General features: G+C 46.3%; 1 protein-coding gene across 1 annotated transcript; it reads left to right on the top strand.

Moving 5' to 3' along the window:
* The first annotated feature begins 8,928 nt into the window (after positions 1 to 8,928).
* PFKFB3 (6-phosphofructo-2-kinase/fructose-2,6-biphosphatase 3) lies at positions 8,929 to 45,880 on the top strand. Its single transcript, XM_063134110.1, has 16 exons — positions 8,929 to 9,085; positions 19,308 to 19,433; positions 21,099 to 21,195; positions 21,387 to 21,453; positions 22,877 to 22,951; positions 23,462 to 23,518; positions 25,312 to 25,436; positions 27,641 to 27,848; positions 28,952 to 29,098; positions 30,210 to 30,314; positions 32,836 to 32,965; positions 34,489 to 34,551; positions 35,934 to 36,115; positions 37,834 to 38,010; positions 41,805 to 41,827; positions 45,826 to 45,880. The coding sequence occupies exons 1-16, from the start codon at positions 9,007 to 9,009 to the stop codon at positions 45,878 to 45,880; spliced, it is 1,716 nt and encodes a 571-aa protein (XP_062990180.1). The 5' UTR covers positions 8,929 to 9,006.
* Positions 45,881 to 71,580: the final 25,700 nt, after the last annotated feature.

The raw sequence follows: 71,580 nt of genomic DNA on the forward strand, positions 1-71,580 counted from the left end.
ACCAAGAATATGGGTGTGACCTGCTTTGATCATCCATTACTTAGCATTACTTCTTAGCGGTTCAACAGCAGGGTCAATTGTGGACCAAATGGCAGCCCAGGCAAGGAATGTCACCACCCCCTCTCCATTTCCCCAACTTTTAAAACCCATTTTACCATTTTGATGCACCGTTTTCACATGTTACTTTCCCCCTGTGCCGTATAAGATGACAAATTTGCACACTAAGGCTTGTACATATTTGAGTCATGACAAATTTGCACACTAAGGCTTGTACATATTTGAGTCATGCCCTGTGAACTGTGTGTGTGTGTATCTCTGTCTGTGTGCATGCGTATACTATTTGTTCCATCTTTTTAATGGCATTTCGAATAGAGATAGTCTGTGATGGATGCACCCCAAATCTGGCATCCCAGGGGATCACCGGGTTGGCTTCCCTTAAATCCAGCCCTGTTAAGATGTGCCCAAACTAATGAAGGGCCCTGAATAACCAGAAAACAGGGCATCTATACTATAATTTATTTTATTCTGTCTGCGAAGTACCTGGTGCAGAAACAACAGCCTCAGGTCTTCAAATACTTAAAAGGTTGTCACACAAAGGAGGGCCAGGATCTCTTCTCAATCATCCCAGAGTGCAAGACACGGAATAACAGGCTCAAGTTACAGGAAGCCAGATTCCGGCTGGACATCAGGAAAATTTTCCTGACTGTTAGAGCAGTACGACAATGGAATCACTTACCTAGGGAGGTTGTGGGCTCTCCCACACTAGAGGCCTTCAAGAGGCAGCTGGACAGCCATCTGTCAGGGATGCTTTAAGCTGGATTCCTGCATTGAACAAGGGGTTGGACTCGATGGCCTTCCAACTCTACTATTCTATGATTCTATGGTCTCTGCCCCAAGGGCTTTACAGTCTAAATTTCTTCAACAGGAGGAAGGGGGGAAACATAACAAGGAATGTTAGTTCCAAAGGGGAGATACATTTTAAAGAGGGATTTGCTGGTAACAGCGTTTAGGATTGAATGTTGTTGCACCTTCTGCCGCCCCATCTCCCCTCGTTGTGTACTACTGACTTTGTTTAATTTGTGAACTTTTGCTCTGGCAAATGCCCAGTTTTGCTTAAGTGTCAGGAAGTAAAGCAAACCATGCTGCAGCTTGTTCCGAGCAATATAGTGGGCAATCGCTAGATCGCTGGACATGTTTCCCAGGTACGTCTGCCGCTCCTGACCTCCACTAAATCCCCTGCTGAAGAACTAGAGAAGAGCAACTTGGTGCATGAGACGGACGCATGCCTGATTGGTGGACAGACCAAGAAGGGAGTGAGCGAAAGGGATCCCTCCATGCTGCTCCCGGATTTGCAGCAACTGCATCCAGCTTTGAGTGGCAGGGAGGGCTGGTCCTTCCCTATTGAAACTTGTGGGACGTGAGAGACGTGCCAGAGCCAACAGAGTGAGTCAGCTGAGCCCTTTTGCTTTCTCTTCGTCTGGTCTCTTCCTTCCTAAAGGAGGAGGGCTTTATCTCTAGGCAAAGCTCTTTTGAGTTATTTCAGCTGGCATATAGGGACTGGGGAAGGGTCTAGCAGATGGAGATGAATGCAGTTCAGGAGGCTAGAAAGAGGGAGAATTAAAAGGCAAAGGATAGGAATTTAGCCAACATTTTAATTATCTAGATTCCGCCCCCCCACAACACACATTTTTTGTGGGGGGGGGGGAGTTCTTTATGCATGTTTAGACAGAAAGAAGTCCTACAACTCCCAATATTCCAAAGCAAAATTGACCGACTGGGGAATGCAGAGAGTTGCAGGACTTTTTTTTTTAAAAAAAATCTGTTTAAGCATGCACAAGATTGCGTCTTTAGCTATTAATTATTTTGGTACTAGATTTGATTGTTTTTTGCCATTTTATCGCAGCCCTCTTTGGATATCTTGTATGGAAAATGTGGTGTTTATGCGTTTAAAAAGCAAATGTTCAAGAAAGAAACGGGCATTTGGGGGGAAATGTAAAAATGCTCACAGGAGTTACCTGCTTTCAAAACAATTTTACTTACTTATTGTTTATACGGCACCATCAAGACATCTGGCACTTTATAACAAAATTACTATGAAAAATACTATTATTTAGCACACGTACGCTAATGAAGAATGTATATTTGTCAGTGAAGGCTGGTGCCTCCAATGTCATAGAATCATAGAATAGTGGAGTTGGAAGGGGCCTACAAGGCCATCAAGTCCAACCCCCTGCTCAATGCAGGAATCCACCTCAAAGTATCTCTGATAGATGGTTGTCCAATTGCCTCTTGAAGGCCTCTAGTGTGGGAGAGCCCACGACCTCTCTAGGTAACTGGTTCCATTGTCGTACTGCTCTAACAGTCAGGAAGTTTTTCCTGATGTCCATTCGGAATCTGGCTTCCTGTAACTTGAGCCCATTATTCCGTGTCCTGCACTCTGGGAGGATCGAGAAGAGATCCTGGCCCTCCTCTGTGTGACAGCCTTTCAAGTATTTGAAGAGTGCTATCATGTCTCCCCTCAATCTTCTCTTCTCCAGGCTAAAAATGCCAAGTTCTTTCAGTCTCTCCTCATAGGGCAATTAATTTATTCTTGTTTTTGATCTGTTGGCCATTTATGTGGTTGTATTTATTGTTTTAGTGCTTGGAGATCTCTTGTGGGCCACTTGGACTTCCAGTGTCATAGAATCATAGAATCGTGGAGTTGGAAGGGGCCTATAAGGCCATCGAGTCCAACCCCCTGCTCAATGCAGGAATCCACCCTAAAGCCTACCTGACAGATGCCTCTTGAATGCCTCTGGTGTGGGAGAGCTCACAACCTCTCTAGGTAACTGGTTCCATTGTCGTACTGCTCTAACAGTCAGGAAGTGGGGCGATAAATCTGCTCCAGATTCAGTTCAGGTAGTTTGAGTGACAGAAGGACCTAACATTGAGTTGATGTCAGTCAACCAAGTGGAGACAAAATGGTAGGTGGGTTGTCTGACCAGGGATGTGACGTTCAACCCAGTGGAGGCTGGTGGCTCCGATGTCAGTGGGGGCAGTGAATCCACTCCAGGTTTCAGTGAGAACCAGTCAGAATTCTTAAAGGAATTTCACACCTTTAGAGTTCTGACTGAAACCCGGAGCGGATTCACTGCGCCACTGACATCGGAGCCACCAGGCCCCACTGTTATTCATGCTTAATTCTTGTTTTCATTAAATCAACGATACCGGCAAACCCATATGGTTATATAGGATGTTGCTGTCTGTCAGGGCCCCATGAAAATGACCAGCCTTTCACAACCTGGTTTGGACTACCACTCCCAGCATTCCTGATCATTGGCCTTTCTGGCTGGGGTTGATAGGAGTTGAAGTCCCAAAAAAATCTGGCAGGCCCTTGGAGGGTTGGGAAAGGCTGAAGTAGAATGTGATCCAATATTTCCATGGTGACTCTTCCTCCAACCCCCAGTTTCTCTGAACCCTCTGCCCATCATTTGAGGGAGGTGCCTGTGGCTCAATGGGAGAGCCCCTACTTTGCATGCAGAACGTCCCAGGTTCGATTCCCGGCAGCATCTCCACGTAGGGCTGGAAAAACTCCTGCCTGAAAACCTTGGCGAGCCACTGCTGGTCAGTTGAGTCCAAACTTCCCCCCAAAAAACTCCCCCCTCCCAGATATTTTACACTTCAGCACCCATTGGCCCGAGACAGAAATGTGCAAATATTGGTAAGTTCTCATCATGTTCTCATGAGCCTCGTGTGGCGCAGAGGGGTAAAGCAGCAGTTTCTGCAGCCGAAACTCTCCCCACGGCCTGAGTTCGATCCCAGTGGAAGCTGGTTTCAGGTAGCCGGCTCAGGTCGACTCAGCCTTCCATCCTCCCGAGGTCGGTAAAATGAGTACCCAGTTAGTTGGGGGAAAGGTCATCACGGCCGGGGAAGGCAATGGCAAACCACCCCACTATAAGGCCTGCCAAGAAAATGTCAGCGAAAGCTGGCGTCCCTCGAGGAGTCAGTAATGACTCAGTGCTTGCATGAGAGGTTCCTTTCCTTCCTTCATCATGTTCTCACCAGGAAAGTCTGTAGTTGTTTAGATGTAAAAGATCGAAGGTTCAATCCCTGGCATTCCCAGGTAGCGCTGGGGGGAAAAACTGCCTGAAACCCTGGAGAGCCATTGCTGCCAGTCAGTGTGAACAATACTGGCCTAGATAGACCAAGGGTCTGATTCCTTATAATGCAGCTTCCTATATTCCTATCATTCTTTAGTTTCCATCCCCCACTGGAAACTGAAAGAAGCACATTCTTTCCATCTCTACCAGGGCTCCAGATTTGAAGGGGCTCAGGACAAGGTGCCTGGGCCCCCTCCTCTGCTGCCCCTTACGCCTGGAATGCTCTTCCAGAACACTTGAGAACTACAAACTCAATCACAGCTTTTAAAACTCAGCTAAAAACTTTTCTTTTCCCTATCGCTTTTAAGTGTTGAGTTTGTTCTGACTCTATACTGTTAGCTTCACCCTACCCGGTGCCTGTTTACACTTCCCTGTGCCTGTTTGCATTCTCTTTCCCTCCTTATTGTTTACTACAACTTTATTAGATTGTAAGCCTATGCGGCAGGGTCTTGCTATTTACTGTGTAATCTGTACAGCACCATGTACATTGATGGTGCTATATAAATAATAATAATAATAATAATAATAATAATAATAATAATAATAATAATGGTGGGATCACCTGGTAGCACTGGCCAGCAGCAGCAGCAACACCCTGAGCAGCTCTGGGGCGTTGTTGACTGCCATTTTAATTCCCCCCAGTGCCCCAGAGTGATGCTGTTAGGTGCATGATGGGAAATATAAAAAGGCAGTGAGGGCAGGTGCTGGAGAGAAAAATATGTAAAGGCTGCCTAAGGCAAAGGTCAGCAGAGGGCCCTGGCATGGTGCTGGGATCCATGGCAGCAACTCAAGGATGCCCGGTGGCAGGGATAGAGAGCATGCCAGATCTTGGAATTGTTGTAGATCGCAAGCTGAATATGAGCCAACAGTGCGATATGGCTGCAAGAAAGGCAAATGCTATTTTGGGCTGTGTTAATAGAAGTATAGCTTCCAAATCACGTGAGGTACTGGTTCCTCTCTATTCGGTCCTGGTTAGGCCTCATCTAGAGTATTGCGTCCAGTTCTGGGCTCCACAATTCAAGAAGGACGCAGACAAGCTGGAGCGTGTTCAGAGGAGGACAACCAGGGTGATCAGGGATCTGGAAACAAAGCCCTATGAAGAGAGACTGAAAGAACCGGGCATGTTTAGCCTGGAGAAGAGAAGATGGAGGGGAGACATGATAGCACTCTGCAAATACTTAAAAGGTTGTCACACAGAGGAGGGCCAGAATCTCTTCTCGATCCTCCCAGAGTGCAGGACACGGAATAACAGGCTCAAGTTAAAGGAAGCCAGATTCCAGCTGGACATCAGGAAAAACTTGATGCTGTGCAGACTTCTACTGTTACTTTCTACTGTTAGTTTTTCCCTACCCTGTGCCTGCTTACCCTACCCTGTACCTGTTTGCATTCTCTTCCCCTCCTTATTGTTTTACTATGATTTTATTAGATTGTAAGCCTATGCGGCAGGGTCTTGCTATTTACTGTTTTACTCTGTACAGCACCATGTACATTGATGGTGCTATATAAATAAATAAATAATAATAATAATAATAATAATAATAACAACAACTTCCTGACTGTTAGAGCAGTACGACAATGGAATCAGTTACCTAGGGAGGTTGTGGGCTCCCCCACACTAGAGGCCTTCAAGAGGCAGCTGGACAACCATCTGTCAGGGATGCTTTAGGGTGGATTCCTGCATTGAGCAGGGGGTTGGACTCGATGGCCTTGTAGGCCCCTTCCAGCTCTGCTATTCTATGATTCTATCCCTGCCTCCATTTCCCTTTCCTTCTTCTGTTGTCTCTCCTGTAGCAGTGTTTAGATTGTAAGCGTCTTGGGGGCAGAGACTCATCCTCTTGTATTTTCTAAAGCACCGTGCACACTGATGGCGCTATAATATCTAGATCAGCCTTCCCCAACCCGGTACCTTCCATATGCAACTCCTATCATCCCCAGCAAGCTATAAAGAAATAATATAGATCAGGTGGGAAGCAAAGAGCTACTTTAGACATGCCCAGTGGAGTTCCTTACTTCCCCTCCCTCACCTTTTCTTACCTGCAGTCTTCCATACCACGTCACAAACTACTCTGGACACTTGCTCAGTTTAGAGTCCCTGACATCGAAGGTGGCTGTTTTGTGAGAAATGCAGACTCTACACCCACATCTTGTGCGTGTGGAACTGGTTTCTGGCTATCCCAAAATAACATAATTCGGTATGCCCTGGGGATGTAGCTGCACCCTAAACGCTCATCAGCCTCACTGGTCGGAATGACATCAGTTCTGCATTCCTGGAAATGCCTGCCTTGGGTTTCTCCATTTTAAACATCGCATTATCGTAGGGTCTGAAGGGTTTCAAATATCGGTTTTGGCCACTATCCAAAGGCACTAATCATGTGCAAACCAGGGATTTTTCCTCCCTTCTTTCTATGCAAATAATATCTCTAAGGGAGCAATCCGATGCATGATTGCATCGTTAATCCAGCACCTGGTTTTCCTGCGAAAGATCCTCAGTTCCTTGGCATTTCCAGTTAAAAGGTTCAGGAAGCTGGTGATGGAAAAGAAACCCCTGTTTAAGGCCTTGGAGAGCTGCTTTCCTTCAGAGTGAACAGTATCGAGCTAGATGGATAAATAGTCTGACCTGGCATAAGGCATCTTTCTAGATTGCTAGAATCAGAGTTGGAAGGGTCCTATAAAGGCCATCGAGTCCAAACCCCTGCTCAATGCAGGAATCCACCTTAAAGGAATCCTAATGGTCGCTTTGGGCTGCAATCCTAAGCATATTAACCTGGAAACCAGTCCCACCAAAATCAGCAGGGAGAAGGCACTGGGCTTTACTGTTAAGTAAACAAGGGTAGGTTAGGCTTGCATAGCTGGGCATCTGTTTGTTCATGCCATGAATGTTAAAGCGTTTTTAAATTAGAGTAAAAGGTGTATCTAATTTTCCATTTCAAAAACGCAATAGCTGTGAACCACCCTGAGAGCTTCGGCTATTGGGCAGTATAAAAATGCAATCAATCAATCAAATAAATAGTTGGAGTATATGTACAGCTCTGTGTAATAAATATGCATCCAATGATGTGAACTCTAGTCCATGAAAATGCATGCCACAATGCCCGGGTTCGTCTTTGAGATGCCACGAGAATCTTTGTTGGTTATGTTGCAACAGAGTTAGCTACCCATCTGGAATCTGTACACTTGAAATCTGTATTAGCATAGATTATACAGTATTGTGTCTATATATTTCAACTATATATTTTAAATTTCTAGTTCCTTGATGAATTCTTAAGCCGTAGAACTTTTCATAAGCACCGCCACCCACCGGGGAATGTAAGAAATGTATAGTCAGTGCAATCCTATGCATATTTACTCAGAAGTAAATCCTGTCAGTTCTCCAAGGGAAACCTTTTAAGGTTGCAACCACAGTAGAGGACCTGCTTCTTAGGCTGAGGATATATGAAAAGTCTTACCATCTTTCATGCAAACTAGAAAAACAAAGGGCCTGTTCAGAAGACACCTTAAACCATGGCTTTAACCACAGTAAATAAGGCTTTTTGCTTTATTCACTATGGTTAAAGCCATGGTTTAAGGTGTCTTCTGAACACAGCCCTGGCTTTCCGGCTTAACCACCATGGTTAAAGCCATGGTTTAAGGTGTCTTCTGAACGGGGCAAAACTTAATACATTTATGGTTCGGCTAAAGATATTAACTGGAAACATTTGAGCCTCCGTCTCTGTATTTCAGAAGAATGTTTTCACTTTTAAGTTTTGCAAAGTTTTCAGTTCTCCAAAAACTGGCATTTTACCTTCCAAAAAATTCAGAAAAAAAGATTACTGGTATTCATCATGGCACATGAAAATGTACGCTGAAGATCCAGTCGAAGTTAAGCACTTGTGCGCATTTACTTAAGAGTAACTCCGTTGGACTCTTTGGAATTTACTCCTAAGTAAACATGTATGCAATGTCACTAACTGCACTGGGAGAATGAAGTTTGTACTTAAGTCTAATCTTATGCAGATTTACTTGAGATCAGGCGGGAAGTGTTTCCAAATGAATTCAGCAGGACTGAAAGGGCTTTAATGACTTCCACATAACGTGAAAAATCCCATCACTTTGATGAGCTTGACCACGAATAGTTTAAAAGCGTCCTTTTCTCTTTCCCACCGGGAAAGGTTTATTATTCCTTTGTCTTGTGGGGGGGAAAAGAGGCGTCCCTTGATTGAATTATTGACCCGGCTCCAGTTCAGCCAGGCGACTGATGGGGGCAGCAGTGGGATACTTTGAGACGGCTCTGCGCTGCTTTTCTCCTTCAGGACGTGAAAGCGAAAGAATTTCCCCCCGCCCCCTTGGCCTGGTAGAGGAGGCGGGCCGTGACGCAAGCCCTCTTTTTCTCCCTTCTTTTTTTTTTTTTGCCGGCCGGTCTATAGAAATAGCCGCGCCGGGCAGCCGGCATTCATTCCCAGCGCCTGAATTCACCCGGACCGAGGCTCTTTTAATCTGATCGCAGACAAGGGCACCTGGGCTTGGTCCAGCGCTCCCTTCCTCCGGTTTGCAAGGAATTTCTTCCCATCTTTCCCTGGGCGTGAAGTGGATTTATCCGCCCCCCCTCCCCTGGAAAACCTTTGAAAAGCTGCTTGATTATTTGTGTGTGCACAGCTTAGATCCTAGAGGCCTTAAGAGATTATAAAAGTTCCCAGATTTTTGTAAAGGAAAACAGCCAGAAAAAGGAAGGAAGGGGAGGTAAAGCCGCCACACACACCCCTTTATCTCTGTCTTCGTCTCCATCTCCCCCCACCCCGCACACACACCGGTCACGCCTCTCCTCCTCTTCCTCCCGCGGCATCTGCAACCCAAGGTGGAGCCGGAGCGCGCCAAGACCTTTGCTTTAAAGATGCCCATGGAGCTAACGCAAAGCCGGATCCAGAAAATTTGGCTGCCACCGGATAATCACCCGGCGCTGCCCCATAGATGTGAGTATAGGGCACGCGTGGGGGGAGGGGTGGTGGCGGCGGTCGCGCGCTTCTTCCGCGGATGCGGAACCCGCCGACCTTTATCCCAGCACGGCGGCGATTTGCATGGATGCGTAAAGCTCGGCGTGGGTGGGTACCCGGGCGTAGATTTTGGGGGTTTGGGAGGGGGCGTAATGGAGAATGGATGCGATTGGTGTGCTTGTAGCCTAGGGATGCAGAAGAAAACCGTACCTTGGGAGGGAAGAGGCGAGGGGCTGGAAAATGACATCAGATAAGGACGGTTGGGGTTTTCTTTCGGGTGTGTGTGTGTGTGTAGGGGGTTGTTTTAGGAATAGAAATCTGGAGGTGCACGCCTTGGCCTGATCCAGCGTGGCTCTTCTTAGGTTGGGGTGTGTGAATGCAGATTTCTTGGCTGGGGGAGGAGGGAGTCCCGTGCGTCGTGCGCAGATTTTTGTTCTTTTTTTGCCTACGTGGGCGCGGAGGCTTCGCGGAGCATCGCTGCCGGCGAACGATTCCCTTGCTTGTCGCCGCCGCCATCGTGCGCACAAGCCCCCGCCTCCCCACCCTGGGTGGTATCCCATGTTACCCCTCCTCCGAGTAGACCCATTGAAATGAACGGGACTTCAGTGAGTCGTGCCAAAGTGGAGTCCTATTCATCTCCTCTGTGCGTGTGTCTACTCGGAAGTAGGACCCACGGTGGATCCTACCCCTGCCCTCCCCCACTCCCCGCGGTGCCCGATTGCAAACGGCGCCCTGTCTTCGCCCCGCGCGGGTTTTCGGCGTTCTGCCTGCCCCGGGGTGGCCGGAAAGGAGTGTTCGCGGGGAGCCGGCGGCGTGCGCTCCCGGGCGGCTCCGGACTTTCCTTCTCTTCTCCTGGGCGGGACTACGGGCTGCGCAGCGCTGCAGCGAATGGTGCCGGCAGGAACAGCCGCCGCCGCCGCGCTACGAAGCTCGGCTCGGAGCTCCCTTGCGCGGCGGCGGCGGCCCGGGCCATGTGGCTGACCTGAAATGCTCCCATCCCGGCGCCACGCCTCCTCTTCCCCCCGGCCTCCCTCCCGTCTGGGGCTGCTCGCGATGCGTCTGTGAGCCGAGGCACGCTTGCCATGGCGGAGGGGGGCGGAGAAGGCGAGCGGAGAGGGGGCGGGTGCTGCTGCCACTCTGCTCACTCCTCTGCCTTCTCCCAACGGGGGCGCCCTCCAGAGGCGTCGGACTACAACACCCAGCATCCTCTGGAGGGCGCCCCCGTTCGGGGAGAGCTGCGGCCGACTCGTATCTCTGGAAGGGCTGCGCGGCCCCTCTCCCATCCCATCACCTGGGATTTGAAATACCTGCAGGTGCTCGGCTTTGGACCGGAGCTACCGCTGCTTGGCCAGGGCTGGGAGAAGCGGGCCCCAGCCTCCTCTGCGGATGGCCAGTGGGCCCGTTTGGGGCTGTGCCGTTGTAATTTTGTCCCCCCACACAAAAAAAATATAGAGAGTGCTGTTCCAGGCAACTGGGTTCCTTGGTCCCATGGGACTCCACTTAGGTAGGGTGGGAGAAGAGATGGGGCCGCCGGGGTTGGGGGAGGCGTGGATGCCCTGCCGCATTGCCCCTCCCAGACTCGCTCCCTCCCCAGTTGATGATCTCCCACCCTCTTCCGGGCCCTCAATTAGCCAGAGCTTAAATGGGCAGGATTTATGCTTTGCTTGGTGGAGGTCCGAGAGCTGGTCAGCATCCCTAAGTGGGAGGGATCCTGGGTACCTTGGATGGAAGGGGGGAGGGAGGGGCCTTTGACGGGGAGACCTGAGGGGGTTGCACTGCTAGGCAGGACTGAGCCGGTGTCAGACGTGCTGAGCGGCATTTTTTAGAAGAGCCGGTCCAGTAAGGTTTGCTCCCTTTTGCCTGGACCAGTCCCTCCCTGTGGCTTTAAGGGCAGCCTGACCCAAAGGCAACGGGCTAGGTGGAGCTCTCTCCTGCTCAAGTGATAGAGAGAAGGAAAATGGCATCATTTCTTTGTGTCTGGCTGGTTTCGAAAGCGCAGAAGCTGCGTTGGAGGAACCGCGGCTGCTCAGCTCAGCAGCAGCAACTGGGTGTGGTAGGAAAGAAACGGGCATTAAGAGGTGAAGCTGAAATGCCTGGAGTGGGTGGAGGCTGTTAGGCTGCTTTGCCCCAGTCCCCCCCGTCCCCCCCCCCCCGGTCTTCTTGTCCCTACTCCAGAACCTCTTTTTACAAAGCCGGGCGCTGAAACGTTTCATGTAAAAATGACAAGAGTCCCCTTGAGCATGTGTGGAGAGTCAACTTTGCCCTGAAAACAGCTGGGTGCAAGGGGAGTTCCAGGTCAAAGGATGCAGCTCCTGGATGCCTTGACATCTCTCATTTTGGGACTTAACTGCTGCCTAAGCCTCCTTGCAGGGTGTCATGAGAATAAATGAGAGAATTCTGCAATACTTCATACTCTGAGAAATTATGTGTGTGTGTGTGTGTGTGTATAGTAGGGAACTGATGTATTTTTAAACAGTATTGTTCTTGTGTTCTCACCACTGTCCCATACATTGTTGATCGGCCCACTCTGTAATACCCTATTTGGGTGTACCAAGAGGTCATCTAATCTGACCCTCCCCATCCAAAAAGCTGAACTTGCACACCACATACATACACCAACACACAGTCTGTGACCCAGTTCTGCACGCCAGGCCATGTAGCTTGCCACAATCAGAGCATGGATGCTTTGCAGAAAGCTGCCTGCCAGGTGACTCAAACAAGTGAGTCCAGCCACTTGGGAAGGTGACCCCTTCCTCAACAGACAAGAATTCCAAAGCCACCTTGAGGGTCACTCACTTCTTTGACAACGTTCAACTCCATTCCCTCTAACTTTTTTCCCCTGATTCTGACACCGCAGATAATATTTTGGTTCCCTCCTAATTCCATAAAGCAACCCACTCTCTCTCTCTGTGTGTGTGTGTGTGTGTGTGTGTTCCTTTTGGAATCTTGACCCAGTGACTTTTCCTGACAGTGATGACTGAACGATGTACTTAGTGCTGAGTTAATCCAGGGGTGTCCTCCCAAGCTTTATTGTCTTTAAAAGCCATCAAGGGACCACGGATGTCCTAAAAATGGTTATCCTAGAAGTAATTTGGAAAAGCCACTCTGAGTTGTGGGTGGAAGTGAAAAAATAACCCCTGCTTCGTTCATTTAACAATTTGCCTCTCCTGCCCTTATTGCATGACCAGCTTTTTAGAGTTGCCGGCACAATGTAAGCCCTTGGCCGAGGCTGGCTGGATCGGTGCCTGTTTTGGGTAGGGAGAAAGACACTCTGCAGAGAGAGGGAGATAACAGGTGGCACTCCCTTGTCCAATCTGGCACACTTCAGCTGTGTTGGACTACAACTCCCATGATCTGCAGCTATCTGGGGATCATGGGGATTGTAATCCAGCACATCTGGAGGGTGCTGCATTGGGCAAGGCTGCTGTTACTCACAATCCTTGGGCCCCTTGTAAACAAGCCCTGTGTCTTTAAACGTGTATCCGATTAAAGAGGAAAGATAAACAGGGATTCCCTTCTTTACTTGTCTCTTCCTTTATTCTTTGGATGGGATTTTTTTGCAAAAAAATTGTTTAGCTAAATAAATGCTGCCAGGTGAATCCCACTGGGTTTCCCCCCACTGTGGTCAAAAGAAGCCGAGATGGATGTAAAGGTGGAAGATGGGATTGTACAATTACTGTTAATGATGATGTCTGATCTGTTTGATAACAGTAAATGATGATTGAGGGTTGGGGAAGGAAGCCAAGCTGAGAAGCTAGCTGCCTGTTCGCCTCGAAGGAACCCATAAATTCCTGCAGTCTCCTAGCAGTCTTGGGGTGGGTCTCCTCGGACTGCCACTTTGCAGCCTGGCGTCCCAGTATCAGTTCTGCAGCTCTGGCTTTTCGAAACTCCTTGGCCTATTGCCTACGCAACGCTATGCAACTCCAGCTTGCTTCATGGGAGTTGGGTGGGTGAAGCGCTCAGGGAGGCAGCTTATGCAACACCCATATTTTGCAGCCCCAGTGCTGTTAAAGGGATGCTCTCTGGGTTGTGACCCAGCAAACCCAAAGGCTCTTGTGAATGCTTTGTTCACAGTTCAGGGCACTGTGGTTGTCTTCAAAAGGTTGCGTAGTCTCTCAGCTGTGCTGAACGTGAGTTTGTGGTTCAAAGTCTTCCTTTCCAAGGTGCTTGCTGATCTAACCCAGCCTTCCAGAAGTTTTGACCTACAACTCCCATCACCTTTGGCCATGTTGGCTGGGGCTTATGGACACTGTAGGCCAAAACACAAGTTGTTCACCCCTGTTTAAGTGGCGAAGTTTAAGCACTGGATTGATCCTACCTTCCGGCTGAGAGTATATCCTATAGAACTCTAGGTAGTGCAAGGCGTCTGAGTTAATATGTGCTCACCCAATGAAGTCTGGCATTTAAAAGTGCTCAGCTTTGACTGGTTCATGGGTGTTTTCTTTAAAATTGAACCTCTCAGCAGGAACACTACAACCCAGTCAATCTTGCACACTACAAATTATGCCCCATTCATTTCATTGGGACTGTTTTCCTTGTAATCCGTTTACTATTGAGTTGCACAGCTGCTAGGCTGTTTACTCAGAAGTAAGTCCTGCTGTGTTCAATGGCTATTGCTGTCTAGTAAGTGTATTTAGGATTGCAGCCTTAATTGAGTGGTTCAGTTGTGGCCTTTCAGGACCATTACAAATAATTCATTGTTTTTTTAAACTGAAACTGGATAATATTTTTGCTTTGCTGCATGAGGGTAGTTTGTGTATGAGAAAGAAGAAGAAAAAACATAGAACAACTACAGATGATAGATATCCTTGTCTGGATCACTTAAAAAACACCCCAGCAAACTTTCAAATCAAATAATTCTTCATCAAATTTAAAAGTGTTCAGAGCAAAGATAAATTATTTTTTTTAAAAAAAAAAGTTCTGATGTTCTGCTTATTCCTTGAGAACCCCAACGTATTCACTTGGCAGTGTGCATGGGGTACATTTTTCCAGAGATTTCCATCAGTCTCTACTCAGAGTCCTTGCGTCTAAAGTTGGAAATATGTCCGATTTTGACATCTTTGTAGATGTAGCGTCATTTTGGGTTTTACCAAGCCCTCATTTGCTGTTACATCGTTGCAGGAGGAGAGCTTTCCTTTGTACTTGGCCGAGAGGGTCTTGTGCACCTAGATTTTTCTTGCGTAACAATTTCCAGAGTGGTAGTAGCTGTGTTAGTCCGTGGCAGCAACAATGAACAAGAGTCTTGTGGCACCCGAAAGACTTCAACCTATGGCATAAATTCATAAATTCCTTAGTCTTCAAGGATGCCGCAAGACTGTGGGATTTTCCAAATTCCCCCCCCTCTCTCTGTGTGCGCCCTTGATTATTCACTCTGTTAGCAAACTGTTAATTTTACTCAACTGGGTACCAGTTGGCAAGAATTACTTCCCATTCTCTCCCCCAAAAAGTTAAGGAAGGAAGGCTTGAAATAAAGGAGAGCAAGATCTGTTCAGGCACACGCTGGGGGTTCTTATCTGATGCAAATAGGATGAAATCCCACAGGGATGAGCGAAGAGAGAATTACTTCCCCTTTAAAAGAGTCATGGAGTTTATTGGCCTTGGATGCCTTCTGGGTTGGTTTGTGTGTGCGGTGCGTGAAATACCTTAATTCCTTGACTCCTCCTCCTAGCATCTGAGAGGCTGGCTGTGAAATGATGCCTTAGTCAGGATTCCTAGCGGCAATCCATTCATTTTCTGTCAAGTTGCACGTCTGCCACGTAGGATCTCCAAAGCCATGTTAGTGCCTGCTGCGGAGGGAGGAGAATGGAGAGAGAGTGAGAGAGAAGCATTTCCCTATGTTGAATCCATAGGGGCACACTCTCAGGTTATGTGCGTACTTTGTGTGGACTGCATTACTGTGTGTTGGTGCGTTTTATATATCATACGAGGCCTACATGCCTAAATACCAAGAAAGAAGATCCCATTTTTAAAAGTTTCTCCTGGGAGAAACATTGCAAATATTTTTCCAGAAATTATTCTTGGAGACACTGTATCTAGGGCTGTAGCCTCATCTCATCACAAAATCTCATTTCCACTTCTTTATGAATTTTCCAACCTAGGGGGGGAAATGCATTTTAACACCGTTTGCATAACGATGCTCAACACCAGGGGATCTGTTAAAAACTGTCTCTCAGGAATCCTTTTGGTCAGAAATTCTAACTGAACCTGCATCTTTTTCTGTACAAGATTTGGTTAAGATTTCTGTATTTGCTAAGTGCTTATTGAAGATATGAACACGCCTGCTTTTTTTATAGTGGTGCTGTGGGAACATTTGTATTGTTGTTGGGTGTTTTCTTTTACTCTGTGTGTTTATTGTATTTGTCCTTACTTGAAAATCAATAAAAATAGTATTCAAAAAAGTGTCTAGAAATTGCTTAGCATTCTAGTTTCTGGTATGGTATAAGCTGTTTATCAGCTTGATACTTGTGAAGATTTGTGAAATATTTGCAATTTCTAGAAAGTAATCCAGGCAGGTAAAAAACAAAAAAAACCTGTACATATGTATAGATCCCCCTCTTCTCTCTGTTGTATTGCCACCCATGCTAGAACACTTCTCTAGCTGAAAGGCATTAGCCTGGTTCAGATATGTTAAACTATGAGCGCTTGGTAAAACCCCTAAAGTGTGTAAGTTTTGAGTTCTTAGGTTCCTGTCTCTCATCCTCTGGCATGGCTGTTAGGAGGAAGAGATTGGAAGCTTTTGCTTCTGGCTTCAATTAACTGCAGTTTTTTTTATAATGTCCAAACCCTTAACTATGGTTTATTGAAGCAAGCCAACTTCATAAACTATGGTTTGAAGTTGGCTTGTCTCAGAAAACCACAGTTAAGGACTAAACACGTTTTGTCTGGGTTCAGACGCGATGTTAAACTGTGGATAGCTAACAAGCGAAAGCTTTCAATTTCCTTCTCATGGCTGCACCCGGAAAAGGAGGAGCTGATGAAGCTGCAACTTTTTCGTATAATGCTAAAACGTAGTTTAGCTTCCCGACGGAAGGAGGCCACTGTGATCAGCTTCTCTCTCTTGCTGGCAAAGGCTTTGGGGTGAGGGTGTACCTGGAGATAAGACAGACCTGGACTAATTGGATAGGATACATTGAAAGCTGCTTTTTTAGGGGTGAAAGCTTTACATCCTACACACCCAGTTATTCCAGTTTGCACATTGCCTTGAGAACAGTTTTGTGTAACTTGAGCACAGGAGTGCTCACGCAGCCCTTTCAAAATAAGAAGGAACGTCAAGTGCCTTCCTTATTTTATTTTACATTCTCTTCTCCCGTGTCGAGCCTCATGTGGCGCAGAGTGGTAAAGCAGCAGTTTCTGCAGCTGAAACTCTCCCCATGGCCTGAGTTCGATCCCAGCGGAAGCTGGTTTCAGGCAGCCGGCTCGGGTCGACTCAGCCTTCCATCCTCCCGAGGTCGGTAAAATGAGTACCCAGTTAGCTGGGGGAAAGGTCATCACGGCCAGGGAAGGCAACAGCAAACCACCCCGCTATAAGGTCTGCCAAGAAAACGTCAGCAAAAGCTGGCGTCCCTCCAAGAGTCAGTAATGACTCCGTGCTTGCACAAGAGGTTCCTCTCCCATGTCAGCTTTCACATCTTAGCAATCAACCCCCTCTTCATTACTTGTGAACGGAATATTTTTGTTACTGGATCAAAGCAAGAATGAATTATTTTGGGGGCGAAACCACACACACCTGGATAAACCCTGATGCATACATTGGCTTTGAGTGGGAATGTTCCTTGCATCCTTCAGCCAGTCAGAGTCGGAATTCAAAAACCCGGGCAGCCTAAGACTGAAATGTTCAAAGGAGCAAGCACTCCCAACGGGATGTAGGTTTCCAGTAATCATGTTAACAGCGCACAAAATTGGCCAAAATCTGTATATTTGAGCCTTCGAAGAGGAAGTAATTTAATGAAATCTGCCCACTCCCCCGGCTGGTAGTTGGTGCCCACAGTGCAGAGGGTGTACGAGCAGAGATTGAAGAGGACTCCGCACAGCAGAGAGCACTTTGAAAGGGCCTGCTTTGCAGTGGAGCATCGAAGTGCAGGATGAAAAATACTGCCCAGTTGGAGTGACTGAGGAACCGGGCTGTTTTTTGCACTTCTGTGTTAATGTTTATTACCCAAGTGTGCTTTGGCCTTCCTCAAAAGAGGGGACGGGAGAAAGCTGGCCTGCAGATCCTTTGAGAGATGCTCTCAGGCTGCAAAAGGCATTTTGCATAAAAGCCTGATTTGACTGCTAGAGGAATGAATGGGTTCCTGGCTATTATGCAAAACCTACATCCAGCCTAAATAGACATTTTACCCAGAAAACGGTGATGGTGGCAGCACTAGCTGCCTGACTTATATCCTGGCTGCCTCACGTCAGCCGGTGGGTGATGCATTGATGCATTGAAGTTACTCAGCATTGAGTGAGTGCTCTCTGTACATGTTCAGAAGCACCCTGATCTTCATTAGTTGTGCACACGGCGGTGGCACCCTTGCCTATTTTCCATTCGTTTCAGGAGAGTTCCTCTGGGTGGTGTCTCCAAGCATTTGGAAAAACGGCTCATCTTTTCCTTTAAACAACACCGTACTCTGTTTCAGCATTCTGAACAAGTTTGCATCAGGCAAATCTGCAGGACTTGGCCAAACAGGTTGCTACAAGAGGACAAACTGCATTCTATCTGGTTTTTGATTATATGCAAACTCTACCTGCCTGTCCACCTGCAGTGATTCAGCCCTTATATTAAAACAATTACCATAATTTGAAGCTGCCTGCATCCTCAACTTCCAATTCAGCAAGTGCAGGGCAGTGTTATGGAACCATTTCTTGTACGTTCAGTTTAAAAAAAGAAAGAGAGTTGGAATGGGGTTGGACTCGATGGTCTTATGGGCCCCTTCCAATTCTACGATTCTATGATTCTATGTTCCTGTTCCTCATGGCATTCTGTCCACAAAATAGAACCATATATGTACTCTGTGATCTTATTGCACTAGCACGGGAATTGGCACTGGGTGAGAATTCGTTATCCCAGGAATCCCTGTTTTTAAAAGCAAGTTTCTAGTCCTTAAGGTGGCAAGACTTTTGAAAACATGTAGGCGATGCAAGGTAAAAATAATCTCTGGAGCAAGGGAACCAAACTCAGAAAGTTACGAAGGCCTCTTATACTAGGTGCGGGAATGTTGCAATGGAAGGAGGACAAGGACAAATCGGTGTTGTGTATCAGTAGGTTTCTGCTCTGTTGAGTAATGGCTAACCTGAGAAAAGTTGTAGCACCTGAGCAGCAGAAGCAGATACAAGTTGGGGGAAGTGGTTTTTGACAGGAAAAAGAGTACTCGTCTAAAAGAGGCTGTTGATGAGACTAGCTTCTGAGATGCAGCCAGGAATGGTTCCATGCATTTTTGAGTTTTGGGCAAAGTTGAAACCTTTAAGGACTAGAAACTTACTGAGGTTCTTGGCATGCTGAATTCCGCATCAGGTTCTGCGGGGAGAAATCCCATTGGCAGGCCATATACAAACAAGCCTTCATAAACTATGATAAGTGTGTGTGTTGGCTGCTGTGTCATGCTTTCTTATCCAGAGTCCCAGCAGCTGATTTTGTGTGTCTGGCACGCGTCCTATTGTAATGACAGGTCAGCTGGTTTTGCACACTCAAGGTTCTAAATGTCTAGTAGTGGAAGTTGTTTTCTTTCAAGGCTGGAGTGGAAAGGCTGATGTGTGTCTAACAAACTGGGAGATATTGGCTTCCTTCTCTCCCACCCTTTTTGGTCTTTTGAAGGACCAAGCATCTTTTGAAGGACCAGCGCATTACACCATTTGCATTGGTGTAATGCGCTGTATTCAAAGTGCTTTGCACACATTACCTTGGTGATCCATACAACAACGCTGTGTAGTAGGTTACGGTTATCCCTCTATTGTAGATTTGGGGGGGCGGGGCTGAGGCTAAGAGGCATTGGCTTATTTGTGGCTACCTAGAGAGTTCATTATGGCAGAGGTGAGATTTGAATGTGGCCACTTCCTAGTTTACAGATTAACCTTTTAGCAATTATGGCCAACGTGTGCTGGTTATCCCAGGTGCTTGGTTTCATAAAATGCACTTCTAAAACGGCAGAAAGGAACCTGTGCTATTTTAACGGCCTCTTTCCTGCTGTCTTTCTCCCCCCCCCCCAAAAAAAAAACCCTGCAGCATGTGGACCGCAGCTCACCAATTCCCCCACTGTGATTGTTATGGTCGGCCTCCCAGCTCGCGGGAAAACCTACATTTCCAAGAAGCTGACCCGCTACCTCAATTGGATTGGCGTCCCAACAAAAGGTGAGATTTGGGGCTAATTCAGCCCTTTAAAATTGAGGGCTCTGGGGTGACTTCAGTTGTGTGGGTCCTTAGAGTCTGAATCCAGCAGCAGCAGCAGCATTGCCTATTTAAAGGACCACCCAATTGAGTGAGGTGCATCTTTGTGCTTCCAAATCGCGTGAGGTACTGGTTCCTCTCTATTCGGCCCTGGTTAGGCCTCATCTAGAGTATTGTGTCCAGTTCTGGGCACCGCAATTCAAGAAGGACGCAGACAAGCTGGAGTGTGTTCAGAGGAGGGCTACCAGGATGATCAGGGGTCTGGAAACAAAGCCCTATGAAGAGAGACTGAAAGAACTGGGCGTGTTCAGCCTGGAGAAGAGAAGACTGAGGGGAGACATGATAGCACTCTTCAAATACTTAAAAGGTTGTCAAACAGGAAGGCCAGGATCTCTTCTTGATCATCCCAGAGTGCAGGACACGGAATAACGGGCTCAAGTTAAAGGAAGCCAGATTCCAGCTGGACATCAGGGAAAACTTTCTGACTGTTAGAGCAGTATGAGAATGGAACCAGTTACCTAGGGAGGTTGTGGGCTCTCCCAAACTAGAGTCATTCAAGAGGCAGCTGGACAACCACCTGTCAGGTATGCTTTATGGTGGATTCCTGCATTGAGCAGGGGGTTGGACTTGATGGCCTTATAGGCCCCTTCCAACTCTACTATTCTATTGTTCTATGATTTGGACCAATTCAGGAGATGTTGTATAGATTATGGATTCTTCCGAAACATTAATTCCCTCAAAGTAAATTCGTGGAGCTGGCCCTCTGGCGTCCCAAGGTTGGTGTTGGCTGGACTACTGGAGTTGGGTTTCATGTTTCAGGAGTTCAGTTGTTGGAAAGTCACCTTCATGTTCAACAAGCTACTGTACATTTGAAAGTGCATTTCCAAGATTTTTTATGGAAAGGACTCAAGTTTAATGGTGGGGCCCATGGTTTGCAAGCAGGATTCCCCAGATACCAATCTTGTCCAGTTAAAAAGATCCTGGATTGCAACACTCAAGGAGATAATTGGGAGCAGACCACTCCAGCTGGAGTAGTTGGATTAGATAAGGCTGCACTTGAAAGGCCAGTGGTCTGGCTTGGTTTCAAGGCAGGTTCATCTATAAGGGTGTCTCTGTTAGTTGGGGAAGCCGTAGCTTAGCGCGAGAGCACTTACCTTGTCCCAGCTTCAATCCCTGGTTAAAGACTCTCAGGCTGAGAAAGACCATAGCAAGTCACTGCTGGTTGGAGTACCGGTGGTAGGCAACCTGGTGCCTTCCAGTTGTTTTGGACTACAACTCCCATCATCCCTGACCATTGGCCATGCTGGCTGGGGCTGATGTGGTCTTGTCTAATCCCAACTTTATTCCGGTCTCTTGCTCCGCATTGAAAATAACGTTCCAGCCCATAAATAGGTTACCAGCCTGTCTGTCCCTGTGTAAGACCCTGGTCGCCCCCATGAACAGTCTGGGGAAAGCAAAAACTCGACACATCCTCATCCAGTTATACAAAAAAGACTTTACAAATACCTGCAACCCAGATTCACTGCAAGGAGGTAGGCAAATGCCTTGGCCGCAAACTTGTCCTGCCTTTGCTAAAATGCACTGGAATGCATTTGTCTTGCACTGACCTTCGCCTTCCTTCTCTTGCAGTGTTTAATGTGGGAGAGTATCGTCGTGAGGCCGTGAGGCATTACAGTTCCTATAACTTTTTCCGGCCTGATAACGAGGAGGCGATGAAGGTCCGGAAGTAAGTGTGGCTGTCCTCCCAAATTCCCTGGGGCTTCTGCTTGCCGTTCTCGTCGCTGTCCGAGTGGAGATGTTCTCTTGTGAAGAGATTTTAAAACAGTCTCTCTGGTAGGGGGATTGGGACTGAATTTCCTTTAGTTTCCTGCTAACTCTGTGATTCTCAGCATCTTTAATCCATCTTTCCTGTTGCAGACAATGTGCCTTACATGCTCTGAGAGATGTCAAACTGTACTTGTCTGAGGAAGGTGGTCAGATTGCGGTGAGTGGCGTTTTCCTACACAGGGGTCTTGTTCCCAGCTGCTGCTTGGATGCAGTTTCCTGTTTCGGCCCATGTGCCCCATAGAACCCACTTCTACTCGTGTGAGTTCTATGGGGCTTAATTAGAATAAACTTGCAATATATATATCTTGAACAAAATATGTCTTTAGTAAACATCTAATTACAGAAATATGCCACAATTCGTCCTTCTATGTGCAAACAACATCATCAAAAACATGGATCGCTTGTAGCCCAGTCCTGTAACACCAGATGCCAAGTATTTCGGAAGTCACTTTTGTAGATTTTTTTCTCAACTCTTATTTCACAGGGCAATCCCCAACCAGTAACACAACAGTTTAGAGTATAAGCCCTGAAAAAATATAATTAGTACAAATATCAAAAATGCAAAAAAAAATATGATTCCACACTCCTTGAAATGCTACTGTACACAATTAACAGTTCAATTTACCTTATACAAGGTGATAAGAGCTTATAATTAAACAGAAATTCTTCTAATAGCCCGCTTTCAGCAGAACGGATTCTCTTTCTTTTAGCTGTTTCTTCTCTAGTTCTCCCTCTGAGTGAGAGCCCCACCCAAGGGACTACTCCATAGGGGTTACACGTGCACAGCTGGTCTCAGCTCACACAGACTCCTGTACACACACACTCACTGCAAACAGGTTGCATCTTTTTGGTCTTGCCTGGTCTCCCCTTTCTTGTTCTTAGTATACCCAGGTCTACCACTGTGTTTTTCAGTTTACAAAGCAAGAGGGTCGTACTTGGGATCTCTTTAACGGTTAAGATGACTAAACTTGAGTTGGTTATTATGTCCTGTGCGTGCACACTTGCTTAGAATGTAAGAGTCCTGGGGGATTCTAGACATTGGAGTCCCTGGAGGAAACCAGGTTGAGTAATCCTGTGCTGGACCATGTGGTAGAACACATGGTTTGTATGCAGAAAGTCCCACATCCCCCAAAAGGAAAGACTTTTATTTACAATATTTATTTATTTACAATATTTATATACCACTCCCCATTGAAAATTTCGGAGCGGTGTACAAGATAAAATGAAAATAAAAACAGAATAAAACACTTAAAACAGATCTTTAAAAAACAACAAATACTGTGACTTGGAAAGGAAAGACTTTTGGGACAGAGTTTTGCCTGAGACCGTGGAGAATCTTGGGCTGGATGGGCAAAATGCCTGATGGCATAAGACTTCTTTCGAAGGCCCAGAATACTTTACAAGATAGACAGTAGATGGTTTCCCAGAAATTGGCCTGTGGTTCATTGCTGTCTTCTTGGAAAGAACCCTCTCCCCTGGGGCAGGACAATTCATGAAAGAGATTCCCCTCTAAAAACAACCAACCAACCTTTTAAATATAAGCTCTCTGAACATCTTTTATTTTTCTCTCCTCAAAAAAGGTTTTTGATGCTACAAACACGACGCGCGAGAGGAGATCAATGATCTTGCATTTTGCCAAAGAGAATGGATTCAAAGTGAGTAAGAAAACACGCGAGCGATGAAAACTGCTACGAAGCCCTGTAACATAATGATTGAGGAGTATCGCAGGTGTGGCCATTGCCACGCTGTAGCTGTGGTCCGGCTCTTAGTGACAGATGTGTTTGAGAAATCACTGTGGACACTTTTTCCCCCTTTTTGAAATTCATTTTTGAAATTTTCTTTGAAACACCTGTGATAGTCTTGGCACCATCTGTCTGAGCCCAGGAAATAGGACACATCAAAGGCCATTACCTTTGTGGCAAAGCACATCCTTTGCCTGCAGAATGTCCCAGGATGGCATCTCTGGTCCCTAACTGGCATCTCCGGTTAGAAGGTTTTCTTTGACCAGGGCTAGGAAAGGCCTTGCTGTCCAAGATCTCAGAAAGCCAAGGCCACGGAGAGTAGAGGACTAGATGAACTAACAGCCTGACACTGAATATAGCAGCTCTGTGTGTGTTCCTCCTGCCTGCTACTTGAAAAACTGTTTTCCTTCTGCTCCTCCCCAGGTGTTCTTCATCGAATCTGTCTGCAATGACCCGAACGTTGTGGCTACCAACATTATGGTAAGTATGAAAACCGTGCCCTCTCTGTCGCAAGCTGTGATGGTGGCCACCAATTTGGATGGTTTTAAAAATGGGTTGGATAAATTCCAAGAGGAGAAGGCTATCAATGGCTACTAGCCCTGATGGCTATGTGCTTCCTCCAGTATTAGAGGCAGCATACCTATGTATGCTTCGGCTATAGGGCGGTATAAAAATGCAATCAATAAATAAATTGCTGGGGAACATGGGTGGGAGGGTGCTGTTGCACCTTGTCCTGCTTGTTCATCCCTGGCCGATGGCTGGTTGGCCACTGTATGAACAGAGCACTGGACTAGATGGACCCTGGGTCTGATCCAGCATGTCCCTTCTTATGTTCTGCAAAGTTCCTGGATCATATGTCCCCAGACCATGACCTAAAAAGACCCCCCCTGTGCCCATGACCAATTGAAATCCAGTGGTTGGCCACTGTGTGAACAGAGTGCTAGAGGCCTCAAAAATACATTTTGTGCTAAAGATGGCTATGGTTATCTTGACGTGATGTCTGAGTAGACCTGGTTGAGTGCTGGGGCCGGGCTGAATCTTTGCTTGCTGATGGACATCCCACAGGGGGTGTTGAACTTTGTTCAGCCCGAGAGATGAATTCCACTTTGGAGAAACTCTTAGGAACTGCATTCCAGTGGTTGGTGGGGACCAACACAAAAGAAGACGGGGCGAAAGACACCAGCATGTTTTAGCTTGAAGTTCTCACTGCCAGTAACTAACCAAGACTTGGGAGGAGTATGTTAACCTTATAGAATGGAGGAAAACCTGCACAAAAGTGCAGAAACTACCAAAAGACTGGGGGAGAGGAAGTGGGCCAAGAGAAGGGGATCCCGTTCTTGTGGGAAGAATGGTGGCTGTGTTGACAAGGAGAGACCCATGAAGCCCATTGGCTGTATCACGATCTTCCACCCCAATGTCCTACAAAGAATCAGGCAGCTGTTTCTGTGTAGGCTTCAGCCAGCAGTGTCATTGGCACGGCAGCCGGCTACTTCTCTCTTTCGTCCTTTTCAAATTGACTCTTGATGGTAGATGTTGCCGTCCCTTTAAAGGGGGATCAGCTCTGTTCTTTTGGGCCGGAAGCAGCCGAAGGGCAGCCTTGGCCGAACCCGACCTGTAATTTCTCCATCACCCTCTGACAGCTGGCACCAAAGCAACATGATGACCTAGACCAGTGGTTCCCAAACTTTTTCAGGTAACCGCCCCCTTGGTTCCACAAACTCATGCCCAGTGCCCCCTGCGCACAGCCCCTTTAAATGGGAAGCACCCAACGCAGAATTGCCAAGGGAGGGAGGGAAAAGAGAGCAAACACCTCTGTTTTGCAGCCGGCATGGCGGGGCACACCAAGCAGGGTATGTCTCTTCATTAGCGTTTTGGTGCTTTTGAAACATTTCAATTCACCGTTAAAAGGACTCTTCTTAAATGGTATTAATACATGTGTGGATTCTTCCCCTATATGGCTTGGGACCAAACTACCTTCTCCCATAAAAATGTCCCTGGGTCATGACCTACTGGTGAGGTGCTTCTCGGAAAAGACCACCTCAAGCGCCCCTTTGCCTCTTAACACCCCCCTGCCACCCTATTGCCTCTTAATGCCCCCCTATGCAATCCCACCGCCCCCAAGGGGGCAGTACCGCCCACTTTGGGAACCACTGACCTAGACGCCTGTGAAATATGCCCTGTGAGCACGCCAGTCAAACTGTCTTGGCTTCGTGACGGACTGCGTTATTCATTTTTTTCGCCACCGCCACCAACTTTTCTTTGTGTTTCTCCAGGAAGTCAAGTTGTCTAGCCCAGATTACAAGGACTGCAACTCAACAGACGCTATGGAAGACTTCATGAAGAGAATCAGCTGTTACCAATCTAGCTACCAACCCCTTGACCCAGATGTCTATGATAGGTAAGGAAGCTGTGTAGTCCCATCTGTCTTTTAAGGCAGCAAAGTCATTTCTTTGCTTTCTTTAAAAAAAGAAAAAAAAACTATGTTAACTACTTTGTTGGTGTGGTGGAACCCGAAAGGGTGGGTTCCCGTGGTTCGCTGAGTGGTGGTCACAGACTCTCAAGACACAATTTCTCTCTCCTTAGAAGGTTTATTACGAGCAGCGCTGCAAGGTGACAGTCTCAGAAGACCTGAGGAACTGCCCAATAATTTCAGGAAAGGCTAACATATTTATAGGGTCAGTTCTCCTCAGATACAATGGCAGAACTTTCTCACCAATCACAATACAGCTCTGCAATGCAATAACCAATGAGAAGCAAAGCATTTAAGCATGTACAGAGTTTAAGTACTTCTCTGACTAGAATACCATACATATATGGGTATTGCAATAGTTACAGGAAATACATCTCTTATCTGTTTCGTTTTTTTGGTTATCTTGCCTTGCAGACGTCTTACTCCACCCTCTAACTGCTGGTGTTGACACCGTCTTGTGACATGGCATTTATGCATGTGCAAAGTGCAAATAATTCTAAGACTAGAAAAACAATACGTAGATGGGTATTGCAATCCTGGAACATCTGTTCCTTTGTGGTTACTACTCTTCCTGTCCTCGCTGGGAAGCTCACACTCTGACTAATGTGTCAACACTTCTTGTTGGTTGAGCAAGTGTTGCTCAATATATTTTCAGCTACAGTTTGTATCAAATTGCTATAGAACTTAATTTCTAATAGAAAGGGCTTACATCAAAACAGGGTGGGCACAGATGAAACAGCCCATTCACACATTTCCACGACAGTTGGGGAAGGTCTTTGTTGGGGGCAAAAAAAGCAGTTTACAAGTGCTGTAAAATCAATAAATCATTTTTGATAAATGTATCACTTAGAGGCACGGGCTTGAGGAATGTTTGCAAAGGCATTTTGCTTGGTTTTACGTGATTTGGTGCGCTGAGAGTGAGCAGAAGAGGCCCAGAGTTTTGAAATGCTTCCAGGAGCTTGCTTAGGAGGCTGATTAGGATGGGTGGCGAAGTGCCTTTATTCTCCATCTATCACGGCTTGGTAATGAAACAATCCTGACAGAGATCTTAAAATCTGAGAAGGAAGGAAAAAGAAGAAGGGCCCTTGTTAAGAACATAAGTCGTCCCATGCTGCATCAGACCAAGGGCCCATCTAGTCCAGCACTCTGTTCACACAGTGGCCAAACAGCCATCGGCCAGGGATGAACAAGCAGGACATGGTGCAACAGCACCCTCCCACCCATGTTCCCCAGCAACTGGTGCACAAAGGCTCACTTCAACAAGCAGATGATATACACGCTCAGTGAATCTGGCACTGTTGAAATCCAGTGGGGTTAATTGCACTTAACTCTGTATAGTAGGGGTGCACAACGTCTTACAGCTCAGGGGCCGCTTTCCATTTCAGAGAAGGGCTCGGGGGCCGCATTTGAGAGGTAGGGTCCAGTCGAAGGCCAAAGCGGCTGGGCCCCAAACTCCAGCATATTTCAGCTGAAAACTCTTAGGCCAGATCTACACCAAGCAGGATATAACACTTTGATAATGGTTTGAAAACTGTATATGTAGTGTGTCCTGGGCCTAAACCGTTGTCACTACTGTTATAAACCATTATAAAGCAGTAGTGTTGATCTTGCCTTACCGTCAGTAACTAAGCCCTAGAAAAGGTGTTTCAACTAGTGCTGAAAATTTTTGTGATTCCATTTTTGGAATTTTGCGGTGGTGGCGGGAACAAAAACTCTGGTGAAAAAGGTCGGGGGAGATGAGAATTTTGGAGGGTTTTCCTCCTTGGGGAGGAGGACAGGGTCTCCAAATACCCACAATGCCTTTTTCGCAGGGAGAGAAAAAGTTCCCAAAAATCGGGGGGTGGGATTTCGCACAGCACAGGGCTGAATTGGCACCCCAGTGGTCTAGAGTAGGAACCCTGGGGCCTGTTCAGTGAAATTTTAGTTGAAAATGCAACACTCCACATAAGACAACTTGCTTCTGCAGCTGATCTGCTCATTTCGTGGGATTATAACTTTAGGCGAGGGAGAAACGCCTTTGTGGTTTTGTGCACCCTCACATACGCATTCCACAGTTCCTTGGATTTGGCATTTCCCTTGGGCAGATGGTTTTGATTTAAGTGTTTCTACCTGCGCGTGCCTTCCCTCCCTAGAGAGCTGTCGCTTATCAAAGTGATTGACGTTGGCCGAAGGTACCTCGTGAACAAGGTCCAAGACCATATCCAGAGTCGTATCGTCTACTACCTGATGAACATCCATGTCCAGCCCCGCACCATCTACCTGTGCCGGCACGGCGAGAGCGAATCCAACCTCAAAGGGAAGATTGGCGGGGACTCAGGACTGTCCAGCAGAGGGAAAAAGGTAGAGAGGGCTGGCTGGGGGCGAATCCTGTGTCTTGCAGCCCAAAGACTGCCCTTTAACATGAATACGCTTACTTGGCAGTTAGCGCTATTGAGCACATTGAGATCTACTTCTCTAAATAAAGCGAAGATACCAGGGATGATGTGTAAACACACAGGGTCGATAAGGATGCGAGCGGACACACATTCCTGGTATCTTTGCTTGGTGACAAAATCGTTCTTCTGTTTTCACCTGCCTTTCCTCAGACTGGTTCACCCTGTTCTTCAAAATCTAAATTATGTCAGGAAACGTACATGCTTTATTCTGAATGAAGTATTGTAGATTTGGGGTGGGGGTGGGGGCGGCTATCAAAAGAGCAAGAGATGCCTCCATAAGAAAAAGGGGATTATGGTTGAAGGCCTTGAGTGGAAGGCTGGTAAACATGTAACAAGACTTCCATTTTAATTTTTTTTGCTCATGACCATGAGGACTAACAGCTTGCTGTCTAAAGTTAAAAAAGGCTGAGATCCCTACAAATCCAGAAAAGTGTTTCATAGGGAAGACAACCCTTTACGTTGCTCCTCCATACAATGAGTTGCTCTGAACCTTGGAGGACTTCTAAAGGAGGTGGATACCGACCCTCAAGACCTCTTCTCCTGCCCTATTCTGCTACTGTAGGATCACATGGAATTTGTTCCTGGCTTCATGTCTATGCCTCTGAAGTTACCCACCTCCTGTTTGCTCTAATAGTCTCAATATCTTATTGTTAGACTACCAAATTGTAGCCGGGGGGGGGTGTTCTCCAGAGCTGTCCAATCTTTCTGGTGTTGGACTCCATCTGGTCTCTTCTTTTAAGCATCTCATTTAACAGCTGTGTCAATCCTGTGTCTTTACTTGTGTGATGCAGCCTGGTGATGCCACAATGCTGCATCCCATTTCCATGGCAACACAGCCAGTGCTGCTTGCTGACACAGTTGACCTTCTCCTCAAAACGCTCCCCATTTCCCAAAGTTGCGAGACGAGGGGGGCGGCTCTTAGAAAGTCGCAGGAGCTGGACCATTCTCTTCAACTTTTTTTTCTTTCTTTCCCCGTTTTCCCTTCTCTTTGCTTTTTTTTTTTTTTAGTTTTCTAGTGCACTGAACCGTTTTGTCCAGGAGCAGAACCTGAAAGATCTCAAAGTTTGGACCAGCCAGCTGAAGAGGACCATCCAGACAGCGGAAGCTCTTGAGCTGCCCTACGAGCAGTGGAAGGCGTTGAATGAAATTGATGCCGTAAGCGTCTTTGTGGGATTGGGTGGGAAAGTTGGGCTGATCCTGTCCCCCTTCCTCCTGCTCCCCAAAGGGGGACTGCTCTAGAAGGGCACTGTCGAGGCGGTCGGAACTTAAAAAGGGGGCACAGCAAACCCCATGGCTCAACTGGTCAGAGGCCTAGTTTTACACTGGGGGGTGAGTGGGTGGCAGCCAGAAACTTTCAGTTATGTGAGCCTTTCATTTGCTGTTTGAAGTGGTACAGCTCAGACATAGCTGTATCATCCCAGTGGGACCTACTTTGGTTATTTAAATATTATTTCATTATTATTGGCAGTATTTGTATGCAGCCCAAGAAGGGACTGGTTTACAATTTTTTTTAAAAATTGAAACTTAAAGATGTAAAGCAATCCCTCCCCCCGATGCCAAAAGCTCCTACAAAGTGAGTGCAAGGCGAGTCTCTTTTGGGGAGGGTGTGCCATAACACTGGGACCACCACCAAAAAAGCCCTTTCCTTAGTAGCCACCTGTTGTATCTCACTTGGTTGAGGCATCAGGAGAAGGGACTCTGAAGGTGGTCTCACGATCCAGGTAGGTATCTGTGGGAGGAGGTGATCCTTCAGGTAACCGAGGCATTTAGGGCTTTACCAGCACTTTTAGTTTAAAACATTCACGCCCCACCTTTTCCTTAACCTAAACCTTTAATCAGGGGGTGGGCAATTTGTGGCCCTTTAGAGGTTTCGGCTTGCAACTCCCATCAGCCCTAGACAACATCGCCAATAGTGGGGGATGATGGGAGTTGCAGTTGTATGGAGTGCCACGTGTTTCCCATTCCTGCCTTAAAAGGATCTTCGTGTAATAACCATGTGCACAATCTGGAGAACAGTAGGTGTACTGAAATCTACCTGTCTCCAAAGCGTCCCATTAATTTGCTCTGCATTATCTTTAGCTGTCTCTTTGCTTAGGAGCTGGCCACCATATTTTGTCTCGTACATCTTTGTGAGATGAAAAGGCCTAATCCAGGGGAGGATTTGGAATTTGTCTTGGGAGCTAACTGTGTAGTCAGTCTCTCCTCCCCCCCCCCTTTTGAAGTTTGCCTCAATGGCAGCTGGAATATTTCTCTCTGGTTCTTGTAGGGAGTGTGTGAAGAGATGTCTTACGATGAAATCAAGGAGAAGCATCCTGAAGAATTCGCTTTGCGTGACCAGGACAAATACTATTACCGCTACCCATCTGGAGAGGTATGTGTAGCGGAAGACAGGACTTGTTTTTTTTAAAAAAACATGGGTTGGATCCAGAGGGGTGTTGGGTGGAAAGTGACTTTCCCCTCCTCTCCCTGGCAGTGTCCCAAGCCCCCCGAAAAGGGCTGGATGAGTGGGTGACCCTCCTGAACGGGGTGGGCTATGGCACGGGTCCTGAGGAGGAACAGCCCACCCTACTGGTCCTTGCAGGGGGGCAGGCGGGCTGCCAAGGTGACCAAGTGTTGAGAAAGTCATCTTCTACCAGACCTCTGATTCAACCCCTTGAAACTGCACTTTGGAGATTTCATTTGGTCTGCCTGTTTTGCTCCTTGTGATGCAAGGAGATGGTTTGGGATGGATTAGGGGTATTTGTGTTAATGGGAGCATAGCATAGAGTTTTGAGCCTTTGGATGGAGGAGGCAGAGGATCACTATGATGCGAGAGGATACTGTGGACTAGAATGCTTTCAGTTGCCAGCTCAGCCATGGATTCAGTTGGCGGCCTTAGGAGAGTTCTCCTCTCTCCCACCTGCCTTTCCGTTACATTGGAATTGCTTCGCAGAGGAGAACCTGCGGATAAGATGGAATAACTTCCAAAACTGCACGGTTAGCAGGGAAACTGTCCCCCATTTTAGTCTGCAGCTCACACGAATGGAGGCGATGTTGCTCCAACCTGAACTGAACCTGAACCTGAACAGGCTGTTGCTCCAGCCTGCAAAGATGGATATAAATAAAATACAAAATAAAATAAAATAACATACAAAGATGGATACAAATAAAATAAATAAACCTAAGGGAAAAGAGGCTCCCAAGGCAGTTGCGAAGTGCCGTGTCTACCCTCTCCTTGTTCCTTTTTATTCTGTGCGTGGTGATTTTGCAAGCTCCCCCTGAGGCCTCCTTTAAAGACTAGCTCTTGCCTCTGGAGCTTGCTAACCTCATAGAAAAAACAAGCCTCTGAAACATGCAAGTGCCTGGCCTTTGAAACTAAGGTGGAACAAAAGTGAATGCGCTTCAGGGAAAGAGGATGGCACTGAATTCAGAACCAAGAAGAGTCAGCTTGGGCCCATGGGCCTACGATTCTATATCGCTTCTTCACCCTTTATCACGGCTGTCAGATGATTATGTGGATACGTGTGGCAAATGTATTTATTTATTGCATTTCTATACCGCCCAATAGCCGAAGCTCTCTGGGCGGTTCACAAAAGTTAAAAAAACATCAAATACAATTCAAAGTATAAAACAAGCACAACAGTATAAAAACACAGCAACCAGGATAAAACCAAGCAGCAACGCAGATTTATACAGATGGAAAATTCAGATTTAAAACAGCAAAGTTAAAAGACTAAGATAGTAAAATGTTAAAGTACTGGGAAAATAAAAAGCTGTTTACCTGGCATCGAAAAGAGTATAACGTAGGTGCCAGGTGAACCTCTGTAGGGAGCTCATTCCACAGCCGGGGTGCCACAGCAGAGAAGGCCCTCCTCCTGGTAGCCACCTGCCTCACTTCCTTTGGCAGGGGCTCACGGAGAAGGACCCCTGAGGATGACCTTAGGCTCCGGGCAGGTACATACAGTATGGGAAGAGGCGTTCCTTTAGATAACCTGGGCCCAAGCTGTTTAGGGCTTCGAGTGTTAATACCAGCACTTTTAGGGGATGTGAGGGGAACTGTCCTCCTTCCGGGTTCTCTGTCCACAAATGGCTTCTGCCTCTTCTCGGAACATCTCTGGAACCTTCTAAATTTCTCCAACTCTAAAGCACACCCACTCACCTATCTATCTTTATAGCCATCCAGGCCAGTGTTTCTTCAGAATATCCTTTCTTGAAAAGTGAAATCTCCCTGCCCCATCCCTGGTGGACCAGGGTCTGAGTAGGGAAGACGATGTGCCTCCCTACAACGTACTTGGGCACTGAACAGGGTGGAGGGGAGAGAGAGAATTTTTGCGGCAAGGACTATCTCCCTCCCCATGGAGCGCTGGTTTCCCTCAAAATAAAGAAAAGGGCGTTCTTTTTAGCCTCCATATGCACTGATTGACTGAAAAGGCAGAAAACGGAGCCCCAAGGGAATTTGTCTATAAGTCCTCAATTTATTTATTTATTTCTCGGTAAACTTCAAAGGTAGCATCGAGCAATGGCTGGTGATGGAATGTAATGTTTTTTTTTTTATGAGCACTGTTTAAGTTGGTACACAGTAGGTACTTCAGCTCAGCTGGGTATGCAAGCTTTCCCGTTTGTTAAAAAAACACAACTCTCCGTTGTTGCCTTTCCTGGTTTACCCAAATCATTGTGTCCTGCTTGTGGGTTTGCTGTGGACAGCTGGTTGGCCACTGTATGAACAGAATGCTGGACTAGATGGACCCTTGGTCCGATCCAGCAGGGCTCCTCTTACGTTCTTATGAACTGGTGGCATACCCAGCTTCAAGGGAAGCACCTTGTCGCAGACTCCGTCCACATGATCTGGATCTGAATTCTTGTGTTGCTTCTCTCCCTTCTGCATCATCGTTAACTTCTCTTTCCCCTCTCAGTCCTACCAAGACCTGGTGCAGCGTCTAGAGCCGGTTATCATGGAGCTGGAGAGGCAGGAGAACGTCCTCGTCATCTGTCACCAGGCCGTGATGAGGTGTCTCCTGGCCTACTTCCTTGACAAGAGTGCAGGTGGGTGACCTGCTACCTCCTCAGTCCTTGGTAGTCCTTGGATTGCACTGTTAGGCCTTCAACAATGGGCATCTTACGCTGACAAACCAGAAAGGGTCCGATTTATTTGCTTTCTTGCTCATTTTATTAAAAACATCACCATCCATACACCTGGCACTACAGTGTAACCACAGAAAGGCAGGTCTCTGTCCCCAAGGAGCTTACAGTATAGAAATGGATATAGAGAATATATAAGAAAGGAAGAATATACGGTTAGTTCTGTTCTGCGTCTGTGGGTTTTGATTCAGTAGGGGGTGAGGACTGAGGGGGGTTGTGTCTTCACAGAAAATGCATGTACTGAGGGGGTAGATTTGAAGGGAAGCATTCTGGGAGGGAATTCCAGGTGTAAGGAATTAGATTTGAGGCAAAGGAGGAGGAGGTTTTCTCAGACTTGATTCCAGAAAGCCGCTTGAAGTAGCAAAAACGAAGTAAAGCGACATGCTTTGTGAGAGGCCTTGCTTTGGAAGGACCATGTTATTCTAAACATAATAACGTTCGTGCCTTGGCCTTAACGCATGGTGCTCCTGTACCAAGTCGGACCATTGAGGCAGAAAGCAGGCCTCAAGCCATTTGGGAATTGGGACGCCCAGAAGCCCCTGCCAGCATGGCCAGTGGACAGGAATGCTGGGGACTGAAGTCCAAAACATCTGGAGTTTTACTATCTGCCCGTCCCTGACCTAGCCCAGTATTGTTGTCTCTGCCAGCCTTCCCCAACCAGATTTATTTTATTTTATTTTTTAAAATTGATTACATTTATATCCCACCCTTTTTTCCTCTTTAAGGAACCCAAGGTGGTGTACACAATCCCCCTCCTCTGTATTTTATCCTCCTCTCCATTTTATCCTCACAACAACCCTGTGAGGTGGGCTGGGCTGAGAGTCTGTGACTGGCCCATAGTCACCCAGTGGGTTTCCATGGCCGAGTGGGGACTAGAACCTGGATCTCCCGACTCCCAGTCCAACCCCCTAACCACAACACCACACCGGCTCTCAGATGTGTTGCATTTCTCATCGTTTCCAACCCACATGCCCAGCACATCTGGATGTGTGACCCTTACATACAGGAGCAGGGACTGAGGTGCTGCAGAGGCTCCTAGCGGAGAATCATCTCTTGCAAATGTACACCCAGGGTGACATCGCGTCAGAGTGGGTGTTGCCGCCTTGAGGATGGGTGCAGCCCTTGAGGCAGTGTTTCTACTGGAAACATAGAACTAGGCGCCCTGAACACATTTGCCGGGCTGACCATGGTGAGGGGTGGATTGAGCCATAGCTGCAGAATGGGACAGGATAAGAAGAGTCAAAAGTAGCCCATGAAAGCCACTTGTTCCAAATGTAACTCTCTACCAGGTTTCCCTCCAGATGTTTTGGACGACATCTCCCATCATCCAACACATCTGGAGGAGAGGCTGTGGAAGACTGCCCATACAATTTCTCCCTCTCTGTCCAGTTGATCACCTGTCTGTGCTCTCTTTTGTTCTCTTTCAGAGGAAATGCCTTACTTGAAATGTCCCCTCCACACAGTGCTCAAGCTCACCCCTGTGGCCTATGGTGAGTCCGTCTGTCTGTCCGTCCGTCCGTCTGTCTGCCTCTCAAAGCTTCTCCGTAGCGTAATGTGCTTCAGGCTGGTGGTCAGAAATGAATAGAATAGCAGAGTTGGAAGGGGCCTACAAGGCCATCGAGTCCAACCCCCTGCTCAATGCAGGAATCCACCCTAAAGCATCCCTGACAGATGGTTGTCCAGCTGCCTCTTGAAGGCCTCTAGTGTGGGAGAGCCCACAACCTCCCTAGGTTCCACCGCTGGGTATGATTCCACCGTCGCACTGCTCTAATGCGTCTCATCGCCCTGAGCCCCCCTGGACTGTTCAAAGATTTCAGAACCTCTACCTTGCAAATGAAAAAGCATAGGTTTCTAGTCCTCATTGTGATTGTGGCAAACCTTAAAAAGGCAGCCGCGGAAGATACAGATACATATATAACACTGAGTACACAGCCCTGATTATTGCCCCTCCCTCTTATTTTATTTTATTTCATTACGTCGGCAACTTGGTCAGAGAGCTCGGCCAGGAAAGTTGCCCTACGGCTCGCTGAAATGAACTTTATTTATTATTTATTTATTTATTATAGTGCTGAAGGCAGGTAACGACAATAAAATGCAAGACTAAGTACAGAATGATAGTCAATTAGGATTGACTATCAATCCAAATCAATTAGGATTGTAGCCCAAGGCTTCAGGACTTTTTACAGAATAAATTGCCCTGAGCTCAACAGAATAAGTATTCTTAGGATCACGCTGCACACACACCACACGCCCTTCACCCTTTCTGCTCCTGCCGAAGTCACCGACAACGTACCTTATACCTTGACCACAGTGCGGATGGCTGTGCCAGGCAGCCCTTGCACATCCCGTTACTTGATTGAAGAAATCTCTCTGGGTTTCCTTGTGCGTGTTTTCATTGAGCGATTGGTTGATTGAAATCTGTGTGCATTTGCATAGGGATGAGAAAGCATTCTCTGTCAGGGCGAACGTGTGTTACACATATTGCCACGGCCGCCATCTTGGATGGGGCAGTCTCTCTTGTGTGTGCAAAGGAAAGAGACTCTTTTTAAGATGGCTTTGCCCATCCACAGATTTGCGAGTGCTTCTGTTAAAGCAGCCTTCCCCAACCTGGCGCCCTCTAGCAGTGTTGGACTGCAACTCCCATCATGATGGGAGTTGCAGTCCCAACAGCTCTGGAAGGCACCAGGTTGGGAGACGCTGTATTAAAGAATAATTAGCAGTGTGTGCGTGTGTGTGTGTTTTAAAATCATCTGTCTGATTTAATTAGGGTCACTTTTTTAAAAAATCAATCAAAAGATTCTAATCGGGTGAGTAAATATTGCAGCCTTAATCTCTGACCACGTTGCCTGTCATCTTTCTTCCCTTCTGTCAGGTTGCAGAGTGGAGTCCATCTGTTTGAACATTGAAGCTGTGAACACGCACCGGGACAGACCAGAGGTGAGGGGCCCCTGGCCTCCTGTGGGACCCTCCTCCCCCCCGCCCCGGGTAGTTGGAAAGCACCTGGGTAAACACCTGTATTTTAGGAAGACAGTCAAAGATGGATTCCCTCCTGTTGTAAGCAGTGCTTCTTCTTGACAGTCAGCTTGTGGTGGAAGAGCGGTGGTGGTGGTGATGGTGGTAGTAGTAATAGTAGTGAGCAGTAAAAATAATCTTTACATTCCTCTTTCCAAGTGTGCAAAGATACAAGGACCTAGCTCTCAACCGTTGAGGGGGCTGTACCATTTCAGATTGCAGCTGGGGCCCACATGGTTGAATGCTCCTCCTTGCAAAAGAAGAAGGGGAGGGGGAGCCCTTCACATGGAAAACCAGCATGTCAGGGAGAGAGGTTCTCCCATAACATGTGGCATGCTAGCTTTCTGCATGCAGGGCGTGTTTTATTTTGTATGGAGGAGCACTCAACCATGTGGGACTGAGGGAACCGAGGCTGGGCCAGGGTCAAGGGTAGGCACGGTTGGGCACCTACGGAGGGCCCATAACTTTGTGGAGGCCCACTGACAGGAGCCCCCTGGTCTTGCTCCTCCGCTTCACCATCGCAACCTTCTCGTTGACTTCCCTCTCACTTTGGCCCAAACAGTGGTGGTTGTGGTGAGGAGGAGGAGGAGGAGGAGCAGATGCCACGGCCTACTTGCTCCCTGGCTCTCTGCCTGTCATGAAAGCACGTGGGAACCGTGGTGAGAAAGAGGATGAGGAGCAAGAGCAGCCGGTGACAATGGCCATGAGAACGCAGACTCCCTGAGGTAGGGAGCCCATTGAGGGTGTCTCACACAAGGGCCCTCAAAAACCTAGAGCCAGGGTAACATTTGGTTCGTTGTTGGCGATGCACGTGTGTGGCTTTCTTTCTTTCTTTTTTAAGGTTTTTTTTAAATTTATTTATTTATTTATTTATTGTATTTATATCCCGCCTTTTTTCTTCCTTAAGGTACCCAAGGCGGCGTACATAATCCTCCTCCTCCTCCTCCTCTCCATTTTATCCTCGCAACAACAACAACCCTGCGAGGTGGGTTGGGCTGAGAGTCTGTGACTGGCCCAAAGTCACCCAGTGGGTTTCCATGGCCGAGCGGGGACTAGAACCCGGGTCTCCCAACTCCCAGTCCAACACTTTAGCCACTACACCACACTGGTTTTACCATCTGTAATGCGCCTTTAAAACCGTTCGCTATTACTAGCCTCACTTGAGCTGGAAGGCAGGCTGTACATGAGGTAACGTTGAAATGAATAACCTTCCGTTGCCATGCCACGCTTTGTGGAGGTGACAGGAAAATTAAGCGTGGATACGGTTCTTCTTCCTCAGTTCGGCTCTTCACTCGCTCTTCCGTCATGTCTGGGCTGGTTCAGCGTGCCTCCCTGTCCTGCCGAATCCCCTGATGCTCAAGGAGAGCTGGCAGTTGAGGCTTAAATTACGTATAGAAACCCTCACACTTGCTTTCTTCAAAGGTCGACAGGGAAAAGACCTTGAGGTTGAATCCAGAAGCATTTCATTCTTGGCCTGAGAACACTACTTAAAAAATTGTGCTGGGCTCCTTCGAACCAGTGTCTGTGTGTGCATCTGTGTGTGTGAGAGAGAGAGCTAGAAGGCATCGCTAGAACAGAAACTCTTGTTCTTGAAAAAGATCTCCCCATTTCCTGACCTTCGCTTTTCTTCCCGTATGTTTTGGCAAATCGATTAACCCTTCATGTATTTTTTTTTAAAAAAAACCTGCTTTTTCCCCCTCATAACTTTCGCCTTCTTCCTTATTTTTCTCTCTCTTTATCTTTGTCTCACTCTAATTTAGGATGCAAAGAAGGGGCCTAACACCCTCATGAGACGCAATAGCGTCACCCCTCTAGCGAGCCCAGAGCCCACCAAAAAACCTCGCATCAACAGCTTTGAGGAGCATGTAGCTGCCGCTGCTTCTGCTGCCCTGCCCACCTGTATGCCCCAGGAGGTGCCCTCACAACTGCCCGGACAAGTTGGTTACATTCTTTCGTTGGTGTGTCTTCGTGTGTGTGAGCATGTGGTGGCGGCTGTGTGTTGTGGCCATTGTCATTCCACGTTTGTTATCTTCTGTGGCTTTCTACCTCGGGAGGTTGTTCTTTGGGATCTGTTTATTTATTTATTACATGTACATCCCACCATTTTTCCTCTAAGGAAATATAATATTGTATATACAATCCCCCTCTCCACTTTATCCTCCCAACAATAACAACCCTGTGTGATAGGTTGAGCTGAGAATCTGTGACTGGCCCAAAGTCACCCAGTGGGTTTCCATAACCAAGAGCGGACTGGAACACCCTAGTTGACTGGGGACTAGGATTTATTTATTTCATTTATTTCATTTTTATACCACCCAGTAGCCGAAGCTCTCTGGGAGTTTCATCAGGGATGATGATGGTGATGATGATACCCTTTGAAGTCACATTCAACTTCATTTTTATTTTGCAATTATCTCCCGCAAAACCCACCACCACCACCACCTTCATAAGCATATATTTATTTATTTATTTATTTATTTAGAGTATTTTTATCCCGTACCTCAGCCAAAAGGCTCTCGGAGCGGCTTACAAAGTATCAATAAAGAAGACATATGTAGAGTCTTGTGGCATCTTTTTAAAGACTAAACAGTTGTTGTTGTTGTTGTTGTTGTTGTTGTTGTTGTTATTATTATTATTATTATTATTATTATTATTATTATTATGCCACAAGCTTTTGTGGACACTATCTACTTCATCAGATGCTGTGGACAGTGTCTTTCTGTGCGTTAGCTCTTGGTGTTTAGAGTACTTGGGTTCCGGAGAATTTGAGGTTCAGTGTAGAGCAGAGCTTTCCAAACTTTTCATGTTGGTGACGCACTTTTTAGACATGCATCATTTCGCGACACAGTAATTCAGTTTTACTAGCAATCCGGGGGTTAAACTAACCCCTTATAAGAGATACGGACACATACATAAATTGTAATAACGAAATGTATGGGGGACACAACATATCTCATGAAAACCTTTCATTTATATTTTTAAAAATATATGATTTGCAAGATAATAACATACATTTCCAAGACTTTTCACATTGAACCAATTTTGTCGAGCTGCGACTGAGCGGCGGTCGAGACGGTGTTCTATCAAAAAACTGGACCCACGGAATTTCTCGAATGTGTCACTTCAAGTGCAACTGCGTCACCGGAAGTGACGTGGAATCAGCTGTTTCGACCCGATTGTGCACACTGCGCATGCGCAGTACCTGTATGATCCCTCGACCGTGGTGTGCCTACACGGAGACGACGGAAGGGGAATATACTAGTGCACCATACTAATCGGCACCTTTGCTGCATAAAAATGCATGCAAGTTGGTATTGCTTATTTCACATAGACTCAGAGGTTTCTCGTTACGTTCGCGTGACTCACCTACACACTGCAGCGGACACACTAAGGTGTTGCGACACACAGTTTGAAAAGCTCTGGTGTAGAGAGTGGTGTCTTTGGAGTGTGGTGTGCACATAGTTGATGTATATTAAACAATACTGATAATAAAGAAAGCTCAAGCGTGATTGTGTGAGAGAAAGGAAAGCATGTATGTGAATGGGTGAAAGGATTGGATGAAAGGTTTCAAAAAGGTTTTTAAATGTTTTATTTTGAAACAAAGCTTGTGAACTTTTAAAATAAATTTTAATTATTTTGTTTTTAACTACCACAAAAATCCCACGTGTCCGTTTGGCATATATTATCTGAAGTTTATACATTTAGCACCCACTCTGACAATAATTCACCTCAACGCATATAACTCACAGTGTATTATTTTATATATTGAAATCCTTCTCCATTTAACTCCTTTCTCCACATAGTTTGGAGGAAGGTGGTTTTTATCCCTTGCCTCAGGCGTTTCAAGTGGTGGTGCTTGGCTTGAGCAGGGAGTAGCCGCGGCCAGGCCTGGTGTTCAGAGCCTGTGTCGGGGCATAGTAAGTAAATAAAAACGTATGTCAGAATAATTTGATTGTCTTGCAGGGGCCACAAGACACTTACTTTGTTGTTTTGCTACAACAGACTAACACGGCTAACGCCTGGAAACTTTAGTTCTTTTTAATATTATAGGTTGGGATTTTGTGTGTGTGTGTGTGTGTGTGTGTGTTTAAAGCTACATATGCTTAAATGTGTAGCCAGGTTTGAATTATACCTTCATGTGTGGTTTGAATTTGGTTGTGTGGAGGAAATTAGGCTGCACTAAATTATCGAACTAGGTTCATTCTGGCCTTCAAAGCCTTGAAACAACACAAATTTAAGAATGTGTTGTTAGATTGTCTTTTTGCTCCAAGTCTTCTTTGTGTCGTGTTTCTCAGAACACTCCTGCTTTCGATGGGAGGCAAATGACGAGGCTTGCTAAGTAATCCATAAAGCTTTTATTAAGCAACAAATGTCTCTTCTACCTGAAGAGAGTCTTACCGCTTGAAAACGTCCCCCTAGGCAAAACTATCTAAACTAAGCAAGACTATTGTCCGTTCAAGAAGAATAGGAAGCCACTTCTCAAACGCCTGTAACTTCAGAGCGCCTGGTGCGGAGGCAGGTTCTGGCGTAATCTAACCGACTTTCTCACGCCTTCCTTCTGTGCCGTGCGTTTGAGCTTCCGGCGGACCCTAGCATCAGCTAGCTTGTCGGGACGCTCACCTCCGGAAGAAACCTCACTTCCCTCTGAGTGTGTAGGATTTGGCCTTGAGGAGATAAGCTCTGGAGAGGGCTGACTCCCAGCTGGGGAATCGCCCCAGTGGTACAGGCTGGATGGTGTCTGGCGCTGCATCTTCTAGTTCTGAATCTGATCTTCATTGATTACCTGAAATGCCTTCTCCCAAAACAGGGGCAGTAGGGTTAGATATGACACTTTCTTCCCCATCATTTCATAGCTTCCAAGCCGATTCCAATGTCAGTTTATCAAGTTCTATCGTCACTACGTACTTTCCATACTAGCGTCTCCATGTTAGTATAGATGCTTTTAAAAGAGCGATTTAATTTCTGTATCAGTTGCTTTGCCTTTGTGTTTTGACCCCCAACGGTCAAGGACCTGGTTCAAGATTGCAGGGTCTACCAGGAATAAGTTCTGGGGTTGATCCACCGAGAACTTTCTTGACCCCAGGCTCCATTGAAGCAAATGGGAACTGCACTGAAAGGACCGTGCACTCTTGCATTCAGCTCCCCCTTGCGCTGATGGGCCTTGGACAAGAGAAATTCCTGATGGATAGGTTTTGTATATCCGCTTGAGTTGTAGGCCCCAGAGCTGTTTTCGGAGGGTTGCAGCCACCCTAGGTCAATGGAACAAGATTCGTCTTTCTTGACACCTTGAAAACGTAATGGGCTCTTCCTGCTGCAACTATTTCCGCATGAACTTCCATCTGATTTGAAAGCCTAATCCGGCCTTTGCCATCTGCCTCTCATTAGGGGGGGAAACAGGATCCCTTGGGAATGCCTCCAGGCAGCCCCTGCTTGCAGTAAATGCTGTGTTTGAGTAGCGTCACAAACACCTGCCCGCCCACCACTCCACGCCCTCGGATTTTCCCCGTGGTCTGAATGCAAGGCGCCAGAGGCTGTTTGCTGACATTTTCCTTGCCTTTTTCTTTTTCTTTTTGCTTGAACGTGGGTAGAAGCTGAAGTTTGTATCTATTAATCTTTCATTTCCCTAGCAGTCTGATTAATCCTCTCTCTGGGCTTTCTGTTGCTTTCCATTATTCAGCTTTGCACACCATGACTGATTCCTTTTCTGTTCCCCCCTTTTGTCTCTTCGCAGCCTTTACTAGGGAGGCCCTGCCTGTAAGTATCTTCTTGTGGGTTGACCTCTTTCTTTATCACCTCGCTGGCTTTCTTTTCCTTTCACGGCTACAAACCCGTGTCGAGCGCTTAGCCTTTCATGCGCGGCTTACGGCTTATTTATTTATTTTTTATTTACTCGTTGCATTTTTACACCGCCCAATAGCTGAAGCTCCCTGGGCGGTTCACAAAAATTAAAAACCATTCAAAGTATAAAACAAACAGTATAAAAACATGATGTAAAATACAATATAAAAGCGCAACCAGGATAAAAGCAGCAGCAGTGTAGAAATACAAATTTAAAACACTGTTGATACCTGGATCATAAGAACATAAGAACATTAGAAGTGCCCTGCTGGATCAGGCCAAGGGTCCCTCTAGTCCAGCACTCTGTTCACACAGGGGCCAACCAGCCGTCGGCCAGGGATGAACAAGCAGGACATGGTGCAACAGCACCCTCCCGCCCATGTTCCCCAGCAACTGGTGCACACAGGCCTATCGCCTCAGACACTGGAGATAGCACACAACCATCAGGGCTAGTAGCCATGGTTAGCCTTTGCCTCCAGGAATTTATCCAACCCCCTTTTGAAGCCATCCAAATTGGTGGCCATCACTACATCTTGCGGTAGTGAGTTCCATTATTTAACTATGCGCTGTGTGAAGAAGTCCTTTTTATTTGTCCTGGATCTCCCACCAGTCAGTTTCTCATCATTTTTATTTATTTATTTATTACATTTATATACCGCCCCACAGCCGAAGCTCTCTGGGTGGTTTACAACAGTTAAAAATGGTAAACATTAAAAAGTATACAAAATTTAAAAATCATCAAAAACATAAAAACAGTATAAAAAGAACAGTATCCATTTAAAAACAACAATTCTGGGCTCCATTAAAAACAAACTTAACGTTGTTAGATGCTGTTAAAATGCCGGGGAGAAGAGAAAAGTCTTGACCTGGCGCCGAAAAGATAACAATGTTGGCGCCAGGCGAGGGGGCCACCACCGAGAAGGTGATCATCATCGTCATCAATACCTGGGGAAGCTTTACCTTTCTTTTTGATGGGGATGCAAAGTTATGGCTTACACGAGTGTATCAAAGCCTCTACCCCTCCACTGCACAACCCTTACTTGTATCGGGGAGAGACGCTGGATGCCGCATGTCTTACCCAGTGGTAGAGCGCATGATTTACATGCAGGAGGTGTCAGGTTCAGTCCCTGGCGTTTCTAGGTATGGCCAGAGAATACTCTTGCCTGAAACCCCCATAAAAAACTCCAGAGTTGCTCACAGCAGTCTAAAACACAGCCATCATAATTTTGTAATAGTTTTCGTTTTTTTAAAAAAAGCAGCAGCAGCCCTGACGTGAAGCAATCCGTTTGTGGCTCTTAGTAATTATGGCTGTATTGCTCCTCTATATGATCCAAAGCAATCCGCCACGGAATTCCAATTGTCGCCGTGGCTTCTTTTCACCTCTGTGGCACTTCGCATCTTTTAACATTTAGCTTCATAGGCGGACCCAGCAGCTGATGCCACAAGGAAAAACCTATTTCCTCTGGTGTGCGGTTAGAAAGTGTTAAAACCAATCTAGAGGCAAGAGGAGACCACAATTCTTATTCCTGCCTTGGGAGATGACGGGCAAGAAATCTCTCCCCCTCCCTCATCTCAGTTTTTTATAGCCAAGGTCCAATTCTGTTCCATCCAGGACAGCAATTCTGTCCTCTTAGAGCTATGGAAGCAGGGAACAGCAACCCAAGGATTGCAATTCACCCCACGTCTGTGATACTGACGGGGACACAACGGCCCCGTGGATCCTTCCTTCCACAAAGGCGCAACGTGGGATTTTGTACAACTGTGGCCCCTTCCATTTGGGAAAACGTAACTTGTGCATTCCTTATTAAGGGATTTTTCATTTTATTTCTGACAGTATTGTTCTTTGTTATTGCGGTTGAAGGATTCGCACCCAACCTTTTCCAAACCGGATGTGTTGGGTTACAACTCCTGCCACCCCTGCCTGCCACAGCTGGAGGGAACCAGGCTACGGAAGGCTGGGTTCGCACAGGGACACATCCTACCCATTGCATCTCCAGGGCTAGCATGGGAAGAAAGCCACACCTGTAACACGCCTCTGGACAGCTGCCACTCCCCCACCCACCCCACCTCACCTACAATCATTTGTACATGTTATTTATTTATTTATTGCATTTATATCCCGCTTTTTTTCCTCCAAGGAACCCAAGGCGGCGTACATGATCCTCCTCCTCTTCTCCATTTCTGTCCTCACAACAACCACCCTGCGAGGTGGGTTGGGCTGAGAGTCTGTGACTGGCCCAAAGTCACCCAGTGGGTTTCCATGGCCGAGTGGGGACTAGAACTCCGATCTCCCAACTCCCAGTCCAACACCTTAGCCACTACACCACACTGAATAATGCATGAAAGGGCCATGAAAGGTTTTTTTTTTAACTGAAGCTGATTTAAAAGGGAGGAATTTATAGAGAATTATAATATAGAGAATAATTATAGAGAAGTGGCAGGGTAGGAAGAGGGTGGTTAAGCCCTCCCCCAGCAGAGATTTTTCCTTCTCCATCAGCTTCTCTCCCTTGCCAAAACAGCTTTTGCCCTGCCTGGATCATAATGCATTTGTTTATTTATTATTATTATATTTATATCCTGCCTTTTTTCCCTCCAAAGAACCAAAGGTGGCGTACATAATCCTCCTCTCCATGTTATCCTCACAACAACAACCCTGTGAGGTAGGGTGAGCTAAGAGTCAGTGACTGGCCCAAAGTCACCCAGTGGGTTTCCATGGCTGAGTTGGGACCAGAACCTGGATCTCCCGACTCCCAGTCCAACACTCTAACCCAGCCTTCCTCAACCTGGGGCGCTCCAGATGTGTTGGACTACAACTCCCAGAATGCCCCAGCCAGCTGGCTGGGGCATTCTGGGAGATGCAGTCCAACACATCTGGAGCGCCCCAGGTTGAGGAAGGCTGCTCTAACCACTACGCCACACTGACGTTTGTCATTTGAGTGTTGCAAGGAAGCCACTTGCAGGAAAAAACGCACACGGAGTGGTGAAGGATTGTTCTCCTGAAGTGCTTTATTGGGTGTTGGAGGCATGTTGATATTATTTACATCCCACTGAAAATCCTTGGAATTTAAGTGCACTGGGTTTTTTTTTTTTTTAAATGTGTCCAGCAGCACCTAAAAGCGTAGAAAAACCAAGGCATGTAAAAAACAAAAACCCGAAAGGGGAGAGCGTCCAAGTCAGGACAGAAAAAAAAAGGGGCAAAACAGGTTCTCAGGGTTTTTTTGCATCCTGAGAACCTGTTTCTCCCCCTTTTTTTTTTTTTCCTGGCAAGACACGTAAAGCCACGTTGCTCCAGTTAGGACATAGCAGGGGCCCCGAGCTCAGCGTCCGGGCATGCGCTTTGCATGCGTGAGGGTTTGATCCCCAGCACATCCGATTAAACCGTTCGAAACCGACAGTACTGATTGCTGTAAAACAGTTGTCGTTCGTTCAGTTTCAGCTGCGTGTGCTGTAATGTGGACTAGCCTCTCTCTGCTGCACCTTTAAAATGTATGCCGGCTTATCTGGTAGAGGAGAAACGCACCCACACACACTTTAATGCGTTCCTTCTAGATCAGGGTTCAAGAACCTCTTACAGCTCGAGGGCTGAATTCCGATATAGGGAAGCTCTCGTGGGCGGCATTTCAGTGGTGGGCGTGGCCAAAATAATATATTGTCACTTGTCTTAGGAGAGGCATTTCAGCTTTTTAGAATGGGGGGAGAAACATGCAAATACCGGAGGAAACCACCAATGACCAGCATTCGGGGAAGAGATAGTGGAGCCAGGAGGAAGGGGGGCGGTCATGGCCATGCAGAGGGCTAAACTAGGACTGGATTGGGCTCTCGCACCTGAGGTTCAACAACCATTCTAGATGATCACACCGCAGGGCCTCTCTCCTTCACCACCTTTCTCTCTCTTTCCCTTTCCACGCTGAAAGACGACCCATTTGTCACTTTTTCAAGCTTTTTGCTTTACTAATATTTCCCAGGTAAACGGCTTGCTGCATGGCTTGTTGTACTTTCCCTAGGTGAACCTGACATTGAAATCCCAGCTTCTTTGGACCAGTTCTGTGTTTGCTGCTGCTGCTTTTCTTCACGTGGGGCGGAGGAGGGGGCTGCATCTTGACTTGTGCTTCCATAATTTCCCTTGAAACGGAAATTCCCCTTTGCGGAGGAGGATGACAGTGGCTTTCTGGCTGTTGCTGATGCCCATGTGAGAACCAGCGATACCTTCTCGAGCAGTGTGGTCTTCAACTGGAGGACTGCGACCCAAAAGTGGGTCGCAAGATCAGTCCAGATGGGTCGCGGCAAAGCTGTTGCTGCCATCGTGGGCATGGAAAAACTTGTGGAAATGGATCCCCCACGTTGCAGGTTGGGAGTCCGAGATGAGTTTTGGGTCTGGAGCAGTTGAAGACCACTGTGCTAGAGGGCGCTTCCCCTCCCTGAAATGTAATTTTTAAAGAAAATTTGTGTGCGCTGCCGGTGTTACTTTATGGGCTGAGGACCCATACTAGAGGCTCTCCCACACTAAAGGCATTCAAGTGCGATGAGCCAACAGTGCGATATGGCTGCAAGAAAGGCATATGCTATTTTGGGCTGCATTAATAGAAGTATAGCTTCCAAATCACGTGAGGTACTGGTTCCTCTGTATTCGGCCCTGGTTAGGCCTCATCTAGAGTATTGCGTCCAGTTCTGGGCTCCACAATTCAAGAAGGACGCAGACAAGCTGGAGCATGTTCAGAGGAGGGCAACCAGGGTGATCAGGGGTCTGGAAACAAAGCCCTATGAAGAGAGACTGAAAGAACTGGGCATGTTTAGCCTGGAGAAGAGAAGATGGAGGGGAGACATGATAGCAGTCTTCAAATACTTAAAAGGTTGTCACACAGAGGAGGGCCAGAATCTCTTTTCAACCCTCCCAGAGTGCAGGGCACGGAATAAGGGGCTCAAGTTAAAGGAAGCCAGATTCCAGCTGGACATCAGGAAAAACTTCCTGACTGTTAGAGCAGTACGACAATGGAATCAGTTACCTAGGGAGGTTGTGGGCTCTCCCACACTAGAGGCCTTCAAGAGGCAGCTGGACAACCATCTGTCAGGGATGCTTTAGGATGGATTCCTGCATTGAGCAGGGGGTTGGACTCGATGGCCTTGTAGGCCCCTTCCAACTCTCCTATTCTATGATTCTATGACCCTCCTGCAATTAGAGTGACTTGCATAAAGCACAGGGCCGGGGCGAAGGGGCTTTTACAGTGAGTGTTACAAGCTTGTAATGTTTTTGTAGATTTTTTAATTATTTATTTATTTCACTTCTACACCGCCCCATAGCTGAAGCTCTCTGGGTGGCTCACATAAATTAAAACCATAGAGCACAGCTTGAAGTATAAAACATGGAAACTTAACATCACAATATAAAAGTATAACCAAAATAAAACTGAGCAGCAATGCAGAGATTTAAAGTACAGATTTTAAAACAGCAGTGTTAAAAGGCTAGGATGATAAAATACTGGGGGAAATAAAAACAGGTCTTTAACCTGGCGCCGGAAAGAGTACAACGTAGATGGCCAGGCGAACCTCTCTAGGGAGCTCATTCCGCAGCCGGGGTGCCACTGCAGAAAAGGCCCTCTTCCTGGTAGCCACCTGCCTCACTTCCGTGGGCAGGGGTTCACAGAGAAGAAATACACGAGACAAGCAAAATAGAGGAGGCACCCTCCTGGACACATCATCCTAGTGCAAACCTATGCATGTTTCAACAGGAAAAATAAATAAATAAATAAATAAAAACATCCAACAACTCCCAGCATGGCTGAGTGGAGAATGCAGGGAATTTTAGGCCTTGTTCCCCACCCACCCTGTCAAAACATGCATAAAACTGTGCCCTAAATGTAATATCGGTTTCCCCCAAAAGCACATACTCTTGGAGCTCCCCTCGTGCGAACAAAATCTGTTTCGTTCCGCCTTCGAGTCCCCACAATACAACAGCCTAGAGGAGTCTTCCTCGACCTGGTGTCCTCCAGATGTATCAGGCTGCAATTTCCATCATTCCCAGGCTCGGAATGATAGGAGTTGCAGTCCAATATAGAGGATCCCAGGCTCTAGATGGCTGGTGTAGGTATCGTCAGCTCATCGCATGATGCTAAACAATAGCCGTTCCGTTGCTCAAATCCAGGGCTGGGTCAGGGTCTGGCAGACAGAAATGACCAGCTTTCATAGAATTAGATCAGCGTCCCCCTGGGGCATGACGTGGCCACATCTTTTTCAGAATTTAGAGCAAGAGGTAGGGAGGAGATGTGATAAATAAGAACCTCACCCATCTGTCTTAAGATGTGGCTGTCTCTTCAGTGGCATCCTTTGGCCGTTACCTCCCTGGGTAACGTTCCTGCCGTGACCTCCGTGGTGGCTGCTCATCGTTCTTGCCACCTGCATGCAAAGGATGTCTTGCTTCTCTCTCGCTGTTGGGCTTAATGTATCTTCTTCTTCTTCTTCCGCAAATGTCCAACCCGCCGGCTCAACGTCGATTCTCTCTCTTTGCCTGCAGAACCTGAATAGCTCCCAGATGCAGTCTTGAATTTCTTCATGCGAGGCTTGGAAACCCCGTCGATGGAAGCCCAGCTCCCATCGCGTCCCTCATCCCCGAAGCTTGCATCCACTGTGCGCCTCCATTTGACTCCAGGCTAAGCCTCGTGGACGGACCCCATCGCTGACCATCTGCCTACTTGGACTTAACAAAATAGAATTTGGGGCTGGGTGGGAATTGCAGAAAGAGAGGGAGGAGATGGAAAAAGAAAACATCTCATTATAATGTAAACTGGATCCAACACGAAATCTTCCGGCTGTTTTTACATCTTCCCCTATCACCCCCTCCTCGATTTTGATAGATCGTATGTCCCCCTTTGCACTCCTATGTCAGTTTCCTTGTTGTTATTTCTAAAGTGACACAGTTGCCTTGCAGAGGAAGGGGGCGGAGGACTCTGGGCTACTCTCAGCGTGTGTAAATAAACACAGGGTGTGATTGTGGATGCGTGCGTGCGTGGGTTGGAGGGTTGTAGCTTAGGGACGGGGGCAAAAGAAACCTCTCTTTGTGACACCTACATTTATGTTAAAGCTTAGCAATTTGTATCTCTCCCTCCTAAGCAGGGTATTGGTGGATGTCTCCTGTAGAACCCATGGCTGTTTCGGTGGGGGTGGGATACTGCTGTTTGGTTTTGTTGTTAAAAATCAAACCTGGCCCAAGAGGTCTCCCTTTCTGAGTATTAAAAGGATGCATAACTCCGCTGCCCTCTTGCACTGGGGCCGGGGAGATTTCCCCCAGCGACCGGTTTTGAAAATCTTGCTGACATGCTTTGCCTTGCATCGAGCTGGGGTAGGGTAGGTGTGAAACAGGGCAGAAGAGCATTTTTCGTTTTTATTTCCGATAAAATGAAGCGAAGGGCCTAGGTCCCGTGGAGCATATGCACGGATTGCACGTTGCAAGTTCCTTCCTCCCTGTGCCTTTTGCTTCATTTAGGTTTTCTGCCTCCGGCCCTTGCAGGATGTCAATCCCGTTTTAGGTGCAATCGTTTGGCTGCTCTGATCTTTCTTTGGGCACTCGCATGCAGGATTCCTTTCCCCTTTTTGCTGTTGATGCGTGCGGTGAGTTCCGCAGTGTCTTCAGGCAGAGTCCAGGGAACAGTAGAGAACAGTTGTGTGCAACTCCATCGTCATGCACACAGACTCTGCTGTTGCGCACCACTGAAGCACAGGTTGGGCAGTGGCCTTTCTCTGGTGCAGCTGGCTCACCTCTGGAAGGCCGCAAACTGCCATGATCAAGCTTCTTGTCATGCTGTGATTTCACTAGATTTCACTTGAACGGCTCAATCCTGCATCTAAAAGAATCGGCAGGAATCCGGAGTCACTCAGTAACACCCGTGTCCTTTTCTCCCAATGAGGTCCATACCGAAAATGTTTCCTGTTCGCTTGCTTTTAGATCCAGAAACAAAACTTCGGGGGATTCCATTCCGCTTCACTCTTAACGTGTGCGCATAAATATTAATACAGAAAGTTTGATGTACTAATCTATCAGGATAGGCATTGAGAGTGAGATGAGGCTTTTTCCTTTTTGTTTTTTTGCTCTGTAGGGAAGCTCCTTGACTAGTAACTGATAACGGTGGCTCTAGAGCAGCCTTCCTCAACCTGGGGCGCTCCAGATGTGTTGGACTGCATCTCCCAGAATGCCCCAGCCAGCTGGCTGGGGCATTCTGGGAGATGCAGTCCAACACATCTGGAGCGCCCCAGGTTGAGGAAGGCTGCAGAGGCTTACACTGTCCCAGTCCTTCAGCGACGGAATTTGGGCCTCTCTAAGAGGGAACGGCCTCATTCCCGTCCCACCTTTACCCCCTTTGAAACTTTCCCCGTGCAGGTACCAGTTAGCAGGCAGATGGAAGGAAGCGAGGCCGTAGGAACGTGGCTACCTGTTTTGCACGTTGGCTTTGGAATGGCGAACAGCAGTGCCTTGAGTGCCAGCCTTGTGCCGTGGACAAGGGCTTTTGTATGGTTGGGTGTGTTTTTTTTTTAAAAAAAAAATGCTGGGCCAAAGTGAGCCGCCCATCGCTGTGTCTGACCACTGAAGATTTTTATTGGGGAGTTGCCATTCTGAGGTGTCTTAAACGTGTATACTAGGTGTACAGCTGGAAGGACACTTTCCTTTCTAGTTATGTATTTAAAGCATTCTCTTTTACTGAATGTGTTTTCCGAATGTGTGCACGTTGGGTGGTTTCCCCCACCACCACCCCCGTATCAACTGCTTAAGCTGGTAGGGTGTTCTCCCTGTTTTCCTTCAAAGAATTTTTTTTTTTAAGAGGGTAAATTTTACCTTGTATACGGCGAGTATTTTGGTTTTTTTCCGGCCTCCTAACCCAGCCAGATCCATCAGTTACAGGCAAATCCAAGCTGTATCGTTCACCTTTTCGCGAACTGTTCTTCACCTGGTTTGATAGATCGTGAATTGGAAAGAGATGGGAATTGGGTCAATAATAACAGGGATCCTCTTGCTTCCCAGAAGAAAGTCCTGGAACGAAATTATTCCTGCTTCAAGCAATTGGAATGAAAGAGGGGAGTGTGTGGGGCTGGGGTGGGGTTAATTCTGCTAAGCTGTCTGTGTGTAAGGGGGGGGGAGGTAGGGGAGAGATCCGTCAGTGTCAAGATCGCGAGAGTTGAGTGGGGGAAGGTGATTTAAAACCACACCAATGACTCATTACTTTGATTGTGTTTTTCCTTTGATACTTGAATTTATATTTTTATCATTTTGTTTAATAGCAAAGTGCTATTTATTTATTTAACTGATGTTGCAAAGCTGAGAAAGGAGGGTTTTTCTTCTTCTTGACGTGTGAAGTTAGGTTTGTAAATATATATATATATATGTGTGTGTGTGTCTGGAACGATTTTTTTTTTCCTTTTCTTTTTTGGCCTGAGATGAAACAGTGCCAGCTTATAAAACAGGTCTGCCTTTTGGAAATTTGTATATTTTGCAGTTGCTGGACCAATTAAAATATCTTCTTGAAATAGAAGGCCATGGTTCTGTGTTCTTGTTCACAAAACTTTTCCCCACGTGGTGGGAGGAGGGTGGTGCTTAGGGTTTTGCTTCTGTATCCTCTAGATAACCAGAAACGTGGACCAAAACATCTTGGCTGCCTATTTCAAATCAATACTTCTTCTTCTTCTTCTTCTTCTTCTTCTTCTTCTTCTTCTTCTTCTTCTTCTTCTTCTTCTTATTTATTTATTTATATAGCACCATCAATGTACATGGTGCTGTACAGAGTAAAACAGTAAATAGCAAGACCCTGCCGCATAGGCTTACAATCTAATAAAGTTGTAGTAAACAATAAGGAGGGGAAGAGAAAGCAAACAGGCACAGGGTAGGGCAAACAGGCACAGGGTAGGGTAAAACTAACAGTATAAAGTCAGAACAAAATCAAGTTTTAAAAGCTTTAGGAAAAAGAAAAGTTTTTAGCTGAGCTTTAAAAGCTGCGGTTGAACTTGTAGTTCTCAAGTGTTCTGGTAGAGCGTTCCAGGCATAAGGGGCAGCAGAAGAAAATGGACGGAGCCGAGCAAGGGAAGTAGAGGCCCTTGGGCAGGCGAGAAACATGGCATCAGAGGAGCGAAGAGCACGAGCGGGGCAATAGTGTGAGATGAGAGAGGAGAGATAGGAAGGAGCTAGACAGTGAAAAGCTTTGTAGGTCAACAGGAGAAGTTTATATTGGATTCTGAAGTGAATTGGAAGACAATGAAGAGATTTCAGCAGTGGAGTTACATGGTCAGAGCGGCGAGCCAAGAAGATGATCTTAGCAGCAGAGTGGTGAACAGAAACCAACGGACTGATGTGAGAAGAAGGAAGGCCAGTGAGAAGAAGGTTGCAGTAGTCCAACCGAGAAATAACCAGTGCGTGAAGAGAGTCTTGGCAGAAGAGACAGACAAAAATGATCGAATCCTGGCAATATTATACAGGAAAAAACGACAGGATTCAGCTACTGCCTCAATATGAAGAATAAAGGAGAGCGAGGAATCAAATATAAAGCCAAGACTACGAGCTTCCTTGACTGGAGTAAGTGTAACATCATTGACAGTAAGAGAGAATGAGAGATGAGGAGAAGGTTTAGGAGGAAAAACAAGCAATTCAGTCTTTGCCATATTAAGTTTCAAACGACGATGAAGCAACCAAGCTGAGATATCTGAGAGACATGCCGAGATACGATCGTGAACATCAGGAGAAAGATCCGGAGAAGAAAGAGAAAGATCCGGAGAAGAATTATTTTCTGCACCGTTTTCCTGCATCCGCTTGGGATTGGACAGGTTGACCCTTGAGGATTCTTTCAATTCTGTGACTATTAATTCTGACTCATTGGGAGATCTCGGTGTCCCCCTTTCATCCTCCCTACGCTCCTGTGAGGTAGGTTAGGCTGAGATAGTGAGTGCCCCAAGGTCACACAGTGAGCTTCGTGGTTCGGTGGGGACTCGAACCTGGGTTTCCACAGTCCAGGTCTGATACTTGTAACCACTGCACCACACTGCCACTCAGTGACTGTGAACTTTATCTACCTCTGCAGATCTTGGACGTGTGCATCTCACCTCCCCATCCCTTTTGGGCTATTCTTCCTTTAAATCCCCTTGCTTGCATCAGTCTTCTGCTTTCTCATCTTTTCCTAGCATCTCCTGTTTCTACCATTGCTTCCTTGATTTCTTTGAAAGGTTTGAAATCCCATCCCTTCAACAGGTTCCCAGGGTGAATTACAAAAACATGAAATGACAAGGCAAACATTAAAACCCTGCAGTATAAAATCAGTTAGCGGAATTAAAAGGAAAACCAAGCGGCATGAAATCAATGTACAGACTATTAAAAAGCCTGGGGGAAATAGAGGTGTTTGGAGCATAGGGAGGGGTTAGGTGAGCTTCCATGGAGAGAGAATTCTGCAGTCAAAATGGCACCACCAGGTATGCCCTTTTAGTTATTTATTTATTTGTTACATTTATATAGAGCCTCGTGTGGCGCAGAGCGGTAAAGCAGCAGTTTCTGTAGCTGAAACTCTCCCCACGGCCTGAGTTCGATCCCAGCGGAAGCTGGTTTCAGGCAGGCAGCTCGGGTCGACTCAGCCTTCCATCCTCCTGAGGTCGGTAAAATGAGTACCCAGTTAGCTGGGGGAAAGGTAATCACGGCTGGGGAAGGCAACAGCGAACCACCCCGCTATAAGGCCTGCCAAGAAAACATCAGCGAAAGCTGGCGTCCCTCCAAGAGTCAGTAATGACTCCGTGCTTGCACGAGAGGTTCCTTTCCTTTTTTCTACATTTATATACCGCCCCATAGCCGAAGCTCTCTGGACGGTTTACAAAAGTTTAAAACAGTCAACATTAAAAGTATACAAAATTTAAAACATAAGAGTCCCCTTTTCTCCTGTAGCTACTTGCTACACCTGAAATGGCAGAGTATTCAAGGAAGGGATTACGTGAAAAATATTAGCGTATGGGGTTGCAGATATGGAGACGTGGTCGAGGTTTAAAAGTAAAAACCAGCACTGAATTGAGCCCGGAAACTAATAGGAGCCAGTGCAGTTGGCTAAGGACAGGATCCTAACACCCAGGTAAAAGCCTTGCAGCTGTATTTGGGGACCAACGTGTGATTTCTGAACCATTTTCTATGGAGGCCCTATGTATAATACGCTACAGTAGTCTAATCTAGAGGTTACTGGGGTCCGGTAACTCCATTTCTGTCTCTACAATCTCATACCCTCCATTTCACAGATGAAAGCAGAGGCACATTTGTGACTTCTTTTCTGCGAAAGATCACTGCTGTAGCTTCTCAACACCCACACCCCCATCCCTTACACAAAGCTGAAGGTCCCATTCCATCTGTTGTAGGTTCTATTAATTTACTCTGAAATAGGTTGTCCTATATTTTAGAAGCCAAGAATACTGAGTGGATTAAATATCTAATAAACTAGGTGATATTTGGTCATTTATTTATTTATTTATTTATTTATTTATTTATTTATTTACACACACTTATATACCGCCCCTATATCCAGGGCTCTCTGGGCGGTTTATAGAAATTCTAAAATTAAGATAAAAACGAGTATACAAAATTTAAAATTCTAAAACGCAGAACATACACACATAAAGCATTAAAAACTGTTAAAAAAAACTAAACATAGGTGATTAAGATGTACTGCCATGTGCCTGGGCAAAGAGGAAACTCTTAACCCGGCGCCGGAAAGATAGCGTTGGTGCCAGGCTCAAGTTAAAGGAAGCCAGATTCCAGCTGGACATCAGGAAAAACTTCCTGACTGTTAGAGCAGTACGACAATGGAATCAGTTACCTAGGGAGGTTGTGGGCTCTCCCACACTAGAGGCCTTCAAGAGGCAGCTGGACAGCCATCTGTCAGGGATGCTTTAGGGTAGATTCCTGCATTGAGCAGGGGGTTGGACTCCATGGCCTTGTAGGCCCCTTCCAACTCTACTATTCTATGATTCTATGTCTCCCCTCAGTCTTCTCCAGGCTCAACATGCCCAGTTCTTTCAGTCTCTCCTCATAGGGCTTCGTTTCCAGACCCCTGATCATCTTTCCATGCCACTGCGAAACACCAGATGAGGGAAGGCAAGGCTGCTTTCATTGAATAGTTTCTGCGGTCCATTTGAGAGGGGGATGGAGTGAATATGGGAACAAGATAAGATCACTTTTGTCTACAGCTCAGTTACTAAATTCTCCCACTAGGCCCCTTTTTTGGCTGCACAAAGGGTAATTCAAGGCTATTTTCCTCCTCCAAAATAGACCGATCTTTGTTATCAATAAGCCTTACAATACCAAAGCTTGGCTTCAAAGTTCTGCATGTGGTTTATGGCAGTGACTTTCAATCTCTTTTCTGCTGACTCACCCCTGTGCGTTACAGAGGATCTTGAACTGAGGTGTGTCCTAGACTACAAGACGGCCGGGCTGGCTCCTATCAAGCCTGGTTCTTTCCTGACCCAACTCGACTATGCACCCAACGTGTTTCTTTGAAACTGCACCTCACAGGTGATGAACAGGCCTTCTATGGAGTCAGACCTTCAGTCCATCTAGCTCAGTATTGTCAACCCTGACTGGCAGCAATGGCTCTCCGGGGTTTCAGGCAGGAGTTTTTCTAGCCCTACCTGGAGATGCCCTGGATCCAACCATTTCTGCATGCAAAGCAGGGACTCTTACCACTGAGGTATGGCACCTCCCTGAGGGGTGCTACGTCCAGAGCCAATGCCTGTCCTTTATATGAGGAAAGGTGAACTATGGAACACTCTGCCACAAGAACCGCCCAGAGAGCTCCGGCTATTGGGCGGTATAGAAATGTAATAAAATAATTAATAAGTCACTGTGGCAAAGAAGTTGCCGTTTTTATAGTAGAACTAGATCCCAGCAGAAAGCGATAATCAGTAATTGCCAGTGGATTATGCCAACGTCTGCCTCCATCTATCTAGTTGCAGAAGGTAATGAAGTACATCTATATGTAGTTGTGAAGAACGGTCATTTAATATAGCACATCTCACCTCCTTTTGAGCTCAGTAAGGGAAGGTCTTCCTGAGCAAAGGAATCTGGAGAGACAAAGCAAACTTGTATGTACTGCAGTCATATCGGTCCCAAGAAAGTGTTGGTCAAGGCCAGGCTTCATAGAATCATAAAATAGCAGAGTTGGAAGGGACCTACAAGGCCATCAAGCAATTCCCTGCTCAATGCAGGAATCCACCCTAAAGCATCCCTGACAGATGGTTGTCCAGCTGCCTCTTGAAGGCCTCTAGTGTGGGAGAGCCCACAACCTCCCTAGGTAACTGATTCCATTGTCGTACTGCTCTAACAGGAAGTTTTTCCTGATGTCCAGCTGGAATCTGGCTTCCTTTAACTTGAGCCCGTTATTCCGTGTCCTGCACTCTGGGAGGATCGAGAAGAGATCCTGGCCCTCCTCTGTGTGACAACCTTTTAAGTATTTGAAGAGTGCTCTCATGTCTCCCCTCAGTCTTCTCTTCTCCAGGCTAAACATGCCCAGTTCTTTCAGTCTCTCGTCATAGGGCTTTGTTTCCAGACCCCTGATCATCCTGGTTGCCCTCCTCTGAACACGCTCCAGCTTGTCTGCGTCCTTCTTGAATTGTGAAGCCCAGAACTGGACGCAGTGGTCTAGATGAGGCCTAACCAGGGCCGAATAGAGAGGAACCAGTACCTCACGTGATTTGGAAGCTATACTTCTATTAATGCAGCCCAAAATAGCATTTGCCTTTCTTGCAGCCGTATCGCACTGTTGGCTCATATTCAGCTTGCGATCTACAACAATTCCAAGATCCTTCTCGTTTGTAGTATTGCTGAGCCAAATATCCCCCATCTTGTAACTATGCATTTGGTTTCTATTTCCTAAATGTAGAACTTGGCATTTATCCCTATTAAATTTTATTGTGCCCCCTGTGTCTTCCAGGCACAATTGCAACACTGTTGTTTTCAGCTCAGCACTCCAGCCTATCAAGATCACTTTGAAGTTTGTTTCTGTCTTCCAGGGTATTAGCTATCCCACCCAATTTTGTGTCATCTGCAAATTTGATCAGCGTTCCCTGCACCTCCTTGTCCAAATCATTGTCGACACTGTGGTCAGTGCGCCCGCCTGTTCAGACGACACGCTAAGCTACAGCGGTTAAGCATTTTGAGCTAAACACTATTTATTTATATTTATCTATCAAGACATTTGTATCTCACCCTATATCACAAGGACCTCAGGGCGGTGTATTGTTTGTATCATACAAACAATATGAAACAATAAATATACACAGTTAATTAAAATCAAATGAAACCATTAATAAGCTAAAACCAGTACAAAATTTAGAAACTGTAAAACCAATTAAAACTATGTATAGGCTTGGTGAATATTAGCCACCAAATGTCTTAGTGTGTCGTGTCACCCATGTTGTGTGAGCCATTCCTAACCATGGTGGCTTCATAATCACGGTTTAAGCATGCTCACTAACCAGTTGCTGCAAAAGGGTTAGCAGCCTAACCATGGCTTAGCGTGTCGTCTGAACAGGCCCAGGGGCTCTCCAGGGTTTCAGGCAGGAGTTTTCCTAGCCCTACCTTGAGATGCCAGAAACTGAATCCAGAACTTTCTGCATGCAAAGGAAGGCCTCTACCACTGAGCTACAACCCTTCCTGGTACTGATGGATTTATCATGGGGGACCAACTAACCACGCTCAGTGGTGCAGCTAGGGTTGAAGTCCAGGGCCTGCAGCCCCCCAAATTAGCAGAGCGGCAGGTGATGAGGCAGGGTATGGCAAGGCCCATTGGAGCCAACACTGGTCACCACAGAATACAAATCTAAAGAATAAGGTTAATAAATGAGAGCAATGCAGCCAAGAGAAATGGCTACGGAGCGAGGCAGCTCTGAAGGCATTATTATTATTATTATTATTATTATTATTATTATTTATTTATTTATTTATTTATTTATATAGCACCATCAATGTACATGGTGTACATTGCATATATATATGCAGTACATAAGCATAGAATTTAGTAAGCAGTACTGCAGCCTGCCCCAACCTGGTATCCTCTAGACTAGGGGTGGGGAATGTGTTACCCTCCTGATGTTGTTGGATTGCAATTCCCATCAGCCCTAGCCTGCATAGCGAATGCTGAGGACTGATGGGAGTCGTAGTCCATCTATAATTGAGGGCAACACATGCCCTGTCCCTGCTCTAGATGCTTCGGACTACAACTCCCAGCATTCCCAATTGTGCTGATAATGGATAATAATGATAATAATAAAAATAACAACAACAACAATAATAATAATTTTATTTCTTACCCGCCTCTCCATTCTGATTGAGGCGGGGAACAACAATTATTATTATTATTATTATTATTATTATTATTATTATTTATTTATTTATATAGCACCATCAATGTACATGGTGCTGTACAGAGTAAAACAGTAAAACAGTAAATAGCAAGACCCTGCCGCATAGGCTTACATTCTAATTATTATTATTATTATTATTATTATTATTATTATTATTATTTATTTATATAGCACCATCAATGTACATGGTGCTGTACAGAGTAAAACAGTAAATAGCAAGACCCTGCCGCATAGGCTTACAATCTAATAAATCATGGTAAGTAAATAAATAAATTTAATAAATCATAATTAAATCATGGTAAGACAATAAGGAGGGGAAGAGAATGCAGACAGGCACCGGGTAGGGTAAACAGGCACAGGGTAGGGTAAAACTAACAGTATAAAGTCCATAAAACTGAATTAAAACATTGTTAAAAACATCCTAAAAACATTCTAAAAGCATCCTAAAATTCCACTGGATAGGCCTGCCAGAAGAGATCAGTCTTTATAGCTTTCTTGAATGCTAGTAGACTGTTACGTTGACGAGTCTCCTCCGGCAGGCCATTTCACAGTCTGGGAGCAGCAGAAGAGAAGGTTCTCTGGGTAACAGATGACGGAAGTTGAAGTCCAGGGGCACCATGTTGCAGAAGGCCGCAGTATTGAGTTTCTAAATCATACTCTGTCCTTAAACAAAAGGAAACGAACCTTGAGATTTACACGAAACTAGCGCTTGCATCAGCTGCAACATGTGATCCTCACGCTGTCGCTTTTCGTTTGGGAGAGGCTCCAGCTAGAAAAGTCTGGCTTAGTTCCGTTTAGTGAGATAAGAACAGGACACATAACAAAGACTACCATGGGCCAGTCTGGTATTCAAGGTTGCTTGGGAAATCCCAGTGCAGGAAACTTTCTTATCTCTGCACCTGCTTCCACACCCTTCTTAGGGAAAACTCCGTGGCCTGGTGTTCAGTCCATTGCAGAAACCAGTTGGCATCAAGACCTTTCCGTGTTGCATTACTTTTGTAGCTGCAAAGGGCAACTGCAAAGCCTTATGGGCCTCCTTATGGTGGTGCTTCAGGCCTCCAGGCAGAGTTGAGTCTAAACCAAGGCCTGTAGTAAGGTGACCATATGGAAAGGAGGACCGGGCTCCTCTATCTTTCACAGTTGTATTGAGAAGGGAATTTCAGCAACTGTCATTTGGATGCATGCAGCACCTGGTGAAATTCCCTCTTCATCACAACAGTTAAAGCTGCAGGAACCCTGCCCTCTTGACCAGATACAACAGTGGGCAGCAGCTTTAACTGTTGTGATGGAGAGGGAATTTCACCAGGTGCTGCATGCATCCAAATGACACCTGCTGAAATTCCCTTTTCAATTCAACTGAAAAAGATACAGGGGCTCTGTCCTCCTATCCATATGGTCACCTTACTACAGACCTTGCTTTGGACTCAGCTCTGCCTGGAGGCCTGTGTGGGCTTGGGGAGAGGATGGCAGGCTGGAAGAGGAAGCCGGAGGGGAAGCCTATGGGCCACATCCAGTCGATGGGCTGGAGGTTTATTGTTTGTTTACTTAACTAATTTATATCCTGCTTTCCTGCCAGAAATGGAGCTCTACTTAACAAGAAATAGACAGCACCCAACCAGCAGGGCCGATGGCCAGGGATGCTGGGAGTTGCAGTTTCAAATGTTGGGGAAGGTTTTTCTAGAAGCTTGTGATGATGTTGTGTGAGGGCCACCGATGAATTATTTTTTAAAATCTCTTTTAAAGTATTTATACACCGCCCTTTATCCAAGCGATTTCGGGGAGGTTACGATGCGGCACTCACGTGGCCGTTGGCATCTCAGATGTTGCACGCTTTCTTACAATCTGCCTGAATAAAGACATCTTTGCATGCTGGTGGAAGGACAACAGAGAGGAAAGCTCACCTAGCCTCCCTGGGCAGAGAGTTCCAGAGCCTGGGAGCAACCACCAAGAAGGCCCTCTTTGACATCAAAACCCAACATTTTTATTTATTTATTTATTTATTTATTGCACTTACATACCGCTCCCATAGCCAGGGCTCTCTGGGCGGTTTACAGAAATTCTAAAATTGAGACAAAAACAAGTATACAAAATTTAAAATCCTAAAACGCAGAACATACACACATAAAGCATTAAAAACCGTTAAAAAAGTAAACATGTGGGTGATTAAGATGTGCTGCCATATGCCTGGGCAAAGAGGAAAGTCTTAACCTGGCGCCGGAAAGATAGCAGCGTTGGCGCCAGGCGAGCCTCGTCAGGGAGATCGTTCCACAGTCTGGGGGCCACCACCGAAAAGGCCCTGTCCCTCGTTGCCACACTCCGAGCCTCTCTCGGAGTAGGCACCCGGAGGAGGACCTTAGATGTTGAATGTAGTGACCGGGTATATTCACGTCGGGAGAGGCGTTCCATCAGGTATTGTGGTCCCAAGCCATGTAAGGCTTTATAGGTCAAAACCAGCACCTTGAATTGGGCTCGGAAACATACAGGCAGCCAGTGCAAGCGGACTAGAGCAGGTGTTACATGGTCGAACCTTCTGGTTCCCGAAATCAATCCGGCCGCTGCATTTTGCACAAGCTGCAGTTTCTGAACCATTGGGCAAAATGAGACAGCTGCCTTAGGCAGCAGATGTGACAGCAAGGTGCAACGGTGCTGCTAGGGCTTACTTTGGGAGCAAGGGAAGGGCCTTCCCTGAAACCCTTAAAAACTATGACCGGCTCGTATGGGATCTTTCAAATATGGGAGGACGTTCTCCATGCTGGCCTTATACGGATCCAGGTCCTTGATCCTTGGTGCCGAAGATTGTCTTCCCAGCCTGACAAGCGGCCCTCCAAGGACTCCATCCTTTGCCAGCCCTGGGACCAGTGCAATCCTTCTAACCAGAGATGCTCAGGATTGGACCTTGGACCTTCTATGTGTGCTCTGCCGCTGTGCTCTAGCTAAAACAAAAGAGGCAAAAAATTCCTCCCCTCTCCAGAGCCCTCTCTCTCCGTCCCACCTCTCCAATGTGCTTTCGGACGGTGGTGTTTATGTAACGCTCAGATCAGCTGCTTTTGGGAGAAAATGAAATGACATTTGGTAACCCTACCTTACGGCCAGGGAAGGGCAGGGGCGGTCAGCACCAGCCGGACGGGGGATAAATTTAGGCCGTCGGGTTAAAAGACAGCGGAGCAGGGATGGAGCTGCCAGGAAAGGTGGAAAGGTTGGGTGGGTGGAGGCATGAATAGCAGCAGAATATTCCAGGCTCTTCCCCTTGGTATAAAGTTGTGTTAAATGACTCCGTCCTTTTCAGTTACTGAAATAGGAGTGGACAAGGCAGCGATCTGCCTGACTGAATTACAAAGAATTAAACCTGTTCTTGCCTCCCAGCGTTCTGAATAATGAGTCCAAAGTGACTAGGATGACCCAGGCTGTAGTCCTATACCCACATACCCGAGTGGGGCTGTGGCTCAGTGGAGGAACACTTGATTGCAGGCAGTTGGTCTCAGGTTTAGTCCCTGGCATTTCCAGGTAGGGCTGGAAAAAATCTTGCCCCAAAGAGAAAACGCTACATGCCAGACGTCCAAAATCCAGGAATATTACAGAGACATACCAGGGTTATCTGTCCTGTTTTACTCCCTCTGCCAGAATGGTCTACATGAGTGGAATATCTTCCGACATTTTGCATAGCCGGATAGGGACCCTGCTTGTAAGAACGCCCCTCTTTTCATACCAACTATCACATGTTGAGTATGGATTGTTTTTGAACTGTAGGTTGTTTGTTGAACCATAGGTTAGCGGGTTGTCTGAATCCAGGACGTTTTCTGCAGGGTGGCTTGTTCACCATACAGGATGGTTTATTTTTCTCAATCAAGCAACCTTGAGAATCCATGGTTTGTTGTTAGGTTGTTCAAGGTGGTTAACAAGTCACCTTGTGAAAAATGTCCTGGAGTCAGACAACAAACAACCCATGGTTTAATTACAAACCCACACATCTAGCAGGGCTCTTAGTGTAGGCCTTCAGCAGCAGGCATTCTCCTATTATTTATTTATTTATTTATTTATTAATATAGCACCATCAGTGTACATGGTGCTGTACATAGTAAAACAATAAAATAGCAAAACCCTGCCGCATAGGCTTACATTCTAATAGAATCATAATAAAACAATAAGAAGGGGAAGAGAATGCACCAGACAGGCACAGGGGAGAGTAAAACTAACAGTATAAAAGTAAGATCAAAATCAAGTTCTAAAAGCTTTAGAAAAAAGAAAAGTTTTTAGCTGAGCTTTAAAAACTGCGATTGATCTTGTAGTTTGCAAATGTTCTGGAAGAGCGTTCCAGGCGTAAGGGGCAGCGGAAGAAAATGGACGAAGCCGAGCAAGGGAAGTAGAGACCCTTGGGCAGGTGAGAAACACGGCATCAGAGGAGCGAAGAGCATGAGCGGGGCAATAGGGTGAGATGAGAGAGGAAAGATAGGAAGGAGCTAGACTGATCTAATCTAAAAGACTGGTCGGAGGACAGTCTTTGCTTTGAAGGGCTGCCCAGTCCAAGTCTGGTTTAAAGGTAAGGGCCCAGTTCACACAATCACGGCTGGAGAAATAAGCCAGGGTGGCCGGTTCCCATGGCTAACCTACAACAGCTCACGGGTTCTGGGGTGGGTGTTGTTAACCAGGGCAACGAGCCACCCTGGGTGGGTTTGTATGCCATGACAAGCTGAGGGTAAATAAACCAATCCCCCTGGTGAACAGCCAGCATGTGCAGGGTGGTTAAGACACCACTGTGATCTACAGCAACATGGACAAGCTGTAGCGTTCTTCTCAGGGCCATTGTCAAAAGGTAGGCATGGTCAGGCACCTGCTGAGGGCTCACGTCAGAGCAGGGGCCTACTGACAAGACCCCCTGGAGATGCTCCTCTTCCTCCACATTGCAACCTCCTTCTTCACCTGGCCCAGACAATGGTGGTGGTGAGAAGGAGAAGCAGGAGATGCCATGGTCTCCTTGGTCACTGGTTCTCGGCCTAGTGGGCACAAGGATGAGAAAGAGGGTGAGGAACAAGAGCAGCTGGTGACAATAGTGGTGAGAGAAGTAGATTCACCGTGGAGGGTGTCTTGCCAAAGGTCCCTCAAACTAGAGCCATCACTGGGGATGCAAATACAGAAGGCCAACTCCAGCTCCAATTTGGAATCCTGTTGCTTGAGGGAAAGGTGGACTATCTTAAACTAAGGCCGTAGCTAGACCTAAGGTTTATCCCAGGATCATCCTGGGTTCATCCCTGCCTGAGCGCTGGATGCCCTGTGTGGCACTTACCTGAACAGGTTTGACCCCAGGACAATCCTGGGATAAACCTTAGGTCTAGCTACGGCCTAAGAGCTGTTAAAAGTTCTTTGCTTTCTGCTCCCAGACCATTGCTCGCCCAGTGCACCAAGGAGGAACGTAATGTTATTGCTATTTCTGAACCTCCCTTTATAAAACGTTGCCTGGAGAGGCCAACCGCGTCTCCTTGACAGATAATTCGCTGTGACGGCCCCTTGTGGCTCTCCACCACCTCCATCCCTTCCATCCCTCCTCGTTCTGGAAACCTGATTACACGATGTTATCAAGATGTGACTTTTCTTTTCTTCTAAAATCTTTCTCTTGTGGAAACACCTCAACCTCCTAAAGTTTTACAATGGGAAAGTTACAGTCAGACGGTGCTAAGCAAAAAATGTAAAGCTCATTTATAATATTTGATACTATAAGATAGCACTGAAGGGAAAAAAAATCAAATATCTAGGAGGCATGGGGCATGGTGATATGCAAATGTCGGCCAGGGAAAAAGGGGTTGCTTTCTCTTCTCGATCCTCCCAGAGTGCAGGACACAGAATAATGGGCTCAAGTTAAAGGAAGCCAGATTCCAGCTGGACATCAGGAAAAACTTCCTGACTGTTAGAGCAGTAAGACAATGGAATCAGTTACCTAGGGAGGTGGTGGGCTCTCCCACACTAGAGGCCTTCAAGAGGCAGCTGGACAACCATCTGTCAGGGATGCTTTAGGGTGGATTCCTGCATTGAGCAGGGGGTTGGACTCGATGGCCTTGTAGGCCCCTTCCAACTCTGCTATTCTATGATTCTATGATTCTATGATTCTAAAACTAGAAAAGATAAATAAAGAGTCTCATTAAGGTTTACTGGATTAGGAGATAAAGAATTGTGAGATAAAGGAGGTAAAGAATTCTATCTCAGGGTATATAATAATACAATAGCATAATTGTGTGGAGGGATTAACATGTATGTTGAGGATTTCATAGAACAGAAACACAGGATTTCAGAGTTGGAGTACTCTAACCTCCCGCAGAGTGCTGGAACCTTGCAACTGTAGGATTCCTATCTGGTGGCCATCCAGTTTTTGCTTAAATACCTCCAGTAAAGGAGATCCCACCAAGTCCTTGAAAAGTTGTTACACAGAGGAGGGCCAGGCTCTCTTCTCAATCATCCCAGAGTGCAGGACACAGAATAATGGACTCATGTTACAGGAAGCCAGATTCTAGCTGGACATCAGGAAAAACTTCCTGACTGTTAGAGCAGTATGACAATGGAAGCAGTTACCTAGGGAGGTTGTGGGCTCTCCCACACTAGAGGCCTTCAAGATGCAGCTAGACAACCATCTGTCAGGGATGCTTTAAGGTGGATTCCTGCATAGGCCCCTTCCAATTCTATGATTCGGAGCTGAACGTAAAGTCAGAATTAGCTTCCGTCTACCAAGCAATCACTAACATGTAACAAGCCAGGAAGGGGTTAAGGATGCTGAACCAACCTTAAGGGAGAAGGAGGACCACAGTAGATGGGCATGGGCAGAGTCTGTGCTCTGTTGCCATGGCGACTTACTGCAGCAGAGCTATGCAAGGCCAATGAGAAGGACTCGGGTGACTAAAGCTGAAAGCAGGCGCTGAATTTTAATTGGATCTTGGGAAAGATCAGCCGATGGGTTGCTGCAGCGGCAAGATGCAAAAGGTGGGCGCGGAGGGGGGGGGGGCGGAAGAGGAGCTGCCTATGCAGCTAGGGCTGGACCATAGGACTGAAGTCTAGGGACCCATGACCAGCTAGAAAGCATGGAAAGTGTCTTCTTCTTCTTCTTCTTCTTCTTCTTCTTCTTCTTCTTCTTCTTCTTCTTCTTCTTCTTCTTCTTCTTCTTCTTCTTCTTCGTTGGGGGGGAGGGCATAGATATACATGGTTACAGATGCTCATTTTATTATTTCTAGTTTAAAATCTATATTATCATTTTCAATGTTAATCGTGTGCTTCATATACATAGGCTGCCTGGGGGGTGGAGAGGGGGGTGGACGTAAGACCATTACATCCGTGGTCAAGATCACCTAGTTTCAGTACTGGCCTGCTCCGATGGACAGAAAGGGGAATAATAAATCCATGTTTGGGGTTGCCAATACAGTTCCATATATGGGTCACAGCCTGGAATCCTTTACACACCTGGTGTGGGGAATTTACTTCTGAGCAGACAGGCACCGTACAATTGCACACATACATGTGTTCCATGGTAGATTTGAGAGGGTGACCTTTGGAGATGGGACAAACAGTAGAAAAGGGGAGAGACGCATTGATTCTCTCTCCCTTGAACCCAGAGCACTTTGCTGCTGCACCATGTTTTGGATTACAGCCAGAGACTGGGAGGTTTTCCTGTAAATGCAGCCCATTTCAAGAACATCCATTCTCAAATGGATGAGAACATAAGTCCTACACCTCTGTCGGGAAGTAATTTAGTTGCTTGTGCTCATGAAACCCCTATGGATTTGATGGTTTAGTCTCTTGGGCGGAGCCTTCACTCTGAGGAAGGGAAAAAGAGTCAGTTTCTCCTGCTGGGAAACTGAATGATAGAGAACTGATTTATGGGCTCTTATCACCTTGCATATGGTATTTTTTTATTATTTATTTATTTATTTATTTATTTATTTATTTATTTAGCATTTCTATACCGCCCAATAGCCGGAGCTCTCTGGGCGGTTCACAACAATTAAAAACATTTGAAGTTTAAAACAACAGTATAAAACCATACTATAAAATACAATATAAAAGCTCAACCAGATAAAAACAGCAGCAATGCAAAATTACAAATTTAAAACACCAAGTTAAAATTTATTTATAGACTGTTAAAATGCTGGGAGAATAAAAAGGTCTTCACCTGGCGTCTAAAAGCATATAATGTAGGTGCCAAGCGAACCTCCTTAGGGAGCTCATTCCACAGCTGGGGTGCCACAGCAGAGAAGGCCCTCCTCCTGGTAGCCACCTGCCTCACTTCCTTTGGCAGGGGCTCGCAGAGAAGGACCCCTGAAGATGACCTTAGGGTCCGGGCAGGTACATATGGGAGGAGGTGTTCCTTCAGATAGCCTGGCCCCAAGCCATTTAGGGCTTTAAATGTTAATACCAGCACTTTGAATCGGGCCTGGACCTGGACTGGCAGCCAATGAAGCTGGAAAAGGACTGGCGTGATGTGGTCTCGTCGGCCAGTCCCTGTTAGTAACCTGAACTTTAGTATGGTAACCTGAACTGATATTTGTGTACAGTGCAATTGCAAGGGAGTCGGGAATCATTTTTGTATCTTAGATATTTACTAGGGGGACCCTATGAAAAGGAGGACAGGGCTCCTGTATCTTTAACAGTTGCATACAAAAGAGAATTTCAGCAGGTGTCATTTGTATATATGGAGAACCTGGTGAAATTCCCTCTTCATCACAACAGTTAAAGCTGCAGAAGCTATACCAGAGTGACCAGATTTAAAAGAGGGCAGGGCACCTGCAGTTTTAACTGGTGTGATGAAGAGGAAATTTCACCAGGTTCCCCATATATCCAAATGACACCTGCTGAAATTTCCTTTTCAATACAAATGTTAAAGATACAGGAGCCCTGTCCTCCTTTCAAGATGGTCACCCTATATTATAATTACATTATATTATATTTTCAGGGCTAATACCCTGAATTGCAATATAAGACCTACAAATTGTGGATTGTCCTGTAGACTAAAGTTAAGGAATCTATAGAAAGGGCTACTGAAGTACTTAGCACCTTGTGAAATCAAAGACAGTTTGGAACTGGCATACGGCAAAGTGGCTAGCAAGAAATCTGTATTTTTGTTTGGACTTGGAGGAACTCAGTGTTGCATTTATTTGTACTGGGGAATTGTTGCAAGTGTTTGTATACTTTAATTTTACTAAGGACATTCTTGTTCAGTTATATCTTTGCAAGCTTTATTCAGGTTAAGCCCCATAGGACCCACACAAGTAGAAGTTATAGCTGCAGATCAGGAAAGAAACACACACAAAAATAGCTTATTAACCCATCATGACATAAAGTGATGTCTGAACACAGCCAAAGTAGCAGCGGGAAAGGGGGAGAATCATCACATTGGGTTAGTAATTGATACGGTAATGGGGCAGGCAATTTTGTTTAAAAGAGATCTTCTTTGATCTGAAGATGTTTTTCTGTGTGGCCTTTTGGCTTCCAAAGAAACCAGCTGATCCCACTGAGAGTTGAACATCCTTTCAAAGTTGCACCCTGCTCCACTGAACACCATGGGATTTTTAAAGAAATAATCCATTTGGTTTCCAAAGAAATGACTTCAAAGGCAAAAGACACCTTTTGAGCCTTGACTGTTGGCGCTCGGCATTCCTGTTCATTGGGATGTGGAGATTCCTGTTAATTGGCATTTTGTAGTGCCTCCGATTCCAGGGATGGGTCTGTTTATTTATTTATTTATCACATTTTTATACCACCCAATAGCCGAAGCTCTCTGGGCGGTTCACAAGAGATTTTGCTGCAGAAGCCAGGTACCTGCTTGTTACCTGTTCAAACAAACACTCCATTTAAACACGGGTAGCATACATCATACATCATCATGCGAGCAGAGCAACCCATGTGCAGCTCAATGGGGCTGTTCACACAACACTTTAACCCAACTCAGAGGTTGAGTGTGGATTGTTCTTGAATTATGGGTTGTTTGTTCCACAGGTTAGCATGTTGTCTGAATCCAGGACATTTTCTGCAGGATGGCTTGTTAACGATGCAGTGTGGCTTGTTAACCATCCTGAACAACCCAACAACAAACCATGGGTTCTCAAGGTGGTTTGTTCAAGAAATTAAGCCATACTGCATGGTTAACAAGCCACCCTGCGGAAAACGTCTTGAGCCTAGGAATTTGTATGAGGTATTAGAACTGAACAGAGCTAACGGTCCTTCCACATGAAAATCCACTCCTGGTTATCCCACACCTTCTTTGTTTCATCAGTGTGATTTATGGCGTTCAGATTTCTATGTGGATTCTGCAGCCTACTGGCGTTTTCCGAGTCATGCAGATTCCATGTACTTGCGGAGCAGTTTTTCACTTGGGGTGGGTGGGACTTTTTCTAATGTACACTTACACACTTGCACAAATGTGCTAATCCACATTAGTTAATTCACATTGCTGCTAATTCACATTCACTAATGTAGATTAGCACGCTTGCACAGGTGCACAAATACGTATTAATATTAATGCAAATGAGCCCTAAAGTGAATTAGCACAAATAGGACAAAATTCTGGTTAAAAACAATCTGATTCTATAAATGAGCGGATGGTAGAATGAAACACACTGATGGTCCTCAAGGCACAAACGGAATGGATGTAACTGAATCCATACATCCCAAGTCAGAAGAGTCATTTTGCTGCTGCTGCTACTGCTGGGAGATCTACCAACCAGTACGTCCATATCTACCTTCTGTTTATCACTGATCTAGTCCTATCCCTTCTGATGTGGGAAATCTACCGCTACAGCATCCCTGATAGGTGGCCATCTAGCTTTTGTTTTAAAAATCTCTAACAAAGAAGGGTCCAATACCTTCGAAGGTAGTCTGTCCTATTGTTGAACACTCCGGCCATCAGGAAATGGTTCCTAACATTTAGTTGAACTTCCCTTTCTTGTCACTGGAAATTGTTGCTTCAAGTTCTAGTCTGGAATTTGTAGACAACAAATTATTTATTTATTTATTTATTTATTTATTTATTTATTTATTTATTTATAATATTTATATACTTTGCAGCAGTCCTTGAAGATAGTAATCATAGGCCACAGCTAGACCTAAGGTTTATCCTGGGATCATCCAGGGTTCGCCCCTGCCTGAGCACTGGATCCCCTGTGTGTCACCTAGATGAACAGGTTTGACACCTGGACGATCCAGGGATAAACCTTAGGTCTAGCTATGGCCATAGTGCCTTTTACTCATATCTTTTCCAGGCTAAACAGGCTTTCCTGGTGAGAGCCACCAGTCTGGATGGCTTTAAAAGGGGGTCGGATAAATTCCTGGAGGCGAAGGCTATCAATGGCTACTAGCCCTGATGGTTGTGTGCTATCTCCAGTGTCAGAGGCAGAAAGCCTGTACACACCAGTTTCTGGGGAACATGGGCGGGAGGGTGCTGTTGCACCGTGTCCTGCTTGTTCATCCCTGGCCAATGGCTGGTTGGCCGCTGTGTGAACAGAGTGCTGGACTAGATGGACCCTTGGTCTGATCCAGCATCAGGGCACTTCTGATGTTCCTCTTAGCACATTCCAAGGAAGGCACTTTCGTGTGTGTGTGTATTTTAAAAAAACTTTTATTATTATACATCGGACCATTTTTTTTTTGGTACTGTAAGCCAAGAGAGGTTTTGTTGTTTATTCGTTCAGTCGCTTCCGACTCTTCGTGACTTCATGGACCAGCCCACGCCAGAGCTTTCTGTCGGCTGTTGCCACCCCTAGATCCCCCAAGGTCAAGTCTGTCACCTCCAGAATATCATCCATCCATCTTGCCCTTGGTCAGCCCCTCTTCCTTTTGCCTTCCACTTTCCCTAGCATCGATATAAATCAACATCTCCAAACAGTAAAATGCTTCTCACATACATCCCTGCAGAGCAATCTAAACACAATAATAGGAATATGATAACTAGGTAAAATTAAGAAGTAGCTACAGATAGTCTTTGTTGTTTATTCGTTCAGTCGTTTCCGACTCTTCGTGACTTCATGGACCAGCCCACAGATAGTCTAAACACAAGTAAATCATAGCATATTTATTAGGAATGTGATAAATCACCTGAGGCAATTCAATACAATTAAGAGGGGATGATCTTTATTTATTTATTTATTTATTTATTTATTTATTTATTTATTTATTTTATTTATTTATTACATTTTTATACCGCCCAATAGCCGAAGCTCTCTGGGCGGTTCACAAAAATTAAAACCACAGTAAAACACCCAACAGGTTAAAACACAATTACGAAATACAGTATAAAAAGCGCAACCAGGATAAAACCACACATCAAAGTTGATATAAGATTAAAATACAGAGTTAAAACAGTAAAATTTAAATTTAAGTTAAAATTAAGTGTTAAAATACTGAGTGAATAAAAAGGTCTTCAGCTGGCGATGAAAGCAGTACAGTGTAGGCGCCAGGTGGACCTCTCTGGGGAGCTCGTTCCACAACCGGGGTGCCACAGCGGAGAAAGCCCTCCTCCTAGTAGCCACCTGCCTCACTTCCTTTGGCAGGGGCTCACGGAGAAGGGCCCCTGTAGATGATCTTAAGGTCCGGGTAGGTACATATGGGAGGAGGCGTTCCTTCAGATAACCTGGCCCCAAACCGTTTAGGGCTTTAAATGTCAATACCAGCACTTTGAATTGGGCCCGGACCTGGACTGGCAGCCAATGAAGCTGGAAAAGGACTGGCGTGATGTGATCTCGCCAGCCAGTCCCTGTTAATAACCTTGCTGCCCTGTTTTGCACCAGTTGAAGCTTCCGGACCGTTTTCAAAGGCAGCCCCACGTATAACGCATTGCAGTAATCCAAGCGAGAGGTTATCAGAGCATGGATAACTGTAGCTAGGCTATCTCTGTCCAGATAAGGGCGTAGTTGGTATATCAACCTAAGCTGATAAAAGGTGCTCTTTGCCACTGAGTTCACCTGTGCCTCAAGTGACAGTTCTGGATCCAAGAGCACCCCCAAACTACGGACCCGATCCTTTAGGGAGAGTGCAACCCCGTCCAGGACAGGGCAAACATCACCTCGCCGGACAGATGAACCACCCGCTAACAGTACCTCAGTCTTGTCTGGATTGAGTCTCAGTTTGTTATCCCTCATCCAGTCCATTACCGTGCCCAGGCACTGGTTCAGAACAGTCACTGCCTCACCTGGGTTTGATGAAAAGGAAAGGTAGAGCTGGGTATCATCCGCATATTGATGACACCTCAGACCACATCTCCGGATAACCTCCCCCAGCGGCTTCATGTAAATGTTAAACAGCATAGGGGATAAGATAGAGCCCTGCGGCACCCCATGGCTTAG

Source organism: Elgaria multicarinata, chromosome 9 (assembly GCF_023053635.1).
Source record: "Elgaria multicarinata webbii isolate HBS135686 ecotype San Diego chromosome 9, rElgMul1.1.pri, whole genome shotgun sequence".
NCBI lineage: Eukaryota > Metazoa > Chordata > Lepidosauria > Squamata > Anguidae > Elgaria > Elgaria multicarinata.

What these genes read in the sequence shown, in the direction of transcription:
- PFKFB3 (XM_063134110.1), top strand. Translation starts at nt 9,007, where the DNA reads ATGCCCATGGAGCTAACGCAAAGCCGGATCCAGAAAATTTGGCTGCCA. An exon ending in GAGGCGATGAAGGTCCGGAA is followed by an intron (nt 21,196 to 21,386) that starts GTAAGTGTGGCT and finishes TTCCTGTTGCAG; the next exon opens with ACAATGTGCCTTACATGCTC. An exon ending in TTGTGGCTACCAACATTATG is followed by an intron (nt 23,519 to 25,311) that starts GTAAGTATGAAA and finishes GTGTTTCTCCAG; the next exon opens with GAAGTCAAGTTGTCTAGCCC.